The sequence below is a fragment of the Loxodonta africana genome, chromosome 27 (assembly GCF_030014295.1).
Source record: "Loxodonta africana isolate mLoxAfr1 chromosome 27, mLoxAfr1.hap2, whole genome shotgun sequence".
Taxonomy (NCBI): Eukaryota; Metazoa; Chordata; class Mammalia; order Proboscidea; family Elephantidae; genus Loxodonta; species Loxodonta africana.
Genome location: NC_087368.1, coordinates 37,301,286 through 37,371,319, shown reverse-complemented (window position 1 = coordinate 37,371,319; position 70,034 = coordinate 37,301,286). Strand labels below are relative to the sequence as shown.

The window sequence follows — 70,034 nt, the reverse complement described above, 5'->3', positions numbered from 1 at the left end:
CAGCCAGCTGGACACTCAGGGTTTGTGCGCTTTGCTGTGTGTAGATTATGGTTCAGTAGAAGGAAAAAAAGAAAAGGCTGGGGCAGTAAGAAAAAAAGACAAAAACAAGCGCAAACAACAGTACTACACACTTTAGAAGGATGGGTGCCTATCTGAAGACCTGCTTCACCCATCAGAGAGGGCACCGTGTGGACAGGGACCTGCTTCACTCATCAGAGAGGGCACCGTGTGGACAGGGACCTGCTTCACTCATCACAGAGGGCACCGTGTGGGCAGGGACCTGCTTCACCCATCAGAGAGGGCACCGTGTGGACAGGGACCTGCTTCACCCACCAGAGAGGGCACCGTGTGGACAGGGACCTGCTTCAGCCATCAGAGACGGCACCGTGTGGACACGGACCTGCTTCACTCATCAGAGAGGGCACCATGTGGACAGGGACCTGCTTCACCCATCACAGAGGGCACTGTGTGGACAGGGACCTGCTTCACCCACCAGAGAGGGCACCGTGTGGACAGGGACCTGCTTCACTCCTCACAGAGGGCCCCGTGTGGACAGGGACCTGCTTCACCCATCACAGAGGGCACCGTGTGGACAGGGACCTGCTTCACCCATCACAGAGGGCACCGTGTGGACAGGGACCTGCTTCACTCATCAGAGAGGGCACCGTGTGGACAGGGACCTGCTTCACCCATCACAGAGGGCACCGTGTGGACAGGGACCTGCTTCACCCACCAGAGAGGGCACCGTGTGGACAGGGACCTACTTCACCCATCAGAGAGGGCACCGTGTGGACAGGGACCTGCTTCACCCATCCACAGAGGGCACCGTGTGGACAGGGACCTGCTTCACTCATCACAGAGGGCACCGTGTGGACAGGGACCTGCTTCACCCATCAGAGAGGGCACCGTGTGGACAGGGACCTGCTTCACCCATCACAGAGGGCACCGTGTGGACAGGGACCTGCTTCGCTTGTCAGAGAGGGCACCGTGTGGACAGGGACCTGCTTCACCCACCAGAGAGGGCACCGTGTGGACAGGGACCTGCTTCACCCACCAGAGAGGGCACAGTGTGGACAGGGACCTGCTTCACCCACCAGAGAGCGCACCGTGTGGACAGGGACCTGCTTCACCCACCAGAGAGCGCACCGTGTGGACAGGGACCTGCTTCACTCATCACAGAGGGCACCGTGTGGACAGGGACCTGCTTCACGCATCAGAGAGGGCACCGTGTGGACAGGGACCGGTGGGGATGGTGGCAACAGGGGAGGAAATAGAGGGATATAACACAAGAGAGGGGTCCTGCATGGAACAACAGCAATGAGCTATGGACGGAGCTGAGGAATAAGCTTAACTCAGCTTTGCACCTGAGGTGTGGGAGGAACCGAATAAAGAAAATCCTGGTTTTAAACCACTTTTCATTGTTCTCTGACTGCTGACTGTGTGTTCCTCTTACTGCTTTAATTAAATGGGGTCTGGCAAAGAGAAGGAAGTCACCCAGCTCAGGGTGCCCACTGCCCTTTCCTGCACTCGGTAGCCTGTCCTCAGATCCCTGTTGTTGTCAGGTGCTGTCAAGTCGATTCCACTCCGACTCACAGCGATTCCATGTGACAGACTAGAACTGCCTCACAGGATTTTCTTGGCTGTAATCTTTACATAAATAGGCCGCCAAACTTTTGTTGGTGCTTTTTTATGGCTGAACCTCCACGGGGCCAGAGCTCTGGTTGCTCCTTCTCGTGGACTCCTGATCCCTCGTTTCGGTTCAGGATGCACGTAGATTCTTGGGGATAGCCCAAATGCCCAGCCCTAAGGAGGAATGAGAACCCCGCTCCTGCTAGATGGGCATCAAGATGGGGGCTTTCTAACTCCCAGCAATCTCTGTTTTAGCCTTGTCTCTTGATTGGCCCAGTGCCCATTTTCAAGTTGGGCTCTTCATTCTGGGGCCCAGAAACCAGCAGTGGAAGACCTCAGGGAGGGTGAGGTCCCCATTCTGCAGGCCATTCTCCCCACCTAGCAAGTATGAGCTCCCACTGAGGGTGTGCCTCAGAAGGCAGGGGATATGGGCTTCTTGGGGACTCTTGACTTGGGCTCTGATCATGACCCACATGCCAGGGAAGGCAGTGCCTTTTCTCTTCTTATTCCCCCACTATCCCTCACCCACAGCCATGCCCAGAGAAAGCGGGTCCACACCACCCTGGCTGAAGCGCTGGCATTGCCCACACTTCCCGCTCTGACCACTAGTGGGAGCTGTCGGCCAACTTGAGGACCATGAGGGCTCCAGGCCAGCGATGCTCCTTGGTCCACCTATCTGGTCCCCAGCCTTCCCACCCCACCCCCAGGGCCAGAGGGCCCTGTGTCCTAAACTTCTCTTCAGACTGGCCTGCTTACGGATTCCCCCATCCTGGGCCAGCTGCCCAGGCTCCTCCTGAAAGCCCCACAGGCCCTCAGCAGGGCACCTAGTGGCCCCCGGAGTTCCACACTCAGGTGCCAAAGGGTGTTGTCAGCGCCCGGGTGACCTCTCCAAGGTCTCAGCAATGGAGGGGCAGGTCACAGCCTTTGGGGCCCAAACCCAGCACCATAGTGCCGTCCAAGACCCCAGCGCCCCCTTTGCCTTCCAGGAGCGATCTTGATTCTAGCAGTCTTCGAAACGTGGTAGGAGAGAGAGTAAAATGCTGGCAAAGAGGACGAGGGCTGTGTGCCCGCGTGCCCTGTGAGCGCTGTGGGCGGGCCACCTCACAGGGAGGAACGCAGTGTCTCCCCGGTGATGGTACTGGCCTGCGGGCAAAGCTCCAGCCCGGTTCTGTTTAAAGGAGGTGAGCTCCTGGGGGGCCTGGTGTGTGTCTGCCTGGGGGTCAGCTTGGGTGTGTGAGCCATGGTGCGCCTCATCCTGGGGGTCTCTCAGGGTAGATGCGCGTGTGAGACGCTGTCTGCGTGCCCACCTCAGTGTCCATTCGCCAGTGTCTGGCTGACTCCATGTGCGTGTCAGGTGTAGGTTGTGTGTATGTTTCAACAGGGTGGGTGTGTGCATGTTGTCCCTGATGTCTCTGTTACGTGCGTGTTTCTGGATCTGCATGTGTCCAAGTGTCCACCATCGTGGGGACTTCTGAGTGTGGGTGTGTGTGAGCGTGCGCGTGTGTCTGACTCACGTGGGTGTCGCTGAGTTTGTCAGTGTGTCAATAATGTGTGTGTGTCTATCAGCGTGGGTCTGTCTCCGCGTAGGTGTCTGTGTGTCCGTGTCCGTGGGCGGGTGTCTGATGCAGGGTCCCCAAGTCAGCAAGGGTGTGTGTGTGTGTGCGCGCGCGCGCTCCGGCGTGTGCTGGTGTGGGTGCCACTGTTTGTCAGTGTCTGTGTGTTTGGCCATGTCCGCGTGGGTGGCCATCTGTGGTGGAGCGTCCCTGGGCCGGTGCTGGCGTGTGCACCCCGGCGTGTGCCCGTGTCTGTGTGTCTGTCTGTCGCGTGGGCGGCTGTCCGTGCGGCGCGCCCCGGGGTCGGCGAGGGGTGCGCGCCCGCAGGTGCCGGTGTGTTTACCCTCCGAGCGGGCGGAGCGCCACGTGCCGAGCCCGGGGCGCGTCGCTCTGGGCGGAGCCAGCCGGGGGCCCCCGAGCCCCAGGCCGAGCCCAGGCGGGGCCCGCCCCCGACCCCGCCCCCAGCCCGAGCCCGCGCCGCCCGCCGAGCCCGGGAGCCCGAGCCGAGCCGCCGAGCCGAGACGGCGGTGGCGCCCGTGGGATGCGGGGATCGCGCCCCCGGGGCCGCTGAGCCTGCGCCCCGCGCCCCGCGCCCAGCCGAGCCCGTGCCCAGCGAGCCGACCACCCCAGGCCCGGGCCGGGGGGACCAGCAGGTGAGCGCGCGTCCCTGCGCCGGGCAGCCCGGGCCCTGCCGGAGCCCCTCCGGCCGCAGCCGCCCAACTTTCCTCCCCGAGGGCCGGCGGCTCTGCCCCTGCGTCGCCCCTCCCCTGGCCCGGGTCGCCCGGCCTCTCCCTCCCCCATCACTGCCCCAGAGGGTGGGAGGCGCGGAGGAAGGGGCAAGATCGGCCTGGCTGCGGGAATCCCACCCCGGGGGGCGTCTCTGATCGCCGCGCGCCCCCTCCCCTTCCCTGTCCTTCCGGGTTTCCCAGTGCGCTGTCGAGGGCCGGGGGAGGGGGAGCTGCGGTCCTGGCTTCTCGGCGGACCCTGGCGCAGGCTCGGGGAGGGTCTGGGATTGGGACCCGGATTCCCGAGGCCGGAGACCCCAAGGTCAGAGCAGCGGCTAGGCGCGCAATGAGTGTGATTCCGGAGAACGGGGGGCGAACCGACCAGGGCTGGGAATGGGGGAAGGGACCAAGCGCCCCCTTTCTCTGGGCCTCGGAGAGCGGTTCGCTGGGGTATCCTCTCTGTGAGGCGAGATCTTTGCCAGTCCCGACCGGGAAGAGATCTCTGTGCGCCCTGACGGGGAGAGATCTGTGTGTATCCGATCTCTGCGCGCTCAGACAACGAAGAGATCTCGGTACCCTCTGACGCCCTAACCGGGCCACATCTCCTCTCTCTGGTCTCTTTGCGCTCTGAAGGCGGAGAGATCTCCGCGGCTCTCAGCCTGAGAGGTTTCTGCGCGCTGGGATTGGGGAGAGTCCTCTGCCTTGTCGCTCTGACCCGGGCAGATCCGTGCGCCCTGGCTGGAGGCGGCTGTCGACCGCTGTGTTGTTTGATCGTCTTTGGCGGCGCCCTGGGAGGAAGTGGAGATGTCTAGCCTTGTCCTAGGGGCCAAGAGCTAGCGGGGAGAGGGTGAGATGCTGGGCACAAGGGCCTGGCTGTAGGCTCGCCTTGCAAACACCTGTTGGAGGCCAGCGCACAGCCGAACTGGGAAGAATCCATGGCTGAGGTGCAGCGGGAGTCACTCTTTAGTGCCTTGAGCCCAGCTTGGGATAGTGTGGTCAGCCTTCTCTTGGGGTCTTGGCTAGAATTCCATTCCCCCTATCTGTCTCCTCCCCTCAGCTGAGACCCCAGGCACCTCCCACAGCCAGCCAAGACAGCATTGTCCAGAGAGGCAAACTGCTGACCCCCATCATATCCTGCATCTCAGCCCCCTGGAGGGACCCTGAGCAGCAGAGGCCCAGGCCACTGGGAGGCCCAGCCCTTGCTGCTGCCCTCAACCCCACCCCTTTAGAATTGGGTGGGTGCACCAGAGGGGAGTAAGGAGCTGGAAGGTGTAGTGAGGGTGGGAGAGGCTGATAGCTCAAGCTGCTCTGCTGTTGTGGTGAAAGTGTGGGGATGGTCAGGGGGACAGCCAGCATGTAAAACACAGACTATGCTGGAAGGCCCATTCCCTGCCAAAACAGGCCTCGCTGAATGTTTAATCTAACCCCATCATCACCACCAGGTTGTACAGGTGGAGGAACTGAGGGCTGGAGGGGGTCAAGGACTTATCCAAGGTCATCTAGAGAGTCAGTGGATTTGGGACACCATTCAAGGTGAAGATCCCTTGAGCTCTACATCCTGAGGGCCACATTGGCCTAGGAGTGACCGAACAGGATCCAAGCAGAGGGATCCGGGGTGCCAAGAACCAGCACTCAGCCCGGTGTGACATGGGCAGCTGCCATGTCTCTGAGGTGCCAGGCTCCATCTCTGGGTGGTGATCAGAGCTCCTCTGGAGGAGTTCCAGCGTTGACTCACTCAGCATGGAGATCGAGCTTGGTGGAGCAATGGGAAGCACCAGAGACAGCTGGGGTGGGGAAGCCGGAGAGGCTGGTACCTGGGCAATCCAAGGAAGAGGGAGTCCTGGGGGCAGCCCGTGGCAGTAGTGAAAGCCAGTCACTGTTCTGTTCACAGGAGGCTGGTTCTTGCTGACCCTTGGGAGGGCTGTTGGAGGGGTGTACAATGCTAGTGCTGTGTCCTAGAGCCCACTCGAAGGAGAGTCACGGGTACCTTTCTAACAAAGTAACCTTCCTTCTACCTAGGTTTTGAAGGATGAACAGGAGCTCACCAGGTTGGAGAAGTGAGGAAGGGCATCCCACGTAAATGCCATACGTACAAGAGCACAGGGGTGTGAAACAGCACGTTGGTTAGATCAGTGACCCATCAGAGTCCTAGGTACGGGGGAGGGCAGAGCAGAAGTTAAAGCCCAGGTCACAGTCCTGGGGGAATTGGGAACGCATCCTCGGTAATGGTACTAAAAATAGCCAACATTCACTGAGTGCTTTCTGTGGGCCAGGCACCATGCTAAGCGCTTTGTAAGGATCGTCTGGCTGAGCCCTCACACCCACGCTGCAGGTGGACACCATGATAATGGCTGTTTTGCACATGGTGACACTGGAGACACAGGGTGGTTAAGTCTCTCACTCACTGTCACACGTGACTAAGTAGCAGAACTTGGGTTTGAGCCTGGTGTCCGCTCTTTGCTCTACCACCTCCCCAATACAGGCCACAGGTGCCATGAAAAGTCTTTCAATTGAGAGAGACCTGGCAGGCAGGGTACCACAGGTGACACCTTCTCTGTTTAGGAATAGACCACCCTCCCATGCCTAACTTCAATGGCTCACAAAGTAAGGTGCTCTGCCCCCATATGACACCCAGAGATGGAACGGGCAAGTGAAGCTTGGGTTGGCAACCTTGAAGAAGGTTGCCCACAGTCCCTTCAGGGAGAGATGCTGACCTCCAGCAGGCTGTTGGTGGGAAGGCTCTGATGTTCAGGGACAAGATGTAGGCTGGAGGTGGAAACTTTACGTCGTCAGCAGAACCTGGTATTTGGAGCCATGGCAGTGAATTAGATTTGCCTAACCAGAGTGCTTAAGAGCCTTGGTGGCGCAACAGTTAAGTGCTCAGCTGCTAACCAAAAAGGTTTAGCGGTTCAAACCCACCCAGCGGCTCCACGGGAGAGAGACCTGGAGATCCTCTCCTGTAAAGATTACAGCCTAGAAAACCCTACGGGGCAGTTCTCCTCTGTCACATGGGGTCACTATGAGTCGAAATTGACTCCACGGCACCCGACAACAACAGCAGCAGCAGCGGAGAGTGCAGACTGTTGGTTCTCAACCCTGGTGACCTTAGCATCACTCAGGAAGTTGAAGAAACATGCCTTCCCCAGGCTGCACGCAGTTAAACTCTGGGGTGGGACCTGAAAGCCCCCAGGTGATTCTAACGGGCCACCAGGGTCAAGAAACACAGGTATAGAAGAGAGGAGGGCTGAGCCCAGAGCCTAGGGCACCCCAATAGCTGAGAAAGCAGACCTCTGCAAAGGAGGCAGAGAAGCAGCAGCTGGAGGAAAGAGACAGATCAGAAAAGGCAAGGAAAGTACGTGTTCCAGGAAGGAGGGAGAAGTCGTCGGCTTCTTTCTGCGGAAGAGTTGAGAAGGTAAGTTCTGAGCAGTGTTCATGGATACGTTGGGGGGAAAAAGAATAATTTAGAAGGAAGCATCCATTAGATTGAGCAACAGCGAGGGAATTTCCACGTGGAGCCCAGCACAGACAAGTCATCGTGGGATGAGTGAATGGATGAAGGACTTGGTGGGAATGGAAGTCAGTGCAGGTGGGTTGAGGAGTGAGCAGGTGGTGAGGATGGGGAGACAGACGTGTAGACAGTCCTTTCAAAGGGTTTGATGGTTGAAGAGAGAGGAGCGAGATAAAAGAGAGCTAAGGGGGGTGGGGTCAAGGGAGGGTTGTTAGGAGAGTCTGAAGGGGACACTGTGCGTCCCCATGGCGCATCCATGTTCAGGTGCTCATGGGGAAGACTCCTTTCCTCCAGGGTGAGTGACCAGAGATCTGTGAGTTAAGAATGTGCCCATAGGGTTTGTCTACTGTGCCAGTCACGGAGACCAGGTGAGGCGACTGTGCCGTGGATCTCTGAGAGGGAGATGTGAATGCAGGGGTTGGAGTGCAGGAAGGGGAGAGGGGCCTTCCCCTGAAGAGAGAAGAATGTTCCAGAAGGTAGTGTTTCGGGAGAAGGTGAAGTTGTCCAGGGAGGTATCCAGGATGATACAGTCTAGAGTGGAGGGGCTGGTACAAAAGTCCCATGGCCGAATCCACAGAGGAGGCAGAGAGGGAAGAAGGCAAGGCCAGCAGGCAGCCTGTGGACGGAAGCTGGAGGCAGCAGAGAGAAGAACTGCCATGGGCGTGGCAGAAGCTGTGAGGTGAGCCTGGGACTGGGTGCCCCCTGCCTTCTGCCCCTCCACACCGGCTGAGGCAGGGGCCTGAGGCAGAGTTGAGCCTGGGCTGGTGGTGGAGAGCCTAGACAGGACATTCAGCACCTACTCTGGGCCGTGGAAGGTTCTAGAAGGCATACAAGACAGATAAGATAACTGCTGTCATGAAATTCACATTCTAGTGGGGTCAGACAGACTGGATATCACTAAACAGATATGGAAGATAATTTTAGATAGTGACCAGAGCTGTGAAGGAAATAAAACAGGGTGATGTGGTAGAGATAAGGGATGGGGTGACTCTAGACCAAGGAGCCCTGGTGGTGCAGTGGTTAAGCGCTGGGCTGCTTCCTAAAGCAGCCACTGTGGGAGAAAAGACCTGGCGATCTGCTCCCATAAAGATCACAGCCTAGGAAACCCTATGGGGCAGCTCTGGTCTGCCTTATGTGGTCACCATGAGTCAGAGTCAGCTCGACGGCGCATAACAACAAGTCGAGACTGGAGGGTCAGGAAAGCCCCTTGAAGGAGGTAACAGACCTAAGACTTGAATGACAGGAAAGAACTCATCCTGAGAAGACCTGGGAGAGAATGTTGAAGAAGGAACTGCAGGTGCAAAGGCTCTGGGGCAGGAACGAGCTCCTTGGGTCGGCTGCTGCTGGTGGAGCAGGGAGAACAGGAGTGGGGAGGTTCCCTTGCCTCTGTTCCACCCCCCACCCCCTCGAGGGACTGCCCCTTCTGTTATGCGCTGCTTATACCACCCGCCTCGGGCTGGCAGCGGTTCCAGGGGACATGACTATTTTTAGACATAACTCTCCTCTGCATGGGCCTAGAACATACCGTGTCTTTTTAAGATGATCAATATGGAATGGGTGCTATTTATAGAGACCCCACGTCAATTCCTGGGGCCTGGGACCCCCAAATGGGGGGAGTCCAGGACTAGGCCTTACCAGTGACGGGGGATGTTGGGCAGAGGGCCCCACAGCTGGCGTGACCCTGGGCCCGTTTGACTCCTGGACCCTTCGAAGCTTGGGTCAGAGTCACTGCCACAGGCGGGCAGCCAGATGCCCCGAGACTGTCCCCAGCTTCTTTTCCCAAGGGGGTACCAGGTGTGCCCCCAAGCCTAAATTTGGGGCTGTTCATGCCAGAGTCCAAAGAGACAGGTCATCACCCTCTCTGGTCCATTCTTCTCTCTGATCGTTGTTCTGGAGCAGCAGAAAAGGAAACCGAGGACCCTCAGGGCCACCCAGGCTCACCCATGGGCCGGTGGAAGACCTGCCCAGGACAGGAAGGACGCAAGGGTAGAGTTGGGGGCTCAGTATGACCCAGAGCAGCCAAGGAGCATGCCTGGAGGAGGTGGGATTGGAACCAGCAGTGGATGCAAAGACTTTGGAGAGATGGGGGGGATCAAATCGATCTCCAGGCCTGTTTGTGCTGGAGGCTCCTGTTCTTCGCCTCCTCTCCAGCTTCTTCTGATTAAATCTCCCAGGGAAACAGTGGAAAGTCGTGTCCCCACAGGGTATTAGCTGAGTGAAAGGACAGCCCTGCTCACAGCGAGCATCTGTGTGGGCCCGTGAAGGTCCCTCGCCCACTAACAGGGCCCCGTGGCATCACCACCCAGGCTGTCACTCCTCCCCTTGAGCCGTGGAAGACTGTGGGCTGGCACTGGCCACGCAGAAGCTCAAGGTCACACGAGAGTGCAGGCAGAGTGAGGCGTGCCTCCCCGGCCCCGCCCAGCCTTGCCCAGGCAGCCCCCTGTGCCTTCTGGGAACAGGTTTTGGACGGTAGAGAGGCTGGCACCAGGAGGGTGGGAAACGCCTTTCTGGCAGGTATAGATTCCTCGAAGGCCCGTAGGGAGGAAGGCCTGGTTCAAGAGGCACTTATTGCAGATGGCCAAGGTCATCAGGAACCAAGTCACTTCTCAGGCTACAGGAGTCATCCCTCCCTTCCCTAGGCTAGGCTGGGAGGTGCCTGGGACATCTAAGGTGAGGGAAATACCAGATTGTAGGAGGGGCCGGCCCAGCCTGATCAATAGTTCCTGAAGGGCCATCAAAGCTGCGGCCTCATCGACTGCCTGAGAGGAGGAAAGTGGTCCAGACAAGCCCTTCAGACCTAGGGCCTAGGCCAGGGAGATGAGTCGGCCCCAGAGTCTACTCCCTGCTGAGCCCAGGGCGTCACCTAAGGGACACCCAGCTGGTGCAGGGGTGCAGGAAGGCAGGGACGGAGGCCAGACTTGGGAGCAGAAGAAGGGACTGAAGCTTAGCTGGCTGCGTGCAGCACCAACCCCACCACCGTGCTGGGTCAGATGGAGCGCAGACTGCCAGTTAAATAAAGTGAGAGTGTAGTTGCCAGCAAACTGGAAACCCCAGGAAAGCCCCCACCCTCTTGCTGACCCTGGGTGCCTATTAGATGTACAACTGCTGAGCTTCCGTTTCAAGAAATGTCTGAGGGAAGGAGGGGACAGCTCCCTCAGGATCCCTGGGGGCTGGGGCTGCCCCCTCGCAAGTAGCTGGACTTCGAGTCCTTCAGCCCTTGCTTTTGTGATTGAATTAATGACTGTCCCCAGATGGGTCACTTACGCCCACGAAGCATTGCATAGACACCTTAGGTGGCACTCACCCGCGAATGAAAAGTAAGAATCACAAAAACACTCTGTTGAGTTAAAAAAAAAAATCCTGACACAGAAGAGCCACTATGGCGTGATTCCATCCGTGTGCACCTCCAGGGCAGGCAAGGTCAGTCTGTGGTGATAGACGTCAGAACGGTTGACAGGAAGGAGGCAGGGAGGAGCTTCCTTGGGTGGTAGAGATGCTCACCATCCTAACTGGGGTGGTAGTTTGTACACATTCGTCCAAGGCCAGCCAGCTGTGCACCTGAAAGATGCATTTTGTTGTGTGTAAATTATACCTTGGTTTTAGAAAGAGCCTTAGGGAAAAAGGGCTATCCGGTGCCACGGACACAGGAGCAGGTATTTGTAGGTTGGCTTCTTTCTCTGTGGGAGCTATGCAGGTAGGCCTTCCGGGTCTCTCAGGGGGCAATTCTGTCTCCCTCAGTGCACACAGTAGGTGCCCCGTAAATACCTCAGTTGCCATGACATCCGAGCACAGCCCCCCTACAAGTCTTTTTTCAGCCCAAGTATTGAGAAAATGAGTTGTAAGGAGTGGTGCTAGAGAGAAACCTGGGATGCTGACTGCTGTCTTGTGAGCCCCTTTCTGCCGTGAGGGTGTTTCCTGGGCCACAGGTAGGCACCTTTCTGCCATAAAAGTGTTTCCTGGGCCGCAGGTCAGTACCTTTCTGCCATGAGTGTATTTCGTGGGCCCCTTCCTGCTGTGAGGATGTTTCCTGGGGCACGGGTGGGCCCCATTCTGCCGTGAGGGTGTTTCCTGGGCTGCAGGTGAGCCCCTTCCTGCCATGGGGGTGTTTCCTGGGCTGTAGAGTGGGCACCTTCCTGCCATGAAGGTGTTTCCTGGGCCTCAGGTGAGTACCTTTCTGCCGTGAGGGTGTTTCCTGGGTTGTAGGTAGGCACCTTTCTGCCATGAAGGTGTTTCCTGGGCCACAGGTGAGCCTCTTTCTGCCATGAGGGTGTTTCCTGCACCGTAGGTGGGCACCTTTCTGCCGTGACAGTGCTTCCTGGGCCACAGGTGGGCACCTTCCTGGCCTGGCAGCATATACTGTGTGGTGTAAACAGCCCTTGGTCTGGGTCAGGAGCGCCCCTGATGACTGAGCCCGTTCTCCAAGTGCTGACAACTCAGAGCCACTTGGCACACGCTATAACACGCAGTGGACCCTGTGCATGGGCCGGTAAAGGGGACAAGGAAGACTCAGGCCTTGGGGGCAGGAAGCTCTGTGTGCCTTGTGGAGGGGCCCCCCAGAATGACCTGGGAGTTAGCAGCTCCCCTGACTTGGCACCGGGCCCTGCTGAGCACTTGTTGAGAGGCCTTAGTGGAATTCCAGTCCCTGACCCGCATCCTTACAGTGGGAAGGGGGAGGAACGGAAACAGCAGTGGGGCTCAGAGCCCCGTTAGAGGAACAGAGTGGGCATCTCCCATCTCAGCTCTCCCCTCAGCCCCCCACCCCCAGAGGGCAGGGGCCGGTCTCAAGGACCCCATGTCATCCCTGCCTAGGGAGCTTCAGCAGTGCGAGCAGGTGGGGTTTTCCTGCCAAGTGAATTAGCATTTTTTTTTTCAGCCTGGGTGTTGGAATAAATGAAATGCAAATTAATGTAAATCAGGGCATCCCCAGCTTCTGGGGTGGGCGTGTTCTGCGGGGGGCTGGGAAGGATTCTGCAGGACCTCTCCAGATGGCTGGTGGTGGCAGTGGGAAAGGAGGAGGAATGCCCCTCAAGCTGTCCCCCTCCCCAGGGCCGGCTCCAGACAGGACGGGGTTAATGCCTGTGCAGCCTCAAAGGAGCGGAGTCTGCAGGGAGCCGGTTAGCTGAGGCCCGGTGCAAAGGCGTGACTGTGTGCCTTTGATCTGGGAGCAGGGACTTGAGTGCCCAGGCCGCGAGCACCAGCCGGCACTCCCGCTGAGCCTTTGTCCAGGGGCAGTTACCCCTGGAGAGCCAGGACTGTGCAGATAATTGCCTGGGCGGGAGGGAAATCCTGAAACAGGCTGTCAGTGCCTCCTCCCCCCTATCTTCCCAGCCAGAAGCTTGAGCCCCCTCAGCCACCCACAGCCGTGGCCAGAACCAGGGCAGCCCCATTCTGGTCTGCCGAGGAGAACTCTCCTTCACCTCTTAGCCAGCCCCTTCCTTCCGCCGTGTTCCCCCGCCAGAGGCTAGCCTGAGACCCAGCTGAACCGGGTGGGATTCTGTAAGGGTTTAGGGCCTGGCGGGTGGAATTCTCTGGCAGCACCATCCAACAGAAATATCAAACAAGCCACAAACACAAGTTGCTTATGCAATTTAAAATTTTCTCGTAGCCACCTTTTAAAATGTAAAAAGAGACAGATGGAATTAATTTTAATATGTTTTATTTAACCCACCATATCCAAAATAATATATTGGCCCATAATCCATGTTAGGAAAGATTATTAATCAAATTGTTTGTATTCTCTATTGTACTAAGCCTTCCAAAACCAAACCAAACCCCTTGGTTGAGTCAATTCTGACTCATAGTGACCCTGTAGGACAGAGTAGAACTGCCCCATAGGGTTTTCAAGGCTCCTGCAACGTTTATGGGACCAGACTGCCACGTCTTTCTCTCACGGAGCAGCTGGTGGGTTTGAACTGCCGACCTTTCAGTTAGCAGCCCAGTGCTTAACCACTGCGCCACCAGGGCACCTTAAGCCTTCCAGATCTAATGTCTCTTTTACAACGGGACACTGAATTCAGACTAAACAAAACCTATTGCCATTGAGTCAGTTTCAACTCATGGCCACGACATGTGTGACAGAGTGGAACTAGCTGCTCCACAGGGTTTTCTTGCCTGTGGGTTACTGGTTAACCTTTACAAGAAGCAGGTTGCCAGGCCTTTCTTCCATGGTACTGACGGGCGGGTTCACTGGTGAGTAGTCCAGCACAAACCGTTTGCACCATCCAAACCAAAAAACCAAACCCCTTGCCATCAAGTCGATTCCTACTCACAGCTACCCTAAAGGACAGAGTAGAACTGCCCCAAAGGCTTCCAGGGAGCATCTGGTGGATTCAAACCGCTGACCTTTTGGTTTGCAGTTGAGCTCTTAGCCACTGCACCACCAGGGCTCCAAGGGCCCTTGAATTCCAACTAGCCATATTTAAGTGCTCAGTAGCCACACATGGTGAGTGGCCACCATATTGGACAGCACAGCCCGGGAAACTGCTGACTGCTTGGGCAGGGGCAGAAATCGGCCAGGTCTTGCTGTGGCATTTGCCCACGTAAGCAGAGGCCCACCTTCCTAGCAGGGCTGCAGTGGAGGGAGGACCAGCCTCAGACGAGGCCGACCAGGGTCAGCTCTGAGCTTTGGAGTGGGAATCACAGACACTGTCAGTCCGTGTGCAGGTGGGCCACAAATAAGCCAAGACCCTCTCCCAGCTCTCTGTGCCCTCACAGGTGGGAGGCTCTCCTCACAGCCCTGGATCATGAAGACTGAGGCTTACTTACTTAACCTCCCTAAGCATCAGGTTTTCCATCTGGAAATGGGATCATAATCAGTCCTTGTCATAGGGTTGTTGGTCCACGGCGGCACTTCGCACAGGGCCAGGCACGTGACGAGCCCTGATACTGCAGAGATTTATGCTCGTCCAGTGCCCACCCGTGTTGTAACTAGGAGACAGAGATCCAGGTGGCGGTGTGGACTAGGAGTTGGGCGAGGAGGATTAATCTAGCATTCATTCATTCATTCGGCGGGCCCTATGGGCACCTCCGCTGTGCCAGGCCCTGTTTTGGGAGCTCAGGACACAAGCCAAGGAAGGGGCAGACCTGGAAGTAAGTGTCTGTACCCTGTGATGAAGTAGGTCTGGAGGAGACCAGGAACACAGAGCAGGGAAGGACCAGCCAGGCACGGCAGGCTGGCATTTTCAGAAAAGGCCCTTCTGAGCTGGATCTCTTAGGAGAATAATAATAATAAAATAACTGCAATAATCATAGCAACTGACAATCATCGAATGCTCTCTGTGTGTCACACACTGTGCTTGTATCAATTCATTCGTGTATCAACCACCCTGTGAAATAGGTACTGTTATTAAACCCATTTTACAGATGGGAAAGTTGAGATAGAGAAATACCAATTAGCTTGCCCAAGGCCACACAGCAGGTAAGGGGTAGGGCCCAGATTTGTGCTGGTGATATCTCCCCATTTTCTCATCATCTTCTGATGTTTTTCATCCCACAATGACAGAAAGTATTCTGTGAACTGATTTGTAGGGCCATTCACACAGGGGGTGCTTATTAAATATTCAGTCAATTAGTAAAATGAGTATGTGAGTTAAGATGTTAGAAATGAGGTCGGAAGTCCTAGTGGGAGCATTTCAGGCAATGAGGCCCCGGAGGGAGAGGGGGCCCCCTGCTCGCGTCTCAGTATTTTGGGCCCTGTAGATGGAGTCCCCGGGTGGTGCAGAGTTAAAGTGCTCAGCGGCTAACCAAAAGGTTGGACGTTCAAGTCCACCCAGAGGCACCTCAGAAGAAAGGCCTGGCAACTTACATCCGAAAAACCGACCATTGAAAACTGTACGGTGCACAGTTCTCCTCGGACCCACACAGGGTTGCCGTGAGTCAGAACTGGCTCCGCTGCGAGATGTCTGGGGTAACGCTTCAGCTTGTCAAGCTTCCCCTCGCTTCCATCCTCCTATGGTCCCTGGTGGGGTCTGTCCAGCAGTCCCGGATCCATCTTTCTAACAAGCCCCATCAACCTGGAGGAAGAGCGTGGGGCCCTGTGACTATCAGTGTGATGGGTGCTCTGACCTCCACCTGGAAAGTCAGCTCCGATTGCAGGGCGCCCACACCCTCTCCCTGAGCCCTCGCTTTGGGACCGAGGGGCAGGTGAAAGGAGGGTGCCTTGGGGCCAGGGCATGGGGGGACCGAGTGCCCGGTGGTGGTTGCTCCTGCCCGAGGTCACGCAGACTGCAAGGTGGGTGGAGCCCAGAGCTGAGGAGGCCACCAGAGGCTTTCCAGGAAGCCTGGAGCCACTTCCACAGAGCGCTTTGCATAAATTTGCATGCAGAGAATATTCATTGCGTGTTGTGTTTCAGAGGCTCAGATTCCAAGGCGACCAAATGACAGGCATGCGTGACTCAGGACCCTGGAGTGTGCCTGCCTTCAGGATCCAGAGGGGAGAGGGCGATGGGATGGTGGCGGAGGGGCTGGAGACGTTCTTTCCTCACCCAGGGCGACCGGCTGTCCTGGTGTGTCCTGGAGTAAGGACCTTCCAGGATGCAGAACTGCCGGCGCTAACACCAGGAAAGACCTGAGCAACCCGGGACACGCTGGTCACCCTGTCACTCCCCGACCCTCCTCGGGCTGCAGGGTTATTTGGTTCCATGGCACTCACTGAAGTCAGCATTGACTGAGCGGCAGCTGTGTGCCTCGTGCAGGGCCAGTTTCGGGTGTGACCGGTCAGGATTCTCCCCTGCGGTATGTCTGCCTTGATGTGAAGCCCTGTGCCTACAGTCCACTGGGCTGACCCAGCCCGGCCCTGAGAAGGGGCTTCCAGCTGTCTGGGGAGACCAGGACCCCCCTAGCCCATGGGCTGTCAGCCTAGCCAAGGCCAGGAAGGGGACAAGGACTGGGTGTGGGCACAGCCACCCCACACAGAAGAGGGGGTCCGTGCAGGCTGGGGCAGTCAGGGAGGGTGTCCCAGAGCCACATAGGGTGGGGCCAGGTGATTGAGGCCACCACCGTCAAGAGAAAGGATGTTGGGAGGAGCCGGTTAGAGAAGGAGGACCCACAGCTTCCCCCATGAGCTTGGGAGCCCAGGGGACTTGAGGGGACTAAGCCAACTGACGAACTTGGGCCAGGATGGAGTGGGGGTCCTACAGCCCACAGAGCAGTTGCTGGGAGAAGCTGGTACCGATGGAGAAGCTGTCCTGGGTGAGGGGAGAGAGCCATGAGGTGCTGGCATCTAGAGAGAGCATAGCTGGTGGCCTGAGAATAGTCAGGTCCAGCCTTCCCGGCACGTTGGAGCGGCACCAGACAGCCGCTGTTCAGGGGTTCTTTCCTCTACGCCCTTCCCCTGGCAGAGTGGGTCCTCCCTGACAAGCTGGGGCCTGACCTCCTAGGCCTCAGGGGTATGGCTGGCTAAGCCCGTTCTCAGCCCACCCTGTAGCCCTGGAAGCTTTGCAGCCGAGACTGAGCCGGCTCTGCCGCCGCAGGGCGTGGGCCTGAGCTGCTGAAGGAAGGACAGAGCTGAGCCAGGTGCAGGCAACAGGAGAACAAGGGAGAAAAGGAATCCTGCCCGCCCACCCTGAGCCACCTTCTGGCCCAGAGACAAAGAGCACTCTTGGCGGGTTTACATTGGAACCTGAGGCTGCCTGGCTGCTGGGGGGCAGGGACTTCATCTGGAATCTGGTTTCAGCAGCTCCGCTGGGTCGCCCACACCCCTCCCTGCCAGGCCAGGGCCCTAAAGGGTGAGGCCACTGAGCCCCGAGGATCTGGGGGCTCTGCTGGAGGCCAGCTGGCTAAGACCCTCTGTAGGGTCTAGGGCCTATCATCAGGGCTTGGGGTGGAGGGGTGGGGAAGGCATGGTGGTGCTTGGACGTGTGAACCCAGACATCTGCCCCTCCGCCTGCAGGCCCTACCCCCAGACCTGGACCTGGCTCCTTAAGGTGGCTCTGCCTCTCCCCCTGGGTCCAGGGACACAGACTGGAATCTGTCAGGCCAAAGGGCGGGGCAGGCTGGGGTTCCAAGGCCAGGGTGCCTCCTGGGGAGCCTTCAGTACGGCACCCCATCCCTCCCCAGAAACGACCTGGACACTGGGTGAGACAGAGCTGGGGCCAGAGCCGAGGCTGAGACCCACTCCTATGGGACACAGAATGTTCCAGAAAGGACTCGGGGTCACCTCATCCCTCGTCCTCATTCTACGAGGAGGAGACTCAGGTGTAGAGGAGGGGACAGGCGTACTCAGGGTTCCCCATGTCAGCACCTGAGCAGGGACCAAGCCCGGTCTTAACCTCCCTCTGAAGTCATCACAGAGAGCTTGGGGGAAGCCTGCCTCAGAATCCCACTTTTCAAGACAGAATGCAGGGGATTAAAAAGGAGGCCAGCTATATTGAAATACAGCTCTCGATGCTTAAAATCAAGTTTTTGATAGAGTAATATGAGTGCTTCTTTATCAATAATGAGGTCCAGCAGGGAGTCCAGTAAGTACAATAATTCTGAAGTAGTGAGAAACATTAATTATATTTCAAAATACCTGCAACAACTGTAATGCCATATGAAAAAAGGCACCTGCAGTTTCTGTTGGTCACAGGTAGTGCTGATACTTCAGGTTTGTCGCTTAAATTGGTAATTGAAGGAAATGCTGAATTTCAGTTGGAAATTAGTGAGAATGAGATATAATTCTCTCCCCAACCCCTACTAGGGGTCTGTTAAGAGCCCCTGAAATACACAGACGGGCAAAGCTAACCTGTGCTGCTACCCTCGGTGAGGGAGGGCAGTTAGTGACTAGAGGGGAACCCAAGTCTAGATGACTAACCAGTGCCCTCGAGTCAGTTCTGTCTCGTGGTGACCCCATGGGTGTCAGAGTAGAGCTGTGCTCCATAGGGGGTTTCGGTGGCAGAGTTTCAGAAGTAGATTGCCAGGCCTTTCTTCCGAGGTGCCCCTGGGTGGACTCAAACCACCGACCTTTCTGTCATCGGCTGAGTACGGTAACCGTTTGTACCACCCACGGACTCCTAATAAGAACAGCCTATTTCTTGATCTGGGTGCTGGTTACCCGGTGTGTTCAGGCTGCGATATGTGCACCTATCTGCACAGATAGTTTACTTCTATATAAATTAAAATAACACCATTCCTAGAACAGATGCACAGAAGTACATACAAGTGTGAACACGCTCTCTGCCGGTGTACACCAGCGAGCCGCAGAACCCTTGCAGGCATACAGACACAGATGGATACAGTGAGACAGAGAACGCTATTTTTAGGAGTTAATTCCAAGCAAGAGAGGTGGCTTCCTGATTTACAGAACAACTGATTGCTCACAGCAGAGAGGGTTGCCCTGCAAAGAATCTGCTGTCATCCAGGCTGGCCGTTATTTTTTTAAGAATAAAAAGAATAATGACTTTGTTGTTTTTGTAAAAAAAAAAAAACACTAAAAACTCATTATAAAGAATTCAAGCAATGAGGACAAGTGCAAAGAAGGTTTAACATCACCCAAGCTTCCACCAGCCAAGAAAACAAAATCACCACTCACATTTGGTGACAGCTTTAGAGCCGTCTGTCTTTGTTCACGCAAAAATGGAGGTAGATAGGGAAGTGGTTTTATAAAATGGGAGTCTACTCCCTCACCTGCTATTTTCAACAAAGATGCTTCTCTAACTTTGCTTGAATGAAACAGAAGAGAAAGACGACGATGGACAGCATGTTCTTTTTTATCTTTTTTTTTCATTGTGCGTTAGGTGGAAGTTTACAGAGCAAATTAGTTTCCTGACCGATAGTTATACGTAGTGTCCCATGACATTGGTGTCGTTCCCTGCGATGTGCCCACACTCCCCCCATTTCCACCCTCGGTTCCCTTTCTCCTTTCTTCCTAGTTTCTACGCCTTCCTGGTTTCTCCTCTTTGCTTTGGGGCAAATATTGCTCTTTTGATCTTGTGTAACAGATTGTTCTAAGGAGCACGTTCCTCTCCGGTGTTGTTCATTTTGTGGGTCTGTCTCTGGTTTGGCTGAAAGGTGGTCTCCAGGAAGGGCTTCAGCTCCAGTTCAGGGGGGTCTTAGGGCCATAGTCTTTGGGTAGACAGTGTGTTCTTAAAGTGTGGGTCTTGGGACCTCCCTCCTCTGTCTCGCTCACACATTCCCTGCCCCCTGCTCACCGCTCCCAGGGATAAGAGGTGCCCTTCCGAGGCCTGGCTGGTTGTGTTTGCTCACTGTTTACCTGTCACTTGGCCAGGTACTGGCTTCACGGCACTCCACGGTGCTCAGGGCTAGGGCCCCTTACAGGGTCAGTGACAAGGGCAGCTCATTGGGGTCATTGGTGACGTGCGTCTCAGGGGTAAGATCAAGGCAGAGCTGGCCCTTGGTTGATGGAAAGGGATTCTGACCTGGCAGAGGTCTCCAACAGGTGTTCGTCCCACCCTCTTGAGCCAGTGCCCGGCCATTCCTGGGTTTGATGTGGTCGTTAGTGACGTGGCTCCCGGTTGGTGTCACAGCCGCTGGCTGTTGGTACCACATCCTGTGCTGGGGGGGCCGTCCGGGAGCACATTCTTCTGCCTTGGTGTCATAGGCTGTGCGTGTTCACACCAGGCCCTGGATCGCTGAGGCCACCAGGGCCACATTTTCCCAGTTGAGCGTCACACACGGGAGCCAGCTGGATGTCCTAGTCAATGAGTGTCACTGTTTTCTGGTTCTGCTGTCACTCAGGATTGGCTTTCTTGTTTGTCCAGATTCGGGAGGAGGGGGCGCTCTGTCAGCATTTTCCAACTTTGGAGCCGGATGGTACGGAGAGGCACTGGGCCGTGGGATTCCTCTGCAATCCTCACTGGGAGCCCACATCTGGACGGCAGCTCCAGAGCTGTTAACCAGCTGTTTCCAAAAACCCACTGGATTTGTCTGGGTCTCGAATGGCAGCTGCAGGTGCCCCATCGGTTGCCACTTTCCAATAAGACACTGGCACCTCGTGTCCCACGTGAAGTCTGGGCACGCACCCCCGTGAATGCCCCCCTACACTCAGACTGGGAACCTACCAGGAAAAGGAGGAGTTCCGGCATGGTCCGGGGGCCTCTGACCACCCTTCCCTGCGGAAGGGACAGGCTTGAGGGGAGGGCAGCGATTGCGTGTCACCCAGGTAGTCTCTATCATCCATTCCGTCATTCGTTTGTTCAGGACCAGATCCGGCGGGGGTCTGGGATACAAACGTGGTAGATTGGCCCCTGCCCCAAGGCCCAGCCCCCTCAGCCCAGGGCAGCTCTGACACCAGCTGTGAGAAGCGTCTGGAGGAGTAATAGCTAAGGAGCAGGAAGCTGCCAGTGTTGCCTTTCGTGTGGAGTGGAGCTGAATGGAGGTGTTTTTGATGACACACCTGCTCTCACCCTCTTGCGTCCAGACATGCTTTTGGGACGTTTGGGAAGGGAGGAGTACCCTCCTCCACGTCCCCGTGCAGACCCCGCACCTGTAGGCTCTGGGTTCATCCAGGTCTGTGTCGGCCATTTCTGGCTGAAGGCTGGGAGCCTGTGTTCTGGGAGCGTCTTTGCAAATGTTGTCTGTCAGTCCATGCACTGTCGCAGGCCCTCCCTACCCCGGCTCTGCACTCAGCCTCACGTCCCATATCTGTGTCTTCCAGCCCCCCGACGGGCAGCGTGAGGAGAACCTGTGCCCCAGAAGCAGGATGAGAAGATGGCAGACTTCCTGTTATGTCGGGGCACCAGCAGCTTCCGCAGGTTTACCCGGGAGTCCCTGGCGGCCATCGAGAAGCGCCTGGCAGAGAAGCAGGCCCGCAGCTCGGCCGCCTCACAGGAGAGCCGCGACGGGCTGCCTGAGGAGGAGGCGCCCCAGCCTCAGCTGGACCTGCAGGCCTCCAAGAAGCTGCCCGATCTCTATGGCAACCCGCCCCGTGAGCTCATCGGGGTGCCCCTGGAGGACCTGGACCCCTTCTACAGCACCCAGAAGGTGATGCCGTCCTCTCTTACATGCAGCCCCTGCCAACCCAGTAGACAGGGAGGAGAGGCCCTGGCCTCCCTGTGGGCTCTGTTTGGGTGGGCCCCCCCCGGGGTTTCGGGGGTGAGTCATTGCTGATCTAGATTCTAGTCACCTCAGTTTGGAGCTCTGGGATATGAGGCAGGAATCATGCAGCCTGAGATGCTGGTTTGGTGCTGGGAGGAAGAGGAGGCAGCCACACTCAAAGCCTGCCTCCTTGTGGAGGAGTGGCCTTGGGTGGTCTGTGGTTAGATTTTCACCCCTGGAGGACTTTCCGGGTCCCCTGTTGTGTGTGAATTGGAGTCCTGCCTGAGTTGAGTTTGGACCCCAGGGCACAGCATGTGGGTCCCCTCTCCTAACTGAGGACAGCATGTACCCCCCATGCCCCACCCCTCTGGCAGCACGGAGAACTTGCAGAGGTTGCCTGGGTCAGGGTGGCTCAGGCGGGGGCCACAGAGCAGCTCCCCTGGGCTTTGTTGGTGGGGGGAGGACAATGGGACCATGAAGGCCAGTGGAAAGTCTGACAGGGCAGAGGGGCAGGTTTCCTTGGGTGGGGTAATTCTGCCCCTGTCTCTCCTTTTGACTGGGGCAGGGTGACTCAGGGTTCCTCCCAGCAGGGATTTCTACCCAGGAGGCCAGTCCCCCAGCCCCCATCTCAGATCCCTGTCTTGGGCTCACCTCTCAGGACCCTGTTCCCCAGCCCTGCTCCCCCCCAGGCCACGGGCACACAGGGCTCCTGCAGCAACTTGGTACACCCACCTGATTCACCCCACTTTCAGGCCTCACTGCTGGAGGAAGGCAGGTTTGAATTTGGGGTGCAGCCTTCCCCCAGCAGGCTGGTGCCAGAGAGGACAGTGGCACTCACGACAGTGGTTAGTGGTGGCTGAGGACGCCCTTGAGGGGCAGGCAGGTCCGTGTTCACAGTGTGAGTATGGCATGTGTGACGTGTGACTGCGAGTGTGACCATGCGGTAGACGTGAGTGCTGTGTCTGTCTGTGTCACCTGGCAGTGGGTGCCACTGCACATTGGAGACTAAAAGCTGATGGTGGGTATGGGGCATGTGTTTACCACGTGTGTGCACATGCATGCAGGTGTGAGCAGGTGTGGGTGTGAACGTGTGAAGGGAACCCCCCCCCCCAGTATACTTGCAAAGGCAGGAGAGGAGACCTGGAACCTGGTCCTGCTCCCAGGCTTCCACCTGGTTCAGGTGACTCAGATGAGGCCAAGGTCAGGGGCTAGGGCAGGTGAGGCTGATATTTGGGATTATCTAGGGTAGGTGGGCTTCAGTCATGGTTGGTCAGAGCTGGACATAAGAATTGGTATTGGGGTTGAGGCCACAGCTGGTAGTGAGAGGGTGGGTGGCCATTAGGTTGGAGTTGGCTGGGATCAGGCAGGAGTCATGGGGCCAGGTGGGAGTCACAGGGCCAGGCTGGGGTCATGGGATCAGGCTGGGGTCAAAGGGTCAGGCTGGGGTCGTGGGGTCAGGTGGGAGTCATGGCATCAGGCTGGGGTCATGGGGTCAGGCGGGAGCCATGGCGCCAGGCTGGGTCATGGGGTCAGGTGGGAAAAATGGGGTCAGGTGGGAGTCATGGGGTCAGGTGGGGATCAGGCTGGGGTCATGGGGTCAGGTGGGAGTCATGGGGTCAGGCAGGAGTCAGCCTAGGGCTCAGGTTTTGAGGGCTAGTGGCAGTTCATCCTAAGAAGAGTTAGAGACACTATCTCTTCTGTCCCTGTGTCTACCAGGAATGCCCTAAGTGTGACTGTGGCCTCTAACCTTCTGACCCTCCTTGCTGACCCTTGGCCACGCTGCCCACAAACCCACAAGTCACAGAGTCCCCACAGCAGAACTTTGTGCCCTGGTATGTCTGGTCAGCCCAGATTAAATAGAACCTTGTACCACCAGCTTCATGCTTGGAGAAGAAAAACTCCAGAGCTGTGCCCACCACAGCCATACCTGGTGCACACCTGGGCAGATGGGGCGACTCCATCCTCAGGGCTGCTGTTGGCTCCCACCTGATGTGCCCTGGCTCAGCCTCCCACTCTCAGTGTCGGCTCCCACGCCCATTTGTGCTGTGTAGATGAAGTCTTCTGGAAGCTTGGGGAGGGAGCCTCATCTTAGGGCTCATGGTCCCTCTAGAGGAGACACTGGGTTATCTGCTTTGGGCTGGAGTGGGCCTGTCATTGGTCCTGGACTCAGGAGACAGAGTCAGGGAACACGTCTACATTTACCTCACACCTGCTCCTCTTCCTGTAGCCTTTCCCCATGACACCTCCTTCCCCGCCCCGCAGCCCCCCCCCCCCCACACCTCGTACCTGGTGAGGAGCCTTGCAGGGCAGGAGGAGTCAAGCAAGGAGAAGGGGAAGGAGGAAGTGTCAATCAACTGGACCCTTCTGGTCTCTGCTATGATGACAGCAGAGCCTATGGGGGAGTTCTACTCTGACTATAGGGTTGCTATCAGTCAGAATCGACTCAGTGACACATAACAATATGAAGACAGCTGGGCTAGGCTTACAAAAGGCCCCTTCTTGTCAGGAACTCTAGTTTTTAAACTAAATCCCAACCTTCCCCTAAGTCTCACCTCACCCCATTCCCTCTATGGATGAGGCAACGAGGGTCCACTGAGCCCTATGCTGGCTCCTCCTCTCCCCTAGTCCCTGTTTGCTTCTTTCTACCTCTCACAGCCAGGACCCTAGGGCTCCAAGCCAACAGCTGCCCCCGACAAGCCTCTCCCCACAGGGCCTAGGGGCCACCCCCTCACCTGACACAGCTCTCTGTCCACAGACCTTCATCGTGCTGAATAAAGACAAGACCATCTTCCGGTTCAGTGCCACCGACGCCCTGTACCTCTTCAGCCCCTTCCACCCGGTCCGGAGAGCGGCTGTGAAGATTCTGGTTCATTCATATCCTTTGCAGCTAACCCCTGCTGGGTGCAGCCTTGTTTAGGGCTGGGGGTGGTGCAGGTCCTCAGCAAGCAGCACAATGGTCTCTTGGGAGCTGGTTAGACTTGCAGACTCTTGAACCCTCCCCAAATGGTCAGAACCAGCATCTGCATTTTAACTAGATCCCCAGAGTTCTCAGGCACATGAGTATTTAGGAAAATACTGTGAGTCTCCAGGATAGAGACATCCTGGAAGGTATATAGCTGAGGAGCCCAGAAGACATGGGGCCTACCCCTGTTTCCCTGTATCTGAGATAGTCTCTGAATGTACCTCCCACTGCACCCCTTGGCCTTCCACCCCCCACCCACTTGCAAGGACCTGCAAGCAGGTTGCTGGGGGCCCAGCCAAGGGAAAGCCGTTTCCCAGTGAAGAGGCCTCGAGTAGATTCACACGTGGGCATCTTTCAAGGGAGGCAACACTTGCTTTTGATTAGGTGTTGACAAAATGTTTGCAGCTTCAGAGTATCTCAAAGAACTCTGGTTAGCATTAAATTATATAAACCACAGCCTAAAAAAAGCCCAGGCCTACAGAGGGAGCGACAGGGGTGATGCTGTGGAGTAAAGGATTCGGACCCGTCTCGAGCCACTAGGGTGCTTTGGGCCTGGGGGTGCCCTTTGCCTCCCCCTCATCCTGCCTCTCATTCAGGCAGCACGTGGGGGTGGGGTGGCAGCACCCAATCATGTCTCTTCTCTGTTTGTAGACTCAGGGGTCTCAGTATCTGCTGTCGTGCCTGGGCAGCGCCTCCTTGGGCTGTGACTACTGAGGTGGGCGTACACACACAGCCTGCCCCACTGCTGACTTCCTCAGTGCTGTTGGGCTCAGGGCTCAGCAGTGCAATTAGTTGTGGGCCTGCTGGGTTGGCCTGACAGGGCTCCCCAAGATCACCCCTCAGCTCTGTCCTCCAGATGGGCGTTTTTTCTGATGTCAAGACCAAGGCCTCACCTATCAACCTCTGGGCAGGGGTGGGGGCCTTCAGGAAAACAGCTGCCCAGTGAGCTTGGATGGAGTGTAACCCAGAGGATGCTGACAGACCAGGAACTTCTCTGGACCAGGGAGGGATGGGTTTGCTCCTTCATGGTGCCACTGTCTTCCCCTATGCCCCAGTGCCTGGTGCTGAACCCAGGGTGAACTCGAGGGGTCCCGTGTCTCATCTGTTATCTGTACGTAGATACGTTGTAAGATGCATGTGTCCAACCACGCTTCTGCTCTGTCCTCCTCCAGCTCCCTCCCGCCTTTCTGAGGGATTCCTGCCCTGTGCGTGCGCGCGCGCGCGTGTGTGAGAGAGAGAGAGTGTGGGGGGGGGGCGTGGGGGGGTGAGAATGTGAGTGTGTGTGTGTATCTGTGTCTCTGTGTATCTGTGTCTGTGTGTCTAGGGACACTGCCACATGCAGGCCCCCACTGTGTACCAACAGTGGTCTCGGGTGGGACAGACAGCGTGAGGAGGGGCTGGATTCAGGGGACAGCCTGCCACTCCCAACAACAGCTTACTTGTGAGGTGTGAGGGTCCAGATTTAATTCTGAGCCATTCCTCAGCTGCTCCTGAGCTCCTAGCGTCAGGCACTGTGCTAAGCGCCCTGGGGGCACTGAGCTAAGTACGACCCTGCCCTTGTCGCTTGCGAATTTTACAGCCCCCTACCCTAGTGGCGCAGTGCTTAAAGCGATCAGCTGCTAACCAAAAGGTCAGCAGTTCAAAACCACCACTGGCTCCGCAGGAGAGAGATGTGGCAGCTTCCACAGAGATCTATGGCCTTGGAAGCCCTATGGTGGGGTCGCTAAGAGTCAGAACCAACTCCTCAGCGGTGGTTTGGTTTGGGTTTGATGAGTAATAAGACAACTGCACGAGCCGTTGTCCTTCCTGCCAGACCGGGGCCCCTCCAGGGGAGAAGGACACAGGGCAGGAGGGCGGGGAACCTTCGCACGGAGTCTTACTTCAAGGACTGGCCTCCCTGAAAGCATGCTCCGGCTCTCACCTGGGGCCTCTCCTCCAGGTATCTAACCAACCCTGGGCTGTTTGGCAGCCACAGCAACCCCCAGGGACGTAGCAGCAGCCCCAGGTTCCTGCAGGGCCATGGGCTGGACCCGAGGATGAGAGGCGAGGGAGGTAGGTGGGCCAGGGAGGCAGTGTGGGCACTGGGGTCCCCAGCCTGGGCTGAGGGTCCACTGAGCTGTAGCTCTGAGGCTGTGAGGTACTAGTTCACCTGGCAGGCTCTGCTCGGAGGACTCTGAGCCGGCCTATGTCCCCCAGGGCAGCTGCCCCAGGGACATGGCTTAGAGAGGAGTGAGGCCCCATACCCGGCTCCTAGCAGCTGCCTTGACTCGGCTAACTGGGGGTGGAAGCACGTTGCTGGCCTGCAACAGCACTGCTTAGTGGGCTCACGGGTGCTGGGGGAGAGGAGGGGACCTAGACTTGTGAGGTTTGGAAGCAGCCCTTCTTGTCCTGAGCCTGCCACACTGGTAGCATCAGCATCCCGAGGCTCTTGTTAGGACTCCTGGATCCCGAGCCCTGCCCCAGAACTGCTGGATCAGTCTGTGCTCCAGAAGGTCCCCAGTGATTCGGGGCACACTGCCACAGGGCACTTGTTTCCAAATGTCAGCCCATGAGGGCCACCTCAGGCTCACCTCACCAGGGAGCTTGTTAAACATGCAGGTTCCCACCTCTTTCAGACCAGCCTCTCCAGCGTGTGGCCCCGTAATCTGCGGGCTCTCCGTGCATTTCTTTTTCTTTTCTTTTGTGATTGAGATATTATTCATATAGGAGCCCCGGTGGTGCAGTGGTTAAGCGCTCAGCTGCAAACTGAAGGGTCAGCAGTTCAAACAAGCCGCTCCATGGGAGAAAAAACCTGGCAGTCTGCTTCCATGAAGATTACAGCCTTGGAAACCAAGTGAGACAGTTCTACTCTGTTCTATAGGGTCGCTATGAGTCAGAATTGACTCAGTGGCACACAACGTAATCCATATACTATAAAATTCACCCTTTAAAGTATTCGGTAGTTTTAATGTGTTCTCAAGGTTGTGCAACCATCCAAAAAACAAACCTGTTGCCATCAAGTCAGTTCCTACTCATGGCGACCCCATGTGTGTCGGAGTAGAACTGCGCTCCACAGGGTTTTCAGGGACTGTGGTCTTATGGAAATGGATCACCAGGCCTTTCTTCGTGGCACCATTGGGTGGATTCGAACCATCAACTTTTCGGTTAGTACCTAGCACAAACCATTTGCCACCACTGCTAATTCCAGGACATTTTTGTCACCCCCAAAAGTAACAATCTCTGTGTTTCTGATATGTAGTCAGGGTCAGTGTCTGATTCACGAGCTTTCACTTTGCCCTCATTGTTGTATCTACTGAAACATCTAAGTCCCTAAATGTGCGAAGTCTGCGCCCTCTGGAAAAAGTGGGAGGAACCAAGAAGAAATTAAAAAGGAGACAGGGATACAGCCCCTGCTCTCAAGGAGGCTGCCGTCGGGCAGGAGAGAGCCCCATGAAGACGTTTCCAGGGGGCATGCCAGGGAGTGAGTGCGTGATAACTCCGCGTGGCTTTGCTGTCTGCTCCACGCTTGCAGCGCATCCCGGGAGGGGGAGCTGCCGATAAAGTAAATATGGATGTAGAATTATTTTTTCCTGTGTCTTTTTGTTACTAATCCTGCAGGACTTAATAAAAGAAACCCACTGGGCTCCAGGTTGCACAGCGGGCACATCAGGAGAGGCCTCACGTTCATGTGGAAGGACGCTTTGCCTTCCTGGGTGCACGGGCTCTGTTCACAGAATCCTCCCACGTCTCCACCAGACTCAAGTGGCCAATCAAGCCACATGGTTTGGAATTGTTGTTTTTTTTTTTTTTCCTTCATACTCATTTAATAGCACAAATATATGAAAATACCCCCCACCATTCATTTCTCTCTTTAGGTTTTTTGACTCCCTGGGGACTGAGGGCTTAGGCAGCCCAGGCCTTCAGGCATTTCCCTATCAGCCATGCAAGCAGTCTTTGCTGGCATTTGAATCACAAGGCTGACATGGTCCCTTTAAGGCGAGTGGGTGTTTGGGGACAATGACAGAACAGGGTTGAAGATGTTCAGCTGAGCTCAGGCCTGGAGAGCTGACGTTGGCCTCTGCTCACATGGGGCACCAGCTTGATCACTGGCCTGGAATGACCAGGCTGTGCAGACAGGTGTGCTCTGGCCAGTCGATAGGTGATTCATCTATCTGGTCCTGGCCGCGTGCTGAGCTCCACGGGGGATCTGGGGTTCTAGGGCCTTACGCACATGGACTAGGGCTCAGTCCAGTTAGGAGAGATCACACACACACAGGAGTGACCGAGAATACTGTAAGAGCCATCCTCAAGGCCAGGGGATCCAGGAAAGGACTTGGAGCAGGCACGTGGCAGAGACAAGCTGCTTGCCCCACTGTCAGCCGTGGCTGGGTCTGGAACAGTCAGCACCCAGGTGGGCTGCTCCTGTCGTTTCTCACCGTGGGACTCAGGCCGTGGCTGGCAGGACTGAGAAGGGCTGTCTGCCCTGGCTCCTCCCTGTCTTGACGTTGGTGGGCTTCTCACCTCTATGTCCAGCCATATTCTCAGGTCCAAGGCAGCTATCTTGTCCACACTTCTGCGCTTTGTAGAGGTGTGAGAGCCGTGAGCAGCCTCGCCAGAGCTGAAAACGCCTGCGCAAAGAGGGGCCGGATCTGTGCCTGAGCGATGAGTCCCCCTCAGTCCTCAGCCCACCTTGCTTTGCCAAGTCCAGCAGGGCTGGATGATTGCTGGAGGAGACAGCCTTCCTGCTGTTTGAATGCCTCTTGCAGGAAGCCTTCCTGCTGCTCCAGTGCCTCTTCCACAAAGCCGTCCTGCCTAGCCCAGCCAGGGGCATCTCTGGCTCTCATAGCATTCCACCTAGAGTGCTTCAGGGCTGTGGCTGTGATCCGAGGCCCCCATCACATAGGGCCAGGCATACATGCTCAGTTGGGGCTTATTCTTTTTTTTTTTCTTTTTTTACAATTTTTATTGTGCTTTAAGTAAAAGTTTACAAATCAAGTCAGTCTCTCACACAAAAACCCATATATACCTTGCTACACACTCCCAATTACTCTCCCCCTAATGAGACAGCCTGCTCTCTCCCTCCACACTCTCTTGTCCATTTCTCCAGCTTCTAACCCCCTCCACCCTCTCATCTCCCCTCCAGGCGGGAGATGCCAACATAATCTCAAGTGTCCACCTGATCCAAGAAGCTCACTCCTCACCAGCATCCCTCTCCAACCCATTGTCCAGTCCAATCCATGTCTGAAGAGTTGGCTTCAGGAATGGTTCCTGTCCTGGGCCAACAGAAGGTCTGGGGGCCATGACCACCAGGGTCCTTCTAGTCTCAGTCAGACCATTAAGTCTGGTCTTATGAGAATTTGGGGTCTGCATCCCACTGCTCTCCTGCTCCCTCAGGGGTTCTCTGTTGTGTTCCCTGTCAGGGCAGCCATCGGTTGTAGCTGGGCACCAACTAGTTCTTCTGGTCTCAGGATGATGTAGTCGCTGGTTCCTGTGGCCCTTTCTGTCTCTTGGGCTCATAATCGCCTTGTGTCCTTGGTGTTCTTCATTCTCCTTTGATCCAGGTGGATTGAGACCAGTTGATGCATCTTAGATGGCTGCTTGCTAGCGTTTAAGACCCCAGACATGGGGCTTATTCTTAGAAACAACAGATAATTCCATCCGTCCTTCTATATGGCATCTCCCCACATTTTACGGAAACCCTCGCCTCATTTGGAGGGTCCCTGGGTGTAATGAATGGTTTGTACTCATCTACTAACCAAAAAGCTGGTGATTTGAATCCGCCCAGAGGCACCACAGAAGAAAGGCCCAGTGACCTACTTCTGGAAAATCACAGCTATTGAAAACCCTATGGAACACAGTTCTAATCTAGCACATGGGGTTGCCAAGAGCTGGCAGCTGGTCTTGTTTTGGTTACCTCCTTTGGTTTTCATACCTGCCCTGCAGGTGACAGTGGCCAGGCATTAGAAGGCATCCCCGTTTGGCACACAAGGGCTGAAGCAATGTGACTTATGCAGGCTGCTGGGTCTGGAGGTGGGAGAGGGGGCCAGGTGACCCTTGATGTCGTTGTGCAGAGGTGGTATAGTAGGGGTTCAGATGGAGGCCTGGACTGGGGTGACCAAGGGTCGGAGCTGCACTCTGCCCTTTACCATCTTTGTATCTATGTAGTTTCCTGTTGTTTTTATGGCCTAAAACAACACAATTTTTTTTTTTTAATTTTATTGTGTTTTAGGTGAAACTTTACAGTGCAATTTAATTTTCATTCAAAAAAATTTAAACAAATTGCTTGGTGACATTGGTTGCAATCCCCGAAATGTGTCAGCACTCTCCCCCTCTCCACCCCAGGCTCCCCATGTCCATTTGTCCAGTTTTCCTGTCCCTTCCTGCCTTCTCATCTTTGGTTTTGGGCAGGTGCTGCCCATTTGGTCTCGTGTACTTGACTGAATTCAGAAGCCCGTTCCTCACGTGTGTTATCATTTGTTTTATAGGCCTGTCTAGTCTTTGTCGGAAAGGTGGGCTTCTGCGGTGGCTTCAGTTCTGAGTTAGCAGGGTGTCCTGGGGGCCATAGTCTCAGGAGTTCCTCTAGTCTCTATCAGACCAGTAAGTCTGACCTTTTTTTGTGAGTTTGAATCTTGTTCTGCATTTTTATCCTGCTCTGCCCAGGACCCTCTATTGTGATCCCCGTCAGAGCAGTCAGTGGTAGTAGCCAGCCACCTTTTAGTTCTGAGCTCAGGCTGGGGGAGGCTGTAGTTCATGTGGTCCATTAGCTCTTTGGACTAATATTTTCCTTGTGTCTTTGGTTTTCTTCATTCTCCTTTGCTCTGGATGGGATGGGACCAATAGATGTATCTTAGATGGCTGCTTGCAACCTTTTAAGACCCCAGATGCTACTCACCAAAGTAGGTTGTGGAACAATTATGGACTGGGTTATGCCAGTTGACCTAGATATTCCTCGAGACCATGGTCGCCAGCCCAACATGAATTTATTATGTTATGGTTCTAGAGGCCAGAACCCAAAGTCGGTCTCACTGGGCTAAAAACAAGGTGTCATCAGGGCTGTGCTCCTTTCTGTAGGCTCCAGGCAAGGATTGTTTTCTAACTTTTTCCAGCTTCCAGAGGCTGCCCACATTCCTTGGCTCATGGCCCCTTTCATCTTCAACACCAGCAATGGCCAGTCAGGTCTTTCTCATATGCATCACTCTCACCTTTCTGCCCCTGCTTTTCTTTATAAGGACTTGTCTTAGTTATCTAGTGCTGCTATAACAGAAATATCACAAGTGGATGGCATTCACAAACAGAAGTTTATTCTCTCACAGTCCAGTTGGCTAGAAGTCAAATTCAGGACATGAGCTCCAGCTTTTTGTCAGCTCCAGATGAAGGTCCTTCTCATCAATCATCCCCTGGACTAGGAGCTTCTCAGTGCAGGGACCCTGAGTCCACAGGACGCACTATTCTCCTTGCTCTTGTTTCTCGGGCTTACGAGGTCCCCCCATCTCTCTGCTCACTTCTGTCTTTTATATCTCAAAAAAGATAGACTTAAGACACAACCTAATTTTGTAGATTGACTACTGCCTCACTAACATAACTGCAGCTAATGCCACCTCATTAATATCACAGAGGTAGGATTTACAACACATAGGAAAATCACATCAGATGACAAAATGGTGAGCAGTCACACAACTGGGAATCATGGCCCAGTTAAAATGACAGATGTTTTTAGGGGACACAGTTCAATCCCTGACAGGACCCTTGTGATTACGTTGGGCCCACTGGATTATCTAGGATAATCCCCCCATCTCCAGATCTGTAATGACATCCGCAGAGTCCCCTTTGCTGTGTGAGTTAGCGTATTCACAGGCCCCTAGCATTAGGACATGGTCATCTTTTGGGGGCCGTTATTCTGCGTAATACGATATCCTTGGCCTTAGCCTCTTTGTGCATCCATGAAATGGAGACAAAGTCTCCACCCCACAGGGTTGTTGGGGGAATCGGATGAGTTGAGGGATTCAGAAAACAGAGCCTGACACCTTGGAAGGGCTTACCGTGCATTCTTAGCATCCCAACGTCCATCTTTCAGGAATCGCCTGGCTTCCTCGGTAGATGGCTTAGCCACAAATCTGCGGGAAAGGGCAAGGGCTGGTTGAGGGGCTAACTGTCCAGTGGAGAAAGCCTTGGCAGGTTGGCTGGGTCGGGGGAGGTTGTGTGAGTGTGTGTGTGAGAGAGTGTGTGTGAGAGTGTTGTGAATGTGTGTGTGAGGGTGTGTGTCTGTGTGTGTGTGTGCAAGGAAGTGGGAGTACTAACCCTTGAGAAATGGCAGAGGGAAGTCAGCTGGCCGTGGAGACTCACACAGGCAGAAAGGTGGGCAGGTACCAAGCTGAGCGACCTTGCTGACTGTAGAGCTGCCTGGTGACCAGGGAAAAATCAGGCTTTCTGGAGCCACTGGCATTTGAGCTGAGCAGTGGTGTCGTCCTGGTCCTGGTTTGATGAAGGGGCTTCCCAAAGCCTGATGCCCTCTCTTTCAAATGAGAAATTGGAGAATGAATTGTGAACGGGGGCCAGGTTTGGGATGCAGAGTTCCAAGCTGGATTCCCTAGCAGGAGGGCTGGAGGCTTGGAGAGCACCTGCCTTGTGAGATTCCTTGGAGGCCTAACCCCTCCACTGCTGAGGCACCCCCAGAAGTCAGCACCCAGCTCGGCCTGGCCTCAGGTCTGACGCCCTGGCCTCCCCACCGAGCCTGAGGCTAGGCCAGGCCATAGAAAATGGCGGAGCTGTGGTAGGGAGGAAAGAGGTTGTCCCCTGGAGCTCAATTACCCTGCTCCAGGGCAGCCTGTGGGAATCGCCTGCTTGGTAGCTGCTACTTGTGGGGCTGGGGTGGGGCGTGGTGTCAGGAGCCTGGGGGATGCCCAGGGAGTGGGAGGCCCGCCTCTCAGGTCAGGCCGTGGAGAGGGAGAGGGTTGGTGAGCACAGCAGAGTGCCCCTGTTCTGAACCTGGCCCTTTGGGGTGCCCTAGTCAGGAGGCCCAGAGTCGGCCCCCTGCTCCTCTGTGGAGGAGGAGTAGAGGAGGTCAGTCAGCTGCGCCCAGCCTAGAGCAGCGAGGACTTGGAGCCAGACAGTCAGAGAGCAGACAGGCCATGGGACCGTTCAGTTGAAGGAAGGGTTCACAGGATGCTGAAGACAGACCTAGTGTCTGAAGAGCTCAGCTCTGGTGGAGGATGACCATTACCAGTCAGCAAGCAGCCAGACGCTCTAAGAGAGATGTCCAATGGCCTGGGTGGTGTGGCAGCAGCAGCAGCTCCCTGACCAGGAGTCAGGCCGGCTGCTCAGAGGGGTGCTCCTGCCCAGTGAGTGGAGCAAAGAAGGGTGAAGAGTTTGTGCAAAGGCAGGAAGCAGCCAGAAAAAAGGGACCCATCTCCCCCAGGGTCCATGTGTCCCGAAAAACCAAAAACCCAAACCCATTGCCATCGAGTCGATTCTGACTCATAGTGACCCTAGAGGACAGAGTAGAACTGCCCCATAGGGTTTCCAAGAAGCGGCTGGTGGATTCGAACTGCCAGCCTTTGGTTAGCAGTCAAACTGTTATCCACTGTGCCACCAGGGCTCTGTGTCCTGACAAGGTTGTGTTTTTCAGGCAGCAGAGCATTTCTTCAGAGAAGCCCCAGGCTAAAGCCCAGCCTGGGCTGCTCTAATACAGGTGGGAGGAACTGGTTGGGGGGGGCTGTCACCTGGCCTGCCCCTCCCCTCCTCTGGGGTCTGGGGTCCTCAGGGAATAGGCCCCACAAGGAACGCTTCCAAAGGGGTGTTTCAGGTGCCTGGTCCCTGCTGGGTCCGCTGCAAAGCTGGGACGAGACAGAGGCCAGCCTCGGTGGTGGCAGCCCTGGAGGGACTGGCTTCCTGGCCCCGGTGTCTGTCCTGGCAGCACTGGCCTGGCGGTGACCACCCAAGGGGCGTGTCTTAGTCCCCTAGTGCTGCTGTGCAGAAATACCAAAGGTAGCCGGCTTTAACAGATGGAAATCAATTTTCTCACAGTTCAGAAGGCTAGAAGTCCAAATTTGGGGTACGCCTCGGGGTAGGGGGTGTCCTTCTTTGTCTGTTACAGCTTCTGGTAGCCGGTAATCCTTGGTTCCTTGACAGCCTCATATGGCATCTGTCCTCCCTGTTTGTGCTCGTCTCTCTGTCTGTCCTACTGTTTATATGGCTCAGAAGTGGTTGGTTTAGGACACACCCGATGCTGATAAGCCTCACTGACATAAGAAAGCAAAGCCTATCTCCAGATGGAGTTACATCCGCAGCTATAACCCTGCTGTCAAGTGATTCCAGCTTATAACCCACTGCCCACTGCCATCCAGTTGGTTCCGACTCATAGCAACCCTATAGGACAGAGCAGAATTGCCTCCACAGGCTTCCCAAGACTGCAGTTTTACGGAAGCCGACTGCCACGTCTTTCTCCCGCAGAGTGGCTTGTGAGTTCAAACCGCCGGCCTTTCGGTTGGCAGCTGAGCACTTTAACCTCTGCACCACCAGCGTTCCTTTCCACAGGAGTCAACTCTGACTCATAGTGACCCCATACGGTTTACGAGGAGCGGCTGGTGGATTCGAGCCGTTAGGATTTCAGCACGTATTTCGGGGGGCACGTCCGATCTGTAGCAGGCAGGATCCAGGGGCGGTGGTGGACTCGAGCTGCTGGCTCCTGGCTGTTAGGATTTCAGCACGTATTTCGGGGGGCACGTCCGATCTGTAGCAGGCAGGATCCAGGGGCGGTGGTGGACTCGAGCTGCTGGCTCCTGGCTGTTAGGATTTCAGCACATATTTCGGGGGGCACGTCCGATCTGTAGCAGGCAGGATCCGGGGGCGGTGGTGGACTCGAGCTGCTGGCTCCTGGCTGTTAGGATTTCAGCACGTATTTCGGGGGGCACGTCCGATCTGTAGCAGGCAGGATCCAGGGGCGGTGGTGGACTCGAGCTGCTGGCTCCTGGCTGTTAGGATTTCAGCACGTATTTCGGGGGGCACGTCCGATCTGTAGCAGGCAGGATCCAGGGGCGGTGGTGGACTCGAGCTGCTGGCTCCTGGCCGTTAGGATTTCAGCACGTATTTCGGGGGGCACGTCCGATCTGTAGCAGGCAGGATCCGGGGGCGGTGGTGGACTCGAGCTGCTGGCTCCTGGCTGCTAGGATTTCAGCACGTATTTCGGGGGGCACGTCCGATCTGTAGCAGGCAGGATCCGGGGGCGGTGGTGGCGGGCGGCCCTGCGCTGTGGCTTTTCTTGACCCCGAGCCACACTCTTCAACATGCTGATCATGTGCACCATCCTGACCAACTGCGTGTTCATGGCCCAGCATGACCCCCCGCCCTGGACCAAGTATGTCGAGTGAGTACCGCGGGGCCTCTCCGCCAGCGGGCCCCGCCCTGCCCTTTCCACGCCTTGCCACTCCAGAAGTCACCCCAGAAAAGGGCTGTGTCCGGGCCCAGGACTCACCACTAAGGGGTGCTTGGCGAGCCCCTCCCCTCTTTTGCCGCTCCCGGTCCTGGCGAGTGAGCGGAGCTGTGGCGTGTGGGCAACCTGGCCTGAGGGCTTCGTGGCCTCTCTCCCCCAGGTACACGTTCACTGCCGTTTACACTTTTGAGTCTCTGGTCAAGATTCTGGCTCGAGGCTTCTGCCTGCATGCGTTCACTTTCCTTCGGGACCCGTGGAACTGGCTGGACTTCAGTGTGATTGTCATGGCGTAAGTACCCTGCTTGCTTCACCGGGCCGTGCCACGCCGGTCACGCCATGGGGTGCGTGCACCACCCCGGCCCTGGGCTGCCCCACCCTCAGCTTCCCGCCGTGGCCACACGCAGCTCTGCTCACGGGCTGGTTCTTCTTACCGCTGTGGCAGGAGACAGAGGCGAAGAGGCCCTCGGCTCATCTGGTGGGGAAAGAAGGATCCAAAATAGCTGAGGCAGGCCATGGTGGTCAGGTCCGCTGTCTCCTGTGGGGTGCGGTGGCCACCCTGTGCTCTGGGGACATCATTAAGATTCTGGTTTAGCATCCTCTGCCCTTTCCACCAAGAGAAACCAATATTACAACCCAAAATCCCCGGACCGCTGTCAACAGTGATCTGATTCCAAGGTGATTTAAGACTGCAGCTTCAGTAAGAGAAGGAGCCTGGAGAAGCAAGCAGGCAGTCCAAAAAACATGCCAGGTGTGCTGGCCTGACCGCTGCCTCTGCTCCTAGGCTCCAAGTGGCGCCTTCGAAAGTACCTGGTCACTCACCTGAGCAGTGTATCATCCACCAGCCAGAGAGGTTGGCAGGTTGGGGTCCCTCATCCCATTTTACAGATGGGAACACTGTTGCCCGGGACACACAACGAGTCCACAGAAGGTGAATGTGATCTCAGGCCTGCTGAGCCCCCACTTCCTGGCCTAGGAGGAGACCCATGCTGAGGGTTGGCGCTGCAGGCAGCACTCCACTCTGGGGGTCTCAGGCAGTGGACACTGTGTTCTTGTGGGTACAACTGACCAGGGCAGGCCTCATTCAGAGTTGTATTTAGGGGCTTCCTGAGAGCCTGGTGTGTGCAGGGAACCCTGTGTGTGCAGGACTGAACACCGCACCCCAGCAGGGAGCAGGCTGGGTGAGGTGATGCTCCCTGCCCTTACACAGCCCCCCACGGTTTCCTGACCATGAAGGGCTGGCTTTGGGCTAGGTGATTTCAAAGGTTCAGTTCAACTCCCACTTTCTGGGATTCTTGGATTCACTGAACCCACCTCTTCATGACAAAGTGTTTACTTAACCCCAGCCACAAGCAGGCCTGAGCTTAGTTGTGCTGTGGGGGAGCGAGGAGAGAAGGGGAGAGCTGAACCCTCCTATTAGGGAGCTTTCAAGCTGGTTGGAAAACCAGGTGATTAGAAAATACGTCAGAACCTGTGTTTGTAGATATGCTGATGTGAGCTGACCCCAGCCCTCCATTTTACAGATGGGGAAACTGAGACTCAGAAGCTACCACTCTCCAAATTCAATACAGACTTAGGGGTGGCTGGAGCTGAATGAGCAAGGAGGAAGGCAGTAAGAGATGAGGGTAGAGAGGTGGTGGGCTGGGGACAGACCGTGCTGGCCTCATAGGCCATGGTCAGATCTAAGTGCGTTGGGAGCCACCTGCTTTGCATTCTTAAAGGTCACTGGCTACTGGGTGGACAGTAGACTGGAAGGGAAGAGTGGAAGCCAACAGACCAGTTAGAAGCTGTAGGAGTAGCTGGAAGAGAGAGGGAGATGGCTGAGTTGAAGTGGAGGAGGTGAAACACAGCAGGTTCTGAATACATCCCGAAGGAAGAACCAACAGGAGACCCCACCTTGGTTTTTGGAATGAGCGTCTGGGTGAAAGGCGCTGCCTTTTTTGGGGAATGGAGAAGAATGGAAGGAGGAGCTAGCTGAGGGAGGAGGGGAATCCAGAACTTGGTTTGAGGTGTATTAAGTTTGAAGCATCCGGGAGAGATGTTGAGCAGGCAATTGGATGTTCCCTTCTGGAGTTGAGGAGAGAGGTCTAAGGCCGAGATACAAATTTGGAAGCCATCAGGGTCTAGATGGTGTTTACAGCTAGGAGGCTGGATGGGTCTCCGAGGAGTGAGTACAGCCTAAGGAGAGAAGTCATCTGGAGACTTCAGTGGGGGACGCTCTGGCATGTCAAGGTCAGGAAGACAAGGAGGAGCAAGGGAAGATTCCCAGGAACTGGACGGCGAGGCTGGAGGAAAACCAGGAGGGGTTGGTCTCTTGAAACTGACTGAGGAACGTGATCCAACTCAAAAAAAGGCCATGAAGAGGTCGAGTAAGGTGTGAACTGAGAATGGACCATTGGATTTGACAACGTGAAGGTCACCAGGGACCTTGACACGAGTGGTTCCATGGAGCAGTGGGGCGTCATGAAGTAGAGAAGGTCCGGGAGAGGGTGGGAGGAACAGATAGCACAAGCACAGACATCTGTTCTGTGGGCTGTAAAATCAAACAGAAAGTAAGGTGGTGGCCAGAGGGGAGTATGGGGCCAGGGGAGGATTTTAAAGAAGTGAGGTGTCTTTGCAAGCTGATGAAATGATCCAGTAGAGGGAGAGTTCGATGACGTAGAAAGGGGGGAAATTGCAGGAGCAAAGTCCTGGAGTTGGCTGAGGGGGTGGGAGCCAGCGCCCAGATGGAGGGTTGGCCTTAAGCACAGGGAAGAAAGGCAGACTTTCCTCTGAACGTGGAGAGAGAGAGAGTCAGTGATGAGAGAAGAAGGGTCGCTCTTCTGATTGATTCTGTTTTCTCAGTGAAATAAGAAGCAAGATCATCAGCTGAGAACATGGGGTGGGGAGGCCTGTCTGTGGTGTGAGGAGGGAGCTCTTCCTGACGGAGCCAGGAGGCTGCAGCAGCTTGAGAATGGAGCAGGGTCGCCAGGCTGGGCTGGGGCTCCAGAGTGCTCCATGTTGGAGGACAGCACTGCATGGGAACCCTGAGGGCCCATTGTCATTGGGAAGGGGCTTTGGGCAGAATAGAGGACAGTGTCCTCTCCCCCTCCCCTCCTGTCCTGGGGCCTGAGCAAGACTGTGTCACCACAAAGATGCTCCGAGACCCCAGGAAAAGCATCGCCTGGTTGATGCAGGAGCCAGGCTTTGACCTGTCCTTAGCCTGTATCGCCGGGATGTGCTCTGGGTGACTCAGGCCCTGGAGGAGTCCTTCTGCCCTGTCCCGTGGGAGAATCCCAGTCTTATTCCCCAGGGGTCCCCATGGGGAACCCTTTCACCACCCAGCATCACAGAAGAGCTGTGCCTTTTTCTTCAAGCCTTCTTGGCCTTTAAGCCGGGGGTGTTGCTGAGTGTTGCACAGAAATGGTACATGTATGTCCCATAAGGCTCAGGGTTTCGTCTCTCGGCTGGACTGACTTGGCAGCTTTGATTGACAGTGATTTCTGCTTTTGATTATGAAAACAAATTAACTACTGCCTCTGAAATACGTGCTACTATCAACGCTAGGGGCTCCTACCCATTGCGAAACCCTTTGCCGTCGGTTCCAAGTCATAGCGACCCTATAGGACAGAGGTGAACTGCCCCATTCGGTTTCCAAGGAGCGCCTGGTGGATTGGAACTGCTGACCTTTTGGTAAGCAGAGGGGCTCTTAGGATAATAAAGAAGTCTTTACCATAGGAAACTTTGATTTAATCAGACCTCCCATCTGCTCTCCATTTCACAGATGGAGAAACTGAGGCTCAGGGAGAGCCTAGCACTTGCCCAAAATTATAGAATGATGAACTGCAAAGCTGGGACTGAAACGTCTCCTAACTCCTAACCACAGGATAGATGGAAGAGACCCCCAAATCCGATGTTTCTGACCAGGTCTCAGCCTGACCTGCCATCCCACCCAATTTAAAGGTAGTGGGAGGGTTGGAGGGGGTGCGGGGAAACCTCCCAGGCTCAGCTTGTGACTCTCCCGCCACAGCTCTCCCTGTGGCCCCCTCCTGGCTGGTCATTACCTGTAGTTAGCACAGCCTCCCACCTTCTGGGGTTGTTATGGAAACCAAACCTGGAGGGGAAGGGAGGGAGGGCAGAGAGGAGATTGTCCATAGCTAGCGCCATAGCCCATGGGAGTTGCCTAGCAGCCCTGGGAGCCCGGCAGGGGGACAACATGTGTTGAATGGGAAATTCACACAGCACCAGAGATGACAAGGGTCTACCTCTGGCTGCACAGCAAGATGGGGTAGGGCAGGAAGAAGGCCAGGGTCTGCCTCTCCTCAGGACCCCTAGCTTGGCCTCCCAAATGGCTCCCCGCTACACTGGGGCTGGTGTGATGGGGTGGAATTCCCACCCACCACCCTCTTCTCCTTTGTGGCAAGGCCCACAATCCCACCCAGCTGTCTGCTCCTGTCCAGGAGCTGGGCCGTAGCAGAAGGAGAATGGCCAGCCGAGAGAAGAAACCCTGACACCCCGATGGGCCTACGCAGCCTTATGGGACATAGACGTACCATTTCTGGCTCCAGCAGTACCCCATCACTGCTCAGGCTGGCCCTCTGCTACACTCAGGGGCCTTCCAGGAGGCCTTGGCCGGGTCTGGCGTGGGAAGAACAGGGCCCAGGCTCTGGCTGGTATAAGTGGTACAGCCCCTCATGGGGCAGGCCCTCCCAGACACGGCATGCCCTCGGGACCACCAGCCCCCTCCTGCTCTCAGCCACTCGGCTGGCCAGCCTTACAAGGCTGCTAGGAGAACAGTCACCATCCTCGCAGTTCTGTCACCAGCCCGACCTTGTCACCCTGAGATTCCGCCTTCTCTGTACTCAGCAGCAGCCGCTGAAGGGGTAGAGGATGAGAGGAGGGCCAGCACTGTGTGGGGACACAGCAGTGGGGCAGCTTCTACACCAGGGAAGGCAAAGGACAGGCAGAGTCTAAGCTGAAGGCACCAGGGGACAGGCTGGGTCTGTGAGTGACAGCTAGGGAGAAGCAAGGACAGTCAGTTCCCTCTCTGATCTGCTCCACTCACTCCCTGAAACCAGAAGAGGCAGCCTCGCAACCAGTGTCCTGAGCAAGAAGAAGCTGTTGCCCCAGGCCACCACGGTTCCCATGTGATGGCAATGCCGGGATGGCAATATCCCAGGCTCGGCTTGAGAGTCCCGGGGCAGCACCGTGTGGGGACAGATTCCAAGCCTGAGAGAAGAACGTGGGACAGAGGCCTGAGGGTCTGAGCCATCACAGAGAATAGAATAGCTGTCAAAATTCAGCGGGAACTTGGGTCAGTTTAAGAGAGATTTCTGCTCCCTCCTGGAAGACAGAGCGCACATTGGCTGCTGCTCTGGAGACAGACATGCACCTGAAGTGACTCCAGGGGGTGGAATGGAAGCCACCGCACAGAAAGGGCCTGGTGTAGCCAGAGGCGGGAAAGCGCCGGGAATGTGGGTGCAGACTTCTCATCTCCGGGGGGTGCCACGGGTAAGGGGGGAGCAGCACGGTCCTCGGAGCCTCCGGAAGATGCAGAGGAAGGACGCTGTGAGTGGGTGCAGAGGAAGTTGGTTTCACCCCAGTGTCGGTCAGAGCTGGACCAGGCGGACCCACTGACCCAGGACCCTGAGTCCTGTCAGTAGGCACCACACAGCTTGCAGGTGAATCAGATGCTCCGAGCAGAGCAGAGGGGCCTGCAGGTGCAGACTGACCGGCAGACTGAGCCCAGCCAGCCCCTGTCAGCCCACCTTGGCACTCACCCGGCGTCACAGGGCTGCCGCCCTGGATCTGATGTCACTCAGACACCCTGGTCAGACACCCCGGTCAGACACACGGCTGAACACCAGACATCCTGAGTCCGATGCCCTTTGTTAAACATCAGACACCTTCGGTTAAATGTCAGGCACTTTGGAGCCGAAGTCCTTGGTTAAATATCGCAAGTCTGTTGTCCCTGTCCCAGCGGCCTCAATCACACACTGTCCGTCCGTCTCTCAGACATCCTTGTGGTCATGTGGCCCATCCACTGCGTGTCCTCACACCCTGCTTGGGCAGACCCTGTCCCCCGAGACCAGCTCCTCCTCTGTGTCTGTGGAGGCCAGGAGTGGGACAACTGCCCAGGCTCCAGGTATGAGCCCCACACCACCCAGCCCTGCTGAGCATCACTCGGGCCACACAGGGCAGACCCCTGAGGTGGGCAGCTCGCCTCCTAAGGTCCCTCCTCCTGTGGAGACAGACGCAGGACACCGAGAGTCCTGGGGTGAGACAGTGGGTAGATTCCTGGAGGAGGGGCCAGCTTCACCTGGGATCCCTCATGCTTCTCCTTGTTGACTGTTGGCTGTAGAGCTGGGTACCCAGCAGCCTGCGTTCTCCTCTTCCAATGCCTGTCTTGGGGACTCAGAGGACTTCCCATTGAGTGCTTGAGCCATCTATCCCTCATGACTCCAGGACTTCCTGAGCAGCTCCTCGCACAGGGATTTGTGGCTGGGAGGGGCAGCCCGTGAAGACCCAGCTACCCTCTGCTCCCTGAGGTGGTCTCAGCCAGGGCTTCAGGGTCCCACAGTTGGAACAGCCAGGCACTTGCTGAATCTATGCCCCCTCTGCGACCAGACTACAGAAGACACAGAGGAAACTAGGACCAGGAACCCACTCGCTTCCTCCATCACCTGACTGGAGCCTCCTGGCAGCAGAGCTTCCCTCTTGGCTGTGGCGTGTCCCCAACCTCAGGCCCTCCCATGCGGTCCCCAATGGCACAGAGAATGTGGCCGGTTTTTATGGGAACATCCCAAGAGAGCTGCGCGGGAGCTTGCTCTGTGGCCAGCCATACAGCACCCACACGGAGGTCCCCCGTGTCGAGAGGGTCGAGATCAGGAAGAAAACTGGGGGAGTCCTGGGACCACCCACAGCCTTCCCTGCGGGAGGGGAGAAGGGCGAGGGCGGGTCGGGGAGGGTGGCCTATGGTTCTGCTTTGTAATTCCCGATAACTGTGGTTTGATTCTGCAGGTATGTATCAGAAAATATAAAACTAGGCAATTTGTCGGCTCTTCGAACTTTCAGAGTCCTGAGAGCTCTAAAAACTATTTCAGTTATCCCAGGTAAGGTGCCAGGCTGTCTTCTCGGGCCTCAGCCACAAGTGACTCTCTCTCTGTCTCCCCGCCCCTCGTCCTCTGACCGTGTGTCCCTCCTGGCGTGTTGTCACTGTCTTGTGTGTGACTTTCCCTTGTTACAGATACACAACTGAATTTGTGGACCTGGGCAATGTCTCAGCCCTACGCACCTTCCGAGTCCTCCGGGCCCTGAAAACTATATCAGTCATTTCAGGTGAAAATCAGGTTAAACGCCAAGGCTGGAGGGACACGCCCAGCCTTGCCAGCCACCTGGGAGCCAAGGCGGCCCTCGGGAATGCCCCTTCGAATGTGCCTGTCACCAGAATACCTTTCCCAGAGCTTGGGCGTAGGGGCTGTGGGCGGTGGGCACAGCTGTCCCCCCAGAGCCTCAGAACGGGCTTCAGACTGCCCACCCCAGCAAGGGCCATCCTCACAGACACCCCAGAGGGGCTCAGAGCACCCCACGGCAGGGACTGCAGTGAAACCAAGCTCCCCAAGACAGAATGCCAAATTCTTCCCAAGATAGTCAATTTCTTTTCCAAACCGAGCTCAGCTATTTGAGTGGCTTCAAAGCTTGTACGTGAATTGCTTCAGCCTGAAGCATTACCCTGTGATAAGGAAACCGAGAGAACTGTGTTTGAGAAAACCCACATACACACAGAGAACCAAAAGCGAAAGCCCAGGTGCTGTCTCTGCCAGCTGAGTGCCCAGTCCCTGCCTTCTACGCCCTCTGATGATAAACCCACAACGGGAGCCCCGGTGCCCCTTGGTGAAACAGCGTAATCTGGGGACAGGCGTCTTCGGGCCTTGGCGTCTAATGGCCCTCACTGCATGGTGCGATAGGGGTTTAGCAAACCGTGCATGGTAGCCTCAGGAAGAGATCCTCCTTGACAGATGTTGGCAATTGTACCTGGGAAATCTCCGAAATCCAGGCGGCCTCACTAGAAAGCCCTTCCGTCCAGGAAAGCTCTCCAAAGACTCGTGATAATTTCCCAGTCACCTTGCGTGATAACACTGGTGCTGAAGCTGAGAGCCACCCAGGAGACTGTTTTATCCCAAGTATTCATTCACTTTTCCAGATTAAAGAGAGTCCAAGCTCAAAGGTCTTCCTGCCATAAGGCACTTGCTTTTGGAGGGGCTGTGCCCAGGGCTCCCTCCCAAGCCTTTTCTGAACGCATCCACACTGAGAACTGGAGAAGGGACTTCGTTTATGAAGGTGGCTGAAGACAGGTTGCATGCCACCGTTATGGGGGTGTGTTAAAACTCAAGGGAAGAATTAGGTGGACCAGATGGCTGCATCCCTTCCTGATTTGGGGAGTAGGTGGTTCCCAGGTCCTTGGCCTGCATTAACTATTGCTGCACCCAGGAAGACAGGGGCCTGGCTCTGAGCTCCCTCTGGAATTCAGACTCCCCGCAGTGGGTTAATTACCTTGTAAAAGGAGCCTCCACTTAGGCTGTGTTCAAGCTGAATGTCACACCTGGCCTGTGAACCCACTGTGGGTTGTACGCAGGACCCACCTGTCCCCTGCTTGTTGTAAGGGTGCCGTCAGGTCGATTCTAACTCTTAGTGACCCCATGTGACAGAGTGGAACTTCCCCGCAGGGCTTTCTAAACTGAAATCTTTCCGGAAAGAGATCGCCTTGTCTTTTTCCCTTGGAGCTGCTGGGTGGGTTCAACCAACAACCTTTTGGTTAGCAGCAGAGTGCTTAACTGTTGCACCACCAAGGCTCCTCTGTCCCCTGTAGCCCTCCCCCACAGATCAAGTAGCCCAGACCTTTGCCAAGAGCCAATAGCGTGTGAGGCAGTCTGCCCCCAGACAGTCCCATGGGACTACACCATTGACACAGACGTCACTGGGTCTTGGCACACACATATGTGCTCAGCAGCCTGCCTGTCCTCTGGAGTCCCAGGGATAGCTTCTCAGCAGACTACCCAGCAGAGTGTGGATACACACACTTACACAGCAGTTAAGAAAAGATGTGTTTCAGTCTGCTTCATAAGAAAGGCTTACAGAAGAAAACATTTCTCAGTCCTGAGGAAAAGGAGGAAGCCCCTCCCCCCCCCACCAGGCCCAGCCCCACTGGATCTTTTCTAAAACTGCCTGCACCCAGTGAGGGTGCAGACAGACCCTGAAAGCAGTCATTACAAATAGGCTGTGGTCACCATTCTGGAGGACTTCCTGGAGGAGGTGTCCCCCAGCTGAGTCTTAAATAGCCTAGGTCCTCTCTGAACCTCAGCTTCCTTCCCCTTAAAACGAGAGTGAAGTCAGAATGGTTGCTTTCCTACCCCAGCCTTTTAGGACATCAGTGGCAGAGAGGGTCTCCCCCCATGGACCCCCAGGACTCATCCAGAAAGAATCCTGTAATTTCATCGGAGTCAGTCTTGCCAGGAGTGAAATCTGTCATCCATGGGAGGAGCATTTAAAAGGGTGGGTCTTTGCACACCACCTGATTTCCTTGGGGCACTGTCTATGCAGACAAGGTCAGGAGGAGCCTCCCTGAGCCTAGAACTGGATAATTTGGGCCAGAGATACCGCAGCTTGAGTGTCAAGGCCGAGTCCCATTTGAGTTTGTGAGCTGTGCCCCCCGCCCCTCACTTTGTTCCCCGTGTGAGCCAGGGTCTCGAGGCCCATGAGCAAGACCACATGAGTGCCGGCCGAGAGCACAGACCCCATGCTGGGATGAGAAGTCCCACCACCACGTGGTACCACCCTGCAGGGCCCCCCACTGCCAGGCAGTTGCCAACATCTGCCAGGACGATTTCAACTGTGCGCACTGAGTGCCTCTGAGCCTGGGCGGGCAGCAGCATCCGGGCACCACGGGGAGGATGCCCTCTCCCCTCTCAGATATCTTTGCCCGCCGCTGCCTCCTGGTCTCTGGGTCACTGGCACAGCAGCCACGGGTGCTCCTAACACATTAACTGGCTGGACGATGGATGGATGGAGCTTAACCTGAGATCTGGCCGCTTGCGGGACTGCGGGGGGCAGGGCCCTGCTGCTGGTGGAGGAGCCCTTGGCTCCTGATGGTCACTCACACTAGTCGCGGGTCGTAGGATGGTACCCAAGGCCAGACTGAACGAGCTTTTCTGTCTCTTTGCTGTGTGGGGGGCTGGCTTCCGTAGGGAGGTGGGCCGGGCGACTAACAGATCACAGCCTCTCAGCTTTCGGGAGTGTGGGGGAGCCCAGAGGGACAGCAAGTGGGGAAGATGCCATATAGGTTCACCCCTCTCCTGCCCCAGAACTTTCCCCAGAGGTGGGGCTCGAGGACAGAGGCCCCTTAGGACTTTACCAAACCCTCCCCTCAGCCTCCAGCACACACACGCCAGTCCCCAGTTTGTCCCCAGGCCCTGGGTCCCTTAGCTTCCTCTACCACTTAAGACCCCCTGGGCCATCAAAGATCACTGGTCCCAAAGAGAGCAGGGGCAGAGGACTCCTACCAGGGATAGCTGAGTCTCTCCTCACCTCAGGCTGAAGACTGAAGCCCTTCCCTTGCTCAGGGGCTACATTTAAGGGGTGAGTGGCAAGCCTTGGGACCAGCCGGAGGGAGACAGACTTTGAGTGTTTGTGGCTTCAAGAAAAACAGCATGTTTCACAGCCATGTTATATATTTGGCTGGTGAAGAGGAGAGAGGACCAGGGCCCCCTCTGAAGGTACGAGACCAGGAAAGAATCCCAGAGGCTAAAGAATAGGGGGCTTTGGCCTTAAATGCTCAAAAGAAGCTTCTCTCCTTTTGCCCCCATCTCATGGCTGCTGATTCGGCCCCCAACCCACCTCAACTCAGGAACCCTGAGGTGACCTCACGCTCCTTTTCACCTCCCCCAGGCCTGAAGACCATCGTGGGTGCCTTGATCCAGTCTGTGAAGAAGCTGGCCGATGTGATGGTGCTCACGGTCTTTTGCCTCAGCGTCTTCGCCCTCATCGGCCTGCAGCTTTTCATGGGCAACCTGAGGCACAAGTGTGTGCGAAACTTCACGGTTCTCAATGGCACCAACGGCTCAGTGGAGGCCGACGGCCAGGTCTGGGACTCGCTGGACATGTACCTGAACCATGAAGGTGTGGACTCGTTCCCTGCCTGACTGGGTGTCCTGTGGCCCAAGGAGGTCTCTGTGAGGTGACCAGGGCCAGGGCACCTCCCACATAGACCTCTCCAGAGCTCAGGCCTCCAGGGCCCTTCCTGCCCCACCAGACCCCCCGAGACCCAGCTGCGTGCTGAGGGACCCCAGACCCTGCCCTTTGGGGCTCCAAGGTAGAGGCCAGGAGGGGAGCAGACTTGGGGCTTGCCTTGGTGACATCCCAGGCTGAGGGGACGGTGCTCGAGGAACAGGAAGGATGTAATTCAATGGAGAGGCAGACGGGGAACCAGGCTGCAAGGTTTAGAGTGTGGGGAACGGTGCGGACGGCCTGCAGAGGAGCGTGAGCTTGGGGAAAGGTTGGACCCACAGCTGGGTGGTAGGTGAGACCTCAGAGTGGAGGCCCCACCCGCCGGGCAGGGGGATTTCCCAGTCGACTTTGGTGTTCCTCGCTAGGATGCAAATTCCACATACATGTACCCCCAGAGCACTGCAAGAGGGTGGGAACAAGCTCGGCGATGGTGCAAAGTGGTGTGAGCCCCTCTCATTGTCTCTCCCTGCCCCCGGTGGTTGGCACTTCCCTTCTCAAGGCTGATGGCCAGCACCTCTCTTGACAAGCGCCATCCATCTAGATCAAAGGTGGATTTCAGGCCAGGAGGACGTGCTCCGAATCTAGAGCCTCTTGCATAAGACAGCAACCCACTTGGGCTGCCACCACATCTTTCTCCATGGAGCAGTCCACTCCCCCAAAAATTACAGCCTTGGAAACCCTATGGGGCAGTTCTACTCTGTCCTGTAGGGGCACTATCAGTTGGAATCGACTTGACAGCAGTGGGTTTGGCCATATAGCAGTGGCTGTGTGACTTCATTGTCACCAGAGTCCCTGGAGGGCTCCTCGAGGCACAGATTGCTGGGCCTCACCCCCTGGAGTTTCTGAAGCAGCAAGCCTGGTGTGGTGTGTGGCAAGTTGCCTTAATAACCAGTCCCCAGATGAAGCTGATGCTGCTGGTCCTGGGATCACACTCTGAGAACCGCTGCCCAAGACGAAGGCAGGCAGTGGTGTGCAATGGGGACTGACAAATGGCCACAGAGAGTTGAGGACAGGGCCTGGAGTCCTGTGTCTCACCTGGACTAGCCCACTCCCTCCTTACCTCCGCATCTGAACAGACCAACTTGTTGCCACGGTGACTGCAGCAGGCATCACTTCCGCCATTTTGTACATGGCAGAGTGGGGCCGGAGCTGGGCAGTAATCTGCCAAGACCAGGCAGTGACTCAGCAGCCAGGCTGGAACTCTTCCCAGACCCCTGCCTCCTAGTTCAGGGCCTCTCCTGGCCCTTGCTGGCCCCCAAGTGGTTTGGACAGGGCCGGAAGCTACCCTGTGGGGACAGCTGATCTCTGCCAAGGACTTCCTGTGTCCCCCAAGCACACAGGGGACATCGGCAGCTGGAGGTGTGAGGAAGAGCAGGAGGAAGGCCGGGGAAGCAGCCAGAGCTGGCAAGTTAGAGGAGTAGGGGGCAGGGCAGGGGTGGAGAAGAAGAGGAAACACCACCAGCTACGTCCACACCTGGAAGCAGGGTGGGAAACCAGGGAGCCTGAGCCACGTGTGCCCATCACATCAGATGTCTGTCTTACAGACAATTACCTGTTGAAGAACGGCACCTCGGACGTGTTACTGTGTGGGAACAGCTCAGATGCCGGGTACGTGGTGCTCACCACCCAGGGTCACCTTGCCCAGCCAGGGGAGGGGGATCTCCTGGGGCTTTCTCCACTGATGGTGCTTTTTGTTTAGGCACCTGGCCTCAGGGACAGTGAGGCCTTCCCTGCTTCCCTTCCCTGCCAGGGCTCTGTTGGCCTCCCCACCTCCACCCTCCTCAGAGGAGACAGCTATGAAGGAGATGAAGCAAGGCCAGGGACAGGTTCATAGGAAGGGCTAAGGGGGCCTTGAAAATGGGGCAGGGGCAGGAGGGCAACCTAGGAGCCCTTCAAAGTCCCCCACCAGCCCAGCCCTGGCTCCATTGCTTTCAGAAGCCCCCCAGGGCTGCTCTGTCCCACTGCTGTCTTCACTCGCTCCCTGCTGGTCCTGTCAGGGGTGAGCCTGACCTCCCCAGGCAGCCTGGAGTCCCCCTGAGGGCAAGCAGGACCTGAGTAGGGTACTCAGAGATGCCTGTACAACTCCTTAGGTCAGGGTCAGTGCGGCTGAGGCATGGATTATTAGGGGAGGGGGCGCAGACCACCTGGTTGAGGGTGCTCTGTGGAGTTGTATTCCCACGTCTCTGAGTATGACATTCCAGAGCCCGTGTTTGCTGCCTCCTCGTTGCTAAGGAGATTGTCTGGAGGTTCTTAGGGCATCCACAGGTACAGAAGCTTCTTGGCTACATCCTCCCGCTTGCCAGGTCTGCATGTGTGTGTGCGTATGTGTCACACACACACACACACACACACACGGTTCCAACCCAGCGCTTTCTCTTTGGGAGAGAGACTGTCGCCTCCAGTTCCATGGACTGTGGCTCTCTGCCTTAGCTGAAGCAGCACCCGGGTGTGCCGTTGTGCAAATGGGCGCATTCTCCAGACACGGCCAGGCCCCAGCCCGCCCACCCCAGAATCCTTACTCAACCTCATGACCCTGCCTTTGCCCTGAGCTCCATCCTGTTCAGCCCAAGCATTGCTGCTTTTCTCTGTGTACCTGTGCTGTGCTCAGCTCCCCGTGGGTTAGACAGGCAGAGGAAGAGACAGGAGCCAGGCCCTTGGATGGGGTTTCATGTGGGCAGAAGGGAGATGGAGAATACAGGTAGGTGGAGAAAAGGGGAGACAGTGTCCCAGTGGGAGGCCTGGCACAAGCAAAGCCTTGGAGGCAGGCCCTGCAGTGGGCAGGAGGCTTGTGAAGCCCGCCTTGGGGACCGGCAGGGCATGTGCTATGCTGCCCAGGGAGATGTGGCAGGGGCAGCGGTCTCCTTACAGCATGAGGCAAGGTCTGTGTGTCGACTGCAGGGCATGTCCTGAGGGCTACCGGTGCCTAAAGGCAGGCCAGAACCCGGACCACGGCTATACCAGCTTCGACTCCTTTGCCTGGGCTTTCCTCGCGCTCTTCCGCCTGATGACGCAGGACTGCTGGGAGCGCCTCTACCAGCAGGTGCGTGGGTGCCTGGTCAGCAGAGGGGCACCAAGTATGGGGCTCAGGGCCCAGGCCTGGGCTGCACAAAGCCTCCGTTTTCCTTTCCCCAGTGAGACAGCAGCTGTCCTTACAGTGGCGGTGGGGCCCATGTATGTGAAGGATGAGGTCCAGCAAGAGACTTTCTTTTTACTTGTGACCAGGAGTCCATCCTTTATATAGAACGCTTCCTTCTCTGTGTGTGGGACACGCCTCCACCCAATAGGATGGCGTATTCCTTCCCAGTGAGTGCTTGGGACATTCTGCCCTCCCTCTGTGGGACAGGACACTCCCCTCTCTACCACCCAGGTGGTGGCTATGTGAACCCCCAGCACAGCCAGCTGCGTGATTTGGAAACCCCATGGCCCAGAAGGGACCTAGAGAGTGACCTCTGCTGCTCTTGTCTCCCACCCACCCCAGACCCTGAGGTCTGCAGGCAAGATCTACATGATCTTCTTCATGCTTGTCATCTTCCTGGGCTCCTTCTACCTGGTGAACCTGATTCTGGCTGTGGTCGCCATGGCCTACGAGGAGCAAAACCAAGCCACCATTGCCGAGACCCAGGAGAAGGAAAAGCGCTTCCAGGAGGCCCTGGAAATGCTCAAGAAGGAACATGAGGTGGGTGAGCAGCCAAGGGGCTTCCAGATCAAGCCCTCGCCTGGCTGGATGCCTGTGAGCACGGTGCATGCTGGGGAAAGCTGGTGCCTGTATGCATGGCGCATGCTGGGGAAAGTTGGTGCCAGTACGAGTAGTGTCTTTTGGCCAAACGGTGATACCTGCTGGTTAAAGGTGTCTGCTGAGTAAAAGTGGAAACCCTGGTAGTGTAGTGGTTAAGAGCTACGGCTGCTAACCAAAAGGTCACCAGTTCGAATCTACCAGGTGCTACTTGGAAACTGTATGGGACAGTTCTACTCCGTCCTACAGGGTCGCTATGAGTCAGAATCAACTCGACAGCAAGGGGTTTGGTTTGGATTGAGTAAAGGTATTTTTTACGAGGGTGCATATGCTGGGTAAAAAGTTGTACCTGCTGGGTAAAGGTGCCTGTTAGTGAGGTCCCTGCTAGGTACAGGTGGGCCCTGTGAGCAGGTGTATGCCAGGTAAAGTTGTTCTCTAGGATCGTGGTATCTTCTAGGTGAAGGTGGTGCCTGCTGGGTAAAGGTAGTGGCAGTTGGGTAAGAGTGGTCCCTGTGAGCATAATGCAAGCTGAACAAGAGACCCGTATATCCATGGACATAGTTTATTCTGGTCAAGGGCTGCCTTCTGGTGGGGTGACGAGGAAGGCCCACGGCTTGAGCCAGCTCAGGAAATGAGCACTGCACTGGCTACCCACAGTTCCCCACACGAGGGTGCCGAAGGCTGACTGCAGAGCAAGCCTGCTAGACGCCCCGCTGTGGGCATCCGCTTTTCTTCTCACTGCCCCACTCCACCTCCCCCAGTGCTCCTTTTGGCCAGCGGAACCTTCTGGAAGATCCCCTGCCCTCTGGTTCCACTGCTTCCTCTGCTCACCAATACTCCCTTTATCAGTCCTACACGCTTCCTGTTCCCAGGGGCTGCTCACTTCAGCCGTAGTCAGCCCCTGGATCTTGGTCTTTCTCAAAAAATTCTGTGTCTGTCTGAACTTACTTGTCTGCGATGCCCTTGTTTGGGGTCAGGTGCCAGTCTACTGACATTCGGAGTTGCCTGCTCTGCCTCAGCCTGAGGCTGCACAGTGTCATTGACTGAGAAATCCCTTTCTTCACCCTTTTTCAGGCCCTTGCCATCAGGGGTGTGGACACTGTGTCCCGCAGCTCCCTGGAGATGTCCCCTTTGGCCCTGGTAACCGCCCACGATAGAAGGAGCAAGAGGAAGAAACGAATGTCTTCCGGGACGGAAGAGTGTGGGGATGACAGGTTCCCCAAGTCCGACTCAGAAGATGGCCCCAGAGTACTGGTAATCCCCGCTGCAGCTCTGGCTCTCTCAGCGTGGTCTAGCAGGGAAAGCCCATCGTGCCGGGCCCCTGATGTGGTCACAGTCCCCACATACACTCCACAGCATCTTTGAACTCCCTCCCAGCCCTGCCTGCTTCCCAGGCCTTAGGCAGCAGGGCAGGGCAGGTTTGGGTGTGATGATATCCCAACCTGGGGCTGAGTCCCCCAGCTTTGGAGCTGGAGTTAGGGGACCCCCTACGGTATGGATTGGTAGGAGCCCAAGAACATGCCCAGGTGAGTAAGGCGGCATAGCTGACCACTGCACGTTCTGCCCAGGCCAGGCCTACCACAGCTACAGCCTGCACATGCCAGGGCCTTCTTGCCTCCTTGTCCCCCTGCCCAGCCTTAGCCTCACCTTCAGGCCCAGATAAGCCTCAATCTCAAAGCCCCAGATACCCAGACTTCAGGAGGTCCCAGAAGATGCAGGATTGCCTCTGACCCTGCATTGCCTCCTGTAAACCCTCCCTGGCTCATCGCACCCCCCGCCCCCAGCTCCTGTGTGGCAGGCAGAAACCCTCAATGTCCCAAGGAGTTGAGCTGGGGTGGTGCCACAAGGGCTAGGCTGGGAGCACATGAGACCGTCTTGGTCACGCCCCCCCCCCATGCCCCCAGAATCGTCTCAGCATCACCCCTGGCCTCAGCGGGACCTCCATGAAGCCACGCTCCAGCCACGGGAGCATCTTCACCTTTCGCCGGCGAGACCTGGGTTCGGAGACAGACTTCGCAGATGACGAAAACAGCACAGCCGGGGAGAGCGAGAGCCACCGCACATCACTGCTGGTGCCCTGGTCCCTGCGCCGGCCCAGCACCCAGGGCCAGCCTGGCCCCGGGACACCAGCTCCCGGCCACATTCTCAATGGCAAAAGGGACAGTACCGTGGACTGCAATGGGGTGGTCTCCTTGCTGGGGGCAGGCGAACCTGAGGCCACGTCCCCAGGGAGCCGTCTTCTCCACCCTATGATGCTGGAGCGGCCCCCAGACACGGTGAGCCCAACCATGGTGCAGGTGCCACTCAGAGCTGCTCTCCTAACTGGTCACCTGTTGCCAAGTCCAAAAATACCAAATATCTATTGAGTACCTGTAGAATCCTGGGCAGTATAAACAGTTAATGCCCTCAGCTGCTAACCAAAAGGCTGGAGGTTTGAGCCCACCCAAAGGCACCTTGGAAGAAAGGCCTAGTGATCTACTTTTGAAAAATCAGCCCTTGAAAACCCTGTGGGGCACAGTTCTACTCTGACACACATGGGGTCTCCATGAGTCTGACTTGACTCAACAGCATCTGGTTTGGGTTTTTTTTTGTTTGTTTATCATGTGCTGGGCTCTGGGGTTAAATAAGCCCACAAAAAGTCTCTGCTTTCATAAGCTTCCATGCAAATGGGGGCAAACAGACAAAAATCAAATAAGGAAAAAAACGTGTATACATACATACATAGGCATGTAATGGTGATAAACAGAATAATAGTTATATGTTTAGCAACTGGTAAGGCACAGGCAAGGAGCCGCGGTTGTGCAATGGTTAAGCGCTCAACTGCTAACTGAAAGGTTGGTGGTTAGAACCCACGAGCAACTCCACGAGGGAAAAAAGACCTGGCGATCTGTTCCCATAAAGATTACAGCCTAGGAAACCCACTGGGGCAGCTTTGCTCTGCCCAGCATCGTCAGGCCCTGTGTTAGCCCGTGCTAGTTGCTGGATCATGGCCAATCCAGGCGGTCCTGGGGGAGGGGCCAGAGTGGTAGCGGGGCATTCTAGACAGCAGTTATTAACCAAGTTTGAAATAGTTTAGTGTTTTACCAACTGGTAACTCAGCATAAGCCCATGTAATAAGTCCTATGTGTGGCAGGGGATGGGGAGGGGGCCGCAAAACGAAGGCCTGAAGGGGATGAGGTTGGGAGCCTGCTGCGTTCTGAAGCCGAGGAGTGGTACAGAGGAGTGGTTAGCGCCGAGACTCGAGAATCCCAGCTCACACCTGACTAGCTAGTGGCCTATGGGCCGTTCCTTACATGACTTCACTGTGCCTCAGAGGTCTCATCTGTAAAATTGGTTAAATATTCCCATCCAGGATCGTTGCGAGTATTACACGTGGGTCAGGCAGAGCCCACATGCTGTGTATAAGTGTATGGATGTAGTTAGAACACCGTTGTAACATATTGTCACCGTCATCATCTGGAGGGACCATGTTTAGGCGGAGGAACAGCTAGTACAAAAGGCCCTGAAGCAGAGACATTGATAGCCTGTGGGAGGAGACCTCACGAGCTCAGCGTGGCTGGAGCAGAGGGAGAAAGGGAAGGGAAGTTGGAGTTGGTTTCAGAATGCTAATGGGGGGAGGTGACCAGATGGTGAAAGGCCAGTCTGGTGACAGACTAGTGACTGCCCAACCAGCTGACTGGCATCCTGCTGCCCCCTGCTTCCCCCCACACAGTGTCCAGAGCAGCCCACCCAGGAGAAAGCCTACTGTGCAGCTCAGACTCCCAGGCCACCTACGGGGAGCTAGAGGGTGCCAACAGTGAGGAAGCTAGCACAGATCAGGGAGACTGGATCAGGAAGATGGAGGTGGACGTAGGAGGAAGGACCCAGAGCCAAAATATTGGCAGTTCAAATCCACCCAGAAGTACCTCAGAAGAAAGGCCTGGAGATCTCCTTCTGAAAAATCAGCCATTAAAAACCCTGTGGAGCACAGTTCTGCTCTGACGTAGAGGGGTCACCCGAAGCCAGAGTCTACTTGGGAGCAACTGTGTTTGTTTGTTGTGGAAATAAAAACAATACAGCAGCCAGTTGTGGTGGTGAGGACTGTCGTTGTTGTTGTCTCGGACTCATGGTGACCCCACGTGTGCAGAGTAGAACTGCTCCCCAAGGTTTTCAAGACAATGCCCTTCCTGAAGCAGATCGCCAGGCCTGTCACTGAGGCGCCTCTGGGCAGGTTCGAACCACCAGCCTTCCAGTTAGCTGTCAAGCACTTAACTGTTTGTGCCACCCTGGCTTCTTGCAGTGAGGACTAAAAGAATTAAAACAGGCTGAGTGCTCAGACCAGTGCTCAGTTCATGGTCAAGGCACTGTTATTATCTGTAATTGTTCCTGGAGCCCTGGTGGTGCAGTGGTTAAGAGCTTGGCTGCTAACCAAAAGGTCGGCGGTTTGAATCCACCAGCTGCTCTTCGGAAACCCTGTGGGGCAGTTCTGCTCTGTGCTGTGGGGTCTCTGTGAGTCGGGATCGACTCGACAGCGACAGGACTAACTGTAGAGCAGTGGGGACTCACACCTCTGGAGCAGGGCGTGGAGGGTGGGTTCCTGGGAACGGCAGGATGGGGGAGATAACCACAGCCTCTGGAAGGGCGGGGTACCTGGCTCCCTGGAAACGCCAAAGCCCCGAGCTGCAGCCTCCCCCGCAGGCCCACCTGGGAGCCTCAGCCGGTGGACTCACAGCGGAGCCTGAGCGCTAATAGAATTTCCTAATCTCGTTAGGGAGAGAATCATCTCGTTCTGCTGCACATGTCAGGAGGAATCCAAGTTCAAACACTTCATTACCCGGAATCTGACTTCACCCGTTCTCACTTCTGTGGGGCCCATTTGTACCCTTAAAGGGATTAGCAGGCCACGGCGGGGTCATTTGCAAAGTTAAAGGAATTAGTGGACCAAGATGGAGACATTTGAAAAGTTAAAGAGATTAGTGGGCGGTAGGCCCCTGGGAATGCCTTCCTCCGCTTCCACCCCGTCCGCAGTGAGACCGTCTGCCCAGCTGTAGTCTGAAAACAGCAGCGTCTGGCATGTGCCACCATCTGCCATCAGCCAGCCCTGACACGTGCTGACCCCGTGTGTGTCCGAGTCGAACTGTGCTCCACGGGATTTCAGAAATAGTTGCTTTTTAGGAAGTAGATGGCCAGGACTTTCTTCCACGGCACTGTGGCTGGACCTGAAGTTCCGGTCTTCTAGTTAGCAGCCAGTCACGTTAACTGTTTACACCACTCAGAGATTCCTGGCACGTGTTGTTGTTGTTGGGTGCCGGTGAGTTGATTTTGACTCGTAGCGACACCACGTGACAGAGCTGAACTGCCCCATAAGGTTGTCTTGGCTGTGACCTTTACAGAAACAGTAGTGGGTGCTTGATGGACACAGAGGCAGGGGGAAGGGCAAAGCCAACAGGCAGCTCACATTCACTTTATCTCGATGGGGGGGTGGTGAAGACTTACTTTGTCCCACACCTTTATAAGGAGCCTGGTCCCAGAGGGCACATGGGGCGGAGGGAGACGTATGGAAGCCATTTTTTTCCTCCCTCCACTTGTTAGGCCTTCGCCCCTACCCCTGGTCATCTGACAAGTTAGAGGCAGAGCTAGAACTGCTAACCCAAGCCTCCAAGTTAATTTGTCCATCCAACTAATATTCATCTAGTGCCAGCCTGCCACCCCCCACGTGTCTGTCAGTTTGTCATACCGTGGGGGCTTGTGTGTTGCTGTGATGCTGGAAGCTACGCCACGGTATTCAAATACCAGCAGGAGAAAAAAAAAAAAAAAACCAACAGGGTCACCCACGGCGGACAGGTTTCAGCTGAGCTTCCAGACTAAGACAGACTAGGAAGAAGGACCCGGCAGTCTACTTCTGAAAAGCATTAGCCAGTGAAAACCTTACGAATAGCAGCGGAACACTGCCTGATACAGTGCTGGAAGGTGAGCCCCTTGGAAGGCTCTTGGATTGACACAGTGGCCGCAACGATGGGCTCAAGCATAGCAATAATTGTGAGGATGGTGCAGGACCAGGCAGGGTTTCCTTCTGTGGTATATCGGGTCGCTGTGTGTCGGAAACAACGGGACAGCACCTAACAACAACAACAAAGCCTGCTGCATCTGGAGCCCTAGTGGCACAGTGGTTAAGCACTCAGCTACTAACTGAAAGGTCAACAGTTCGAATCCACCAGCCACTCCTTGGAAACCCTATGGGGCAGTTCTACTCTGTTCTATAGGGTTGCTATGAGTCGGAATCGACTTGACAGCAGTGGGTTTGGTGTTTTGGGTTTTTAGCCTGTTGCATTGGGAGCCAGGCAGTGTTTGTAAACAGAATACAAAATCCCTGCCCTAAGGCTGTTTGGAACCCACCCCAGGCCCTGGCTCTGCCACCCTGGGTAGCCCGGGCCCACCTCTGTCCTGTAGAGGTTTTAAGTCCAAGATCTCATCTTCCTCAGCTGAACAGCCGGGTCCTCCCTCAGCCCCGGCCTGGGCATGTGGGCTGCCATCACGCTTGGCCCAGCTGATGTAAAGTCTTTGCGGCTCCTCCTTGCTTGTGTGGGGGGCTCCAAGAATGCCTGCCTACCACACTTCATCAGGACACTCTAATCTCTGCTTTCAGTCATGGTGCCTTTACATACACGCATGTTGAAAAGTAACCCGACAGTGCAGAAGTGCATAGAATGAGGTGTGAACCCCCCAGCCTCCCACAACCCCATTCCCCAGGTAGACCCACTCCAACAGTTTGGTGCATATCCTTCCAGAGCTTTTTCTTATTTTCCATCAAACACTGTGCCCTGGAGATGCGTCCATGGGCGTGCACGGGTCAGCCTCCCCCTCTTCACTGTCTGTGCCCTAGTCCAGAATTGGCCCGTATCCATAATTGATTTTAACATTCTTACTATCAATTCGTTGTCCTTCATTTTGATGATATTAGGAGCAGCGCTGCAACAGGACAGCATTGTACGTATATTTTTGGTGCACGTGTATAATTATTTATGAAGTTAGATTACTAGACAAGAAATTGTAAGGCAATTTAAATTCTTAGTAGCTGCAGCCAGACTGCCTCCACGGAAGCTCCTGTCAGCCATGTCTAAGCGCTGTGCTTTATGTTTCTATTAATGTCCTCTTAGAGCATGTTAGTTTTTTTTTTTTTTCCCCCCAGCTTCTTTGTGCTCTTGACTCTAGGGAACTTGTGGTCAATTAAGACTCCCAGATCGTTTTTGCATGTACTAATGTATGTGACAGCATCTGGCACAGGGAGGCCTGGTACCTGTGGTTTCCTGTCCACATTTAATAATCTCCACTGGTGAGAGGTGGGAAGGAGAAGAGAAGAGAATGAAGGTGATAGGGAGGGAGTTGGGAGCAGAGTAGCCCAGCAGCCAGTGTCCCATCAAGATCCCCATCCTGCCCCTGTGACCTCTCCAGTCTAAGGCTGGGCCAGGCACCCAGGTTCAGCAGGACTAGGGCTTAGGCAGGACTCCCGTACCCGGGCTGACACACATCTCCTGGTTACACGCAGACCACACCGTCGGATGAGCCAGGCGGGCCCCAGGTGCTGACCCCCCAGGCTCCACGTGTGGACGGCTTCGAGGACCCAGGAGAGCGGCAGCGGGCCCTCAGCGCGGTCAGCATCCTCACCAGTGCACTGGAAGGTCAGCACACCCAAGCTTCGCCCAGCCGCTCCCCATACCAGGCCTACCCAGCCTGACCCAGTGCTAGTCTTCTAGTGCTGCTATAACAGGAATACCACAAGTGGGCAGCTTAAAGAACAGAAATTTATCTCACAGTTCAGGAGGCTATAATTCCAGACTCAGGGCGCCGGTTCTAGAGGAAGGCTCTATCTCTCTCTTTCTCCCTCTCTCTCCGTCAGCCCTCGGAAAAGGTCCTTGTCCCTTTCAGCTTCTCTTCCTTGGTTCCTTGGTGAACTCCGTGTGGCTTCGGCCTTTCCCTATTTCTGTTTGCGTGCGTCTATGGCTCATCGGCTCTTTTTATGACTCAAAAGTGGTTACCTTTAAGACATACCCTACACTGATAGGTTCCCATTAACATAACAAAGGAAACCCTATTCCCAAATTGGATTACATCCACAGGTATAGGGATTAGGATTTACAACACAGATTTTTGAGGTCACCATTCAGTCTGTAGCACTTGGCCATCCCCCATCTTGTCTTGGCCAGCCTTGGCCATCTGCACAGCTCTCCTGGTCTTTCCTGTCCTGTGTATCATATGTCCTGGCCTGCTCTGGATGTCTTTTCATCTGTACCGGCGTGTTCTTTCCTGGGCGTCCACGTGTCTGTGTGTCTTTCAAACATCCACACATCTGTCCTAGCCTGTCCCAGGCTTTTCTTATTGGTCTCATCGCATCCTCTCCCAAGCGTCTCCATGCCTGTTTTAGCCTATTCCCAACCTTTCTAGATCTATCCCAGACTGCTGCCGGCATCCACCATCTGTCTGGCCAGTCTCATCCTAGGCAGCCCCACATCTGTTCCCATCTGAACTTGGAACCGTCTTAACTTGTTCCTTCCCTCCCAGATGTACTCACATCTTCCCAGCCTGTCCCAGGCATCCGTTATCTGTCCTGACAAGTGCCAGATGTCACCTGTGTTCCTCCTGCTATTCCCTGCATGTCTTATGTCTGATCCTTATGTCCCGAATGTCATCTCATCCTTTTCAACAACCCACCCGTGTCTGTGTAGGACTAATGCCTCAAGCAAGCCCACATCTGGCCTAATCTGCCCTACCCTGTTTTCCCATATCCATCCTGGTCTCCTGTCCCTGTGTCCAGTCCTCATACTTCCAGGGTATGGAGCTAGCACAGGTCATCCCTTCCCTTAGCCTTCGCTGCCCTCCCTCTCTTCCTGTCACGTAGCAGCCCCGTCGTCTCCCTAAGTAAGTCATAACTTTCCTGGAACATTGTCAATTATATACTGAGTTAGGCGGCTCCAACAAACCAGCCCCCTGGCTGTTCCCCAGAGTTGGAGGAGTCTCACCGCAAGTGCCCGCCCTGTTGGAACCGCTTTGCCCAGCGCTACCTGACCTGGGAGTGCTGCCCTCTGTGGATGTCCATCAAGCAGGGAGTGAAGGCCATGGTCATGGACCCATTCGCAGACCTCGCCATCACCATGTGCATTGTGCTCAACACGCTCTTCATGGCCCTGGAGCACTATAACATGACAACGGAATTCGAGGAGATGCTGCAGGTTGGAAACCTGGTAAGGGCCACTGGCAGCTGACCGGTGAATGGGCATCCCTGGTGGGACGGGCTCTCAGCCAACTGGCACAGCCTTCGTAGGTAAGGGAGGAGGTGTCCTGAGCACAAAGGGATCTTATCATGGTGGGAGTCACCATGGAAGACATCTTAGAAGAGGGAGTCTCAGAGTCAGCTTTTAAGGAGCTGAGAGGTGTGGATTGGGGGTGGAAGATTGGCAATGTAAGTTTATGATGATGTCCGGAGACTGGAAAAAAAGGTGAATTGGGGTGAGCCTGAAATGTGTGAAGAAGTGAGATTTTGCAGTTGGTGGATGGGGGAGGAGAGGGTATGAGGAAGGAGGCAGATCTCTTATTGACTAAGATTGCAAAGATGCTCACCAGTGTTTGTTGGCTGGGAGAAAGGATGAGTAGTTGATTGGATGGGTGGATGGGTGGATAGATGGATGGATGGATGGTTGGATGGATGGTTGGATGGATGGATGGGTGGGTGGGTGGATGGGTAGGTGGGTGGATGGGTAGGTGGGCGGGTGGGTGGATAGCTGGGTGTCGTGAGTAAATCAGGCAGAGCTAGGTTTGAATTCTGACTTAGCTCTTACTAGCTATGTGACCTCAAGCAAATTACTAAGTCTCAGTAATTGGTATGATGAGTATTTGTTAAATTTAATAAATGTAAAATCAGTATGACAGCATCAGCCTCACAGGAAACTAACGAAGGTTGAGTAAGATAATATCTGTAACGGGCTTGGCTAGAGTTTGATAAACAATAAGCATTCAAAATAAATGATAGTTGTGGTTATTGTTGTCATTGTTGTTATTAAACAGACTAACCCTGGAAGTCAGAATATCTAGGTTTTAATCCTGATTTTTTTTTTTCTTGAGATCAAATCCTGCCTCTTTGCTATGGGGAAGACAATGCCCCAAGAAGAGAAGGGCGACATAGTGATAGCAGAGTGGGCCTGCAACCACTGGTCCTGACACCCAAGGATAGGGTTCTGTCCAGGTAAACACAGAGTCAGCCTTCTCCACTGGCATCAGAAAGGGGCTCCTGGATCCCTGGTGAGTTGTTGTGGGGACAGGAGGACCTCTGGCCACCTGATCTTGGCTCACTCTGACTGATACCCAGCCCTATCTTGGGCCCGCCCACTCGGGTACCCCCACAGGCAGGCAAGTCTTCCACACTATGGAGCGTGAGGATTTTCTTCTCTTGCTACTTTCCAAGCCCAGGACTCTTGATAGTTCTCTGCTAAGTCTATTCAAACTTTTTCACAAATAGAGTTTACTTTGCTGTACTTTTTCCCCCCTTCTTCTATACTTGCCCTGGTTGCACAGTGGTTAAGAGTTCCGCTGCTAACCAAAAAGTCAGCAGCTTGAATCCAACAGCTGCTCCTTGGAAACCCTATGGGGAAGCTCTACTCTGTCCTATAGGGTGACTATGAGTTGGCATTGACTCAACGACAACGGGTTTATACGCAAACAGAAGGGAAAACTGTATTCCAATCTATAGGAGTCTCACAGCGCCGTTGTGCCTGGCATGTACTGGGTGGCCCTTAGATGGTGGCTACGTAGGGCTTCAGCTGAGCTCAGTTTGACTGGAACGTGACAGTTGGGTTGGACTGAGCAGCAAGTCAAGTGCGATGCGTAAGCCCTGCTGGCTGCGCTGGATCATGAAGTTTTGTTTTGTTAATATTTTATTGAGTTTTTGGTGAAAGTTTACACAGCAAGGTAGGTTCCCATTAGACAATTTCCACACAAACTGTTGAGTGACATTAGTTATATTTATCACAACGTGCCAACATTCTCCTTAGTTGCATTCTGTTTTTTCCCTTTCCAGCACTCTGGTTTCCCTGTGCCCTTATCTTCTTATCTTCGCTTTTGAGTAATTACTGACCTTTAGCTCTCCTACTGGTGGTTTTCGAGTAGCGCACTGTGGGTCGTTACGTTTTGGTTGAATTTCAGATGTGTTACTTTTGTGGTTCAGTTATTGGTAAGAGGCCATGTAGCTGGGTCATACCCGTGTGTGCTTCAGTTATTGGTAAGAGGCCACGTAGCTGGGTTACAGCCGTGTGTGGTTCAGTTATTGGTAAGAGGCCATGAAGCTGGGCTATACCCGTGTGTGCTTCAGTTATTGGTAAGAGGACATGTAGCTGAGTCATACCCGTGTGTGGTTCAGTTATTCGTAAGAGGCCACGTAGCTGGGTCATAGCCGTGTGTGGTTCAGTTATTGGTAAGAGACGATCTAGCTGGGTTATGGCCGTGTGTTGTTCAGTTATTCGTAAGAGGCCATGTAGCTGGGTCATAGCCATGTGTGGTGTAGTTATTGGTAAGAGTCCATGTAGCTGCGTTATAGCTGTGTGTGGTTCAGTTATTGGTAAGAGGCCACGTTCCTGGGTTATACCCATGTGTGGTTCACTTATTGGTAAGAGGCCACGTAGCTGGGTCATAGCCGTGTGTGGTTCAGTTATTGGTAAGAGACGATCTAGCTGGGTTATGGCCGTGTGTTGTTCAGTTATTCGTAAGAGGCCATGTAGCTGGGTCATAGCCGTGTGTGGTGTAGTTATTGGTAAGAGTCCATGTAGCTGCGTTATAGCTGTGTGTGGTTCAGTTATTGGTAAGAGGCCACATTCCTGGGTTATACCCGTGTGTGGTTCACTTATTGGTAAGAGGCCATGTAGCTGGGTCATAGCCGTGTGTGGTTCAGTTATTGGTAAGAGTCCATGTAGCTGGGTTATAGCCATGTGTGGTTCAGTTATTGGTAAGAGTCCAAGTAACTGGGTCATAGCTGTGTGTGGTTCAGTTATTGGTAAGAGACCATGTCCGGGGTTATGGCCGTGTGTGGTTCAGTTATTGGTAAGAGGCCACGTAGCTGGGTTATAGCCATGTGTTGTTCACTTATTGGTAAGAGGCCATGTAGCTGGGTTATAGCCGTGTGTGGTTCCGTTATTGGTAAGAGGCCACGTAGCTGGGTTATACCCGTATGTGGTTCAGTTATTGGTAAGAGGCCATGTAGCTGGGTTATAGCTGTGTGTGGTTCAGTTATTCTGAAGAGGCCATGTATCTGGGTTATAGCCGTGTGTGGTTCAGTTATTGGTAAGAGGCCACGTAGATGAGTCATAACCGTGTGTGGTTCAGTTATTTGTAAGAGGCCATGTAGCTGTGCTGTAGCTGTGCTATAGCTGTGTGTGCTTCATTTACTGTTAAGAGGCCATTTAGCTGGGTTATAGGTGTGTGTGGTTCATTTATTGGTCAGAGGCCACGTAGCTGGGTGATAGCTGTGTGTGGTTCAGTTACTGGTAAGAGGCCACGTAGCTGGGTCATAGCAGTGTGTGGTTCAGTTATTGGTAAGAGGCCATGTCGCTGGGTTATAGCCATGTGCGGTTCAGTTATTGGTAAGAGGCCATTTAGCTGCGTTGTGGCTCTGTGTGGTTCAGTTATTCGGAAGAGGCCATGTAGCTGGGTTATACCCGAGTGTGGTTCAGTTCCTGGTAAGAGGCCATGTAGCTGGGTTATAGCCGTGTGTCGTTCAGTTCCTGGTAAGAGGCCATGTAGCTGGGTTATACTCGTGTGTGGCTCAGTTATTGGTAAGAGTCCATGTAGCTGGGTTATAGCCATGTGTGGTTCAGTTATTCGTAAGAGGCCATGTAGCGAGGTTATAGCCGTGTGTGGTTCACGTATTGGTCAGAGGCCACATAGATGGGTCATAACCGTGTGTGGTTCAGGTATTGGTACGAGGCCCTGTACCTGGGTTATAGCCGTGTGTGGTTCAGTTCTTGGTAAGAGGCCACGTCGCTGAGTCATATTCGTGTGTGGTTCAGTTATTGGTAAGAGGCCACGTAGCTGGGTCATAGCCGTGTGTGGTTCAGTTTTTGGTAAGAGACCATCTAGCTGGGTTACCGGTGTGTGTGGTTCAGTTATTGGTAAGAGGCCATGTAACTGGGTTATAGCTCTGTGTGGTTCAGTTATTGGTAAGAGGCCACGTAGCTCGGTTATACCGTGTGTGGTTCAGTTACTGGTAATAGGCTACGTAGCTGGGTCATAGCAGTGTGTGGTTCAGGTATTGGTAAGAGGCCACGTCGCTGGGTTATAGCCATGTGTGGTTCAGTTATTCGTAAGAGGCCATGTAGCTGGGTTATAGCCGTGTGTGGTTCAGTTAATGGTAATAGGCCTCGTAGGTGGGTCATAGCATTGTGTGGTTCAGGTATTGGTAAGAGGCCACGTCGCTGGGTTATAGCCATGTGTGGTTCAGTTATTCGTAAGAGGCCATGTAGCTGGGTTATAGCCGTGTGTGGTTCAGTTAATGGTAATAGGCCTCGTAGGTGGGTCATAGCATTGTGTGGTTCAGTTATTGGTAAGAGGCCACGTCGCTGGGTTATACCATGTGTGGTTCAGTTAATGGTAATAGGCCACGTAGCTGGGTCATAGCATTGTGTGGTTCAGTTATTGGTAAGAGGCCACGTCGCTGGGTTATACCCATGTGTGGTTCATTTTTTCGTAAGAGGCCATGTAGCTGGGTTATAGCTGTGTGTGGTGCACTTATTGGTAAGAGGCCATTTGGCTGCATCCTGGCTCTGTGTGGTTCAGTTACTCGGAAGAGGCCATGTAGCTGGGTTATAGCCGTGTGTGGTTCAGTTATTGGTAAGAGGCCATGTAGCTGGGTTATAGCCGTTTTTGGTTCAGTTATTGGTAAGAGGCCATGTAGCTGTGTTATACTCGTGTGTGGTTCAGTTATTAGTGAGAGGCCATGTAGCTGAGTCATAGCTCTGTGTGGTTCAGTTATTGGTATCAGACCATGTAGCTGGGTTCTGGCTCTGTGTGGTTCACTTATTGGTAAGAGGCCCTTTAGCTGGGTTATAGCCGTGTCTGGTTCAGTTATTGGTAAGAGGCCTCCTACCTAGGTCACAGCCGTGTGTGGTTCAGTTATTGGTAAGAGGCCATGTAGCTGGGTTATACCCGTGCGTGGTTCAGTTATTGGTGAGAGGCCATGTAGCTGAGTCATAGCTGTGTGTGGTTCAGTTATTGGTAAGAAGCCATGTAGCTGGGTTATACCCGTACGTGGTTCAGTTATTAGTGAGAGGCCATGTAGCTGAGTCATACCTGTGTGTGGTTCAGTTATTGGTAAGAGGCCATGTAGCTGGGTTATGGCCATGTGTGGTTCAGTAATTGAGAAGACACCGTGTAGCTGGGTTATAGCCATGTGTGGTTCAGTTATTCGGAAGAGGCCACGTAGCTGGGTTATACCGTGTGTGGTTCAGTTAATGGTAATAGGCCATGTAGCTGGGTCATAGTATTGTGTGGTTCAGTTATTGGTAAGAGGCCACGTCGCTGGGTTATAGCCATGTGTGGTTCATTTATTCGTAAGAGGCCATGTAGCTGGGTTATAGCCGTGTGTGGTTCACTTATTGGTAAGAGGCCATTTGGCTGCATCCTGGCTCTGTGTGGTTCAGTTACTCAGAAGAGGCCATGTAGCTGGGTTATAGCCGTGTGTCGTTCAGTTCCTGGTAAGAGGCCATGTAGCTGGGTTATACCCGTGTGTGGCTCAGTTATTGGTAAGAGTCCATGTAGCTGGGTTATAGCCATGTGTGGTTCAGTTATTCGTAAGAGGCCATGTAGCTGGGTTATAGCCGTGTGTGGTTCACGTATTGGTAAGAGGCCACGTAGATGGGTCATAACCGTGTGTGGTTCAGGTATTGGTAAGAGGCCATGTACCTGGGTTATAGCCATGTATGGTTCGTTTATTGGTAAGAGGCCACATAGCTGTTTTATAGCCGTGTGTGGTTCAGTTCTTGGTAAGAGGCCACATAGCTGGGTCATAGCCGTGTGTGGTTCAGTTATTGGTAAGAGGCCACGTAGCTGGGTCATAGCTGTGTGTGGTTCAGTTTTTGGTAAGAGACCATCTAGCTGGGTTACCGGTGTGTGTGGTTCAGTTATTGGTAAGAGGCCATGTAACTGGGTTATAGCTCTGTGTGTTTCAGTTATTGGTAAGAGGCCATGTAGCTCGGTTATACCGTGTGTGGTTCAGTTACTGGTAATAGGCCACGTAGCTGGGTCATAGCAGTGTGTGGTTCAGGTATTGGTAAGAGGCCACGTTGCTGGGTTATAGCCATGTGTGGTTCAGTTATTCGTAAGAGGCCATGTAGCTGGGTTATAGCCGTGTGTGGTTCACTTATTGGTAAGAGGCCATTTGGCTGCATCCTGGCTCTGTGTGGTTCAGATACTCGGAAGAGGCCATGTAGCTGGGTTATAGCCGTGTGTCGTTCAGTTCCTGGTAAGAGGCCATGTAGCTGGGTTATACCCGTATGTGGCTCAGTTATTGGTAAGAGTCCATGTAGCTGGGTTATAGCCATGTGTGGTTCAGTTATTCGTAAGAGGCCATGTAGCTGGGTTATAGCCGTGTGTGGTTCACGTATTGGTAAGAGGCCACGTAGATGGGTCATAACCGTGTCTGCTTCAGGTATTGGTAAGAGGCCATGTACCTGGGTTATAGCCATGTATGGTTCGTTTATTGGTAAGAGGCCACATAGCTGTTTTATAGCCATGTGTGGTTCAGTTCTTGGTAAGAGGCCACGTAGCTGGGTCATAGCCGTGTGTGGTTCAGTTATTGGTAAGAGGCCACGTAGCTGGGTCATAGCCGTGTGTGGTTCAGTTTTTGGTAAGAGACCATCTAGCTGGGTTACCGGTGTGTGTGGTTCAGTTATTGGTAAGAGGCCATGTAACTGGGTTATAGCTCTGTGTGTTTCAGTTATTGGTAAGAGGCCATGTAGCTCGGTTATACCGTGTGTGGTTCAGTTAATGGTAATAGGCCACGTAGCTGGGTCATAGCATTGTGTGGTTCAGTTATTGGTAAGAGGCCACGTCGCTGGGTTATAGCCATGTGTGGTTCATTTATTCGTAAGAGGCCATGTAGCTGGGTTATAGCCGTGTGTGGTTCACTTATTGGTAAGAGGCCATTTGCCTGCATCCTGGCTCTGTGTGGTTCAGTTACTCGGAAGAGGCCATGTAGCTGGGTTATAGCCGTGTGTGGTTCAGTTATTGGTAAGAGGCCACGTAGCTGGGTTATACCGTGTGTGGTTCAGTTAATGGTAATAGGCCACGTAGCTGGGTCATAGCATTGTGTGGTTCAGTTATTGGTAAGAGGCCACGTCGCTGGGTTATAGCCATGTGTGGTTCATTTATTCGTAAGAGGCCATGTAGCTGGGTTATAGCCGTGTGTCGTTCAGTTCCTGGTAAGAGGCCATGTAGCTGGGTTATACTCGTGTGTGGCTCAGTTATTGGTAAGAGTCCATGTAGCTGGGTTATAGCCATGTGTGGTTCAGTTATTCGTAAGAGGCCATGTAGCGAGGTTATAGCCGTGTGTGGTTCACGTATTGGTCAGAGGCCACATAGATGGGTCATAACCGTGTGTGGTTCAGGTATTGGTACGAGGCCCTGTACCTGGGTTATAGCCGTGTGTGGTTCAGTTCTTGGTAAGAGGCCACGTCGCTGAGTCATATTCGTGTGTGGTTCAGTTATTGGTAAGAGGCCACGTAGCTGGGTCATAGCCGTGTGTGGTTCAGTTTTTGGTAAGAGACCATCTAGCTGGGTTACCGGTGTGTGTGGTTCAGTTATTGGTAAGAGGCCATGTAACTGGGTTATAGCTCTGTGTGGTTCAGTTATTGGTAAGAGGCCACGTAGCTCGGTTATACCGTGTGTGGTTCAGTTACTGGTAATAGGCTACGTAGCTGGGTCATAGCAGTGTGTGGTTCAGGTATTGGTAAGAGGCCACGTCGCTGGGTTATAGCCATGTGTGGTTCAGTTATTCGTAAGAGGCCATGTAGCTGGGTTATAGCCGTGTGTGGTTCAGTTAATGGTAATAGGCCTCGTAGGTGGGTCATAGCATTGTGTGGTTCAGGTATTGGTAAGAGGCCACGTCGCTGGGTTATAGCCATGTGTGGTTCAGTTATTCGTAAGAGGCCATGTAGCTGGGTTATAGCCGTGTGTGGTTCAGTTAATGGTAATAGGCCTCGTAGGTGGGTCATAGCATTGTGTGGTTCAGTTATTGGTAAGAGGCCACGTCGCTGGGTTATACCATGTGTGGTTCAGTTAATGGTAATAGGCCACGTAGCTGGGTCATAGCATTGTGTGGTTCAGTTATTGGTAAGAGGCCACGTCGCTGGGTTATACCCATGTGTGGTTCATTTTTTCGTAAGAGGCCATGTAGCTGGGTTATAGCTGTGTGTGGTGCACTTATTGGTAAGAGGCCATTTGGCTGCATCCTGGCTCTGTGTGGTTCAGTTACTCGGAAGAGGCCATGTAGCTGGGTTATAGCCGTGTGTGGTTCAGTTATTGGTAAGAGGCCATGTAGCTGGGTTATAGCCGTTTTTGGTTCAGTTATTGGTAAGAGGCCATGTAGCTGTGTTATACTCGTGTGTGGTTCAGTTATTAGTGAGAGGCCATGTAGCTGAGTCATAGCTCTGTGTGGTTCAGTTATTGGTATCAGACCATGTAGCTGGGTTCTGGCTCTGTGTGGTTCACTTATTGGTAAGAGGCCCTTTAGCTGGGTTATAGCCGTGTCTGGTTCAGTTATTGGTAAGAGGCCTCCTACCTAGGTCACAGCCGTGTGTGGTTCAGTTATTGGTAAGAGGCCATGTAGCTGGGTTATACCCGTGCGTGGTTCAGTTATTGGTGAGAGGCCATGTAGCTGAGTCATAGCTGTGTGTGGTTCAGTTATTGGTAAGAAGCCATGTAGCTGGGTTATACCCGTACGTGGTTCAGTTATTAGTGAGAGGCCATGTAGCTGAGTCATACCTGTGTGTGGTTCAGTTATTGGTAAGAGGCCATGTAGCTGGGTTATGGCCATGTGTGGTTCAGTAATTGAGAAGACACCGTGTAGCTGGGTTATAGCCATGTGTGGTTCAGTTATTCGGAAGAGGCCACGTAGCTGGGTTATACCGTGTGTGGTTCAGTTAATGGTAATAGGCCATGTAGCTGGGTCATAGTATTGTGTGGTTCAGTTATTGGTAAGAGGCCACGTCGCTGGGTTATAGCCATGTGTGGTTCATTTATTCGTAAGAGGCCATGTAGCTGGGTTATAGCCGTGTGTGGTTCACTTATTGGTAAGAGGCCATTTGGCTGCATCCTGGCTCTGTGTGGTTCAGTTACTCAGAAGAGGCCATGTAGCTGGGTTATAGCCGTGTGTCGTTCAGTTCCTGGTAAGAGGCCATGTAGCTGGGTTATACCCGTGTGTGGCTCAGTTATTGGTAAGAGTCCATGTAGCTGGGTTATAGCCATGTGTGGTTCAGTTATTCGTAAGAGGCCATGTAGCTGGGTTATAGCCGTGTGTGGTTCACGTATTGGTAAGAGGCCACGTAGATGGGTCATAACCGTGTGTGGTTCAGGTATTGGTAAGAGGCCATGTACCTGGGTTATAGCCATGTATGGTTCGTTTATTGGTAAGAGGCCACATAGCTGTTTTATAGCCGTGTGTGGTTCAGTTCTTGGTAAGAGGCCACATAGCTGGGTCATAGCCGTGTGTGGTTCAGTTATTGGTAAGAGGCCACGTAGCTGGGTCATAGCTGTGTGTGGTTCAGTTTTTGGTAAGAGACCATCTAGCTGGGTTACCGGTGTGTGTGGTTCAGTTATTGGTAAGAGGCCATGTAACTGGGTTATAGCTCTGTGTGTTTCAGTTATTGGTAAGAGGCCATGTAGCTCGGTTATACCGTGTGTGGTTCAGTTACTGGTAATAGGCCACGTAGCTGGGTCATAGCAGTGTGTGGTTCAGGTATTGGTAAGAGGCCACGTTGCTGGGTTATAGCCATGTGTGGTTCAGTTATTCGTAAGAGGCCATGTAGCTGGGTTATAGCCGTGTGTGGTTCACTTATTGGTAAGAGGCCATTTGGCTGCATCCTGGCTCTGTGTGGTTCAGATACTCGGAAGAGGCCATGTAGCTGGGTTATAGCCGTGTGTCGTTCAGTTCCTGGTAAGAGGCCATGTAGCTGGGTTATACCCGTATGTGGCTCAGTTATTGGTAAGAGTCCATGTAGCTGGGTTATAGCCATGTGTGGTTCAGTTATTCGTAAGAGGCCATGTAGCTGG

At 54.7% G+C, this 70,034-nt stretch overlaps 1 protein-coding gene across 1 annotated transcript; it reads left to right on the top strand.

Moving 5' to 3' along the window:
- Positions 1 to 18,901: 18,901 nt before the first annotated feature.
- On the top strand, positions 18,902 to 61,371 carry LOC100657461 (sodium channel protein type 5 subunit alpha-like). The gene is given in 15 exon segments (XM_064277504.1): positions 18,902 to 21,335; positions 24,145 to 24,263; positions 35,603 to 35,692; positions 35,919 to 36,047; positions 42,755 to 42,846; positions 46,679 to 46,909; positions 48,562 to 48,625; positions 49,916 to 50,057; positions 50,496 to 50,693; positions 51,825 to 52,004; positions 52,655 to 53,026; positions 58,276 to 58,408; positions 59,730 to 60,004; positions 60,006 to 60,114; positions 60,117 to 61,371. Coding segments are annotated over 15 exon segments (2,445 nt in total). The 5' UTR covers positions 18,902 to 21,062; the 3' UTR covers positions 60,155 to 61,371.
- The last annotated feature ends 8,663 nt before the right edge of the window (positions 61,372 to 70,034 follow it).